General features: G+C 41.9%; 1 pseudogene; it reads right to left on the reverse strand.

The window, feature by feature from the left end:
- Window positions 1-24,649: 24,649 nt before the first annotated feature.
- Window positions 24,650-33,976, reverse strand: LOC109440854 (PITH domain-containing protein 1; annotated as a pseudogene).
- Between the last annotated feature and the right edge of the window lie 38,113 nt (window positions 33,977-72,089).

Below are 72,089 nucleotides of genomic sequence, written 5' to 3' on the forward strand. Positions count from 1 at the left end.
GATGTTATTTGTGTATTTAACCAAGTGATTTTTAATCAATAGTAAACATATGTTGGGATCTCTTAAACTTGTATGTATGTGTACTCCTTTGACGTGACATTGTTATCAGTGTATATAGTTTAGTCTTAACCACCTTTACTTTCTGTCATTAGCACATTCTATGAATTCCCTTTGGTTTTTGCTATTGCATATTGCTAAATAAATTGATTAAATATTGCTAAATAAATTCATTAGCCCCACTCTAGCGTGTGTCCCTCCTCCTTCTTTTCCCTACTCGTCATTACATCTACTCAGGTCCACTGCCCATTTTTTAATTGGATTGTTAGTTTTTTTGATGTTGAATTGCACGAGTTCTTTATAAATTTTGGATATTAACCCCTTATGAGATGTATCATTGAAGAATATCTTCTCCCATTCAGTAGGTTGTCTTTCTGTATTGTTGATGGTTTTCTTTATTGTGAAAAACTTTTTAGTTTGATGTAGTCCCATTTGTTTATTTTTTGTTTTGCTTCCCTTGCCCGAGGTGACATATCAGAAAAAAATATTATGAAGAGATATGTCAGAAAGTTCACTGCCTATGTTTTCTTCTAGGAGGTTTATAGTTTCAGGTTTTACATTTAAGTCTTTATTCCATTTTGAGCTTGGTCTTATATATGGTATAAGAAGGTGGTCTAGTTTCATTTTTTTGCATGTATCTGTCCAGTTTTCCTAACACCATTTATTGAATAGACTCTTTACCCCATTGTATATTCTTGCCTCCTTTGTCATAGATTAATTGGCCATACAGGTATGAGTTTATTCCTGGGCTCTCTATTCTGTTCCATTGATCTATGCATCTGTTTTTATGCCAGTACCATGCTGTTTTGATTACTATAGCCTTGTAGTATAGTTTGATATCAGATATTGTGATACAGCTTTTTTTTTTTTTTTTTTTGGAAGTAGGGCGCAGCTCACAGTGACCCATGTGGTGATCAAACCGGAAACCTTGGTGCTATTAGCACTATGCTCTAACAAACTGAGCTAACCAGCCACCCCAATACCTCTAACTTTGCTCCTCTTTTTCAAGATTGCTGTGGTTATTGGGGGGGTCTTTTATGGTTTCATTTTAAAATTATTTGTTTGGGTGCTGTGAAAAATTCTATTGGTATTTTGATAGTAATTGCATTGAATCTATAGATTGCTTTGGGTGTTATGGACATTTTAATAATGTTAATTCTTCCTATCCATGAGCACAGTATATGCTTTCATTTATATGTATCTTCTTCAATTTCTGTTTTCAGTGTCTTATAATTTTCTGAGTCTAGGTCTTTTACCTCCTTGGTCAGATTTATTCCTAGGTGTGTTTTTTTTTATGCAATTGTCAATGGGATTGTTTTCTAAATTTATCTTTCTGGTACTTTGTTATTGGTGTAGAAAAATGCAACTGCTTTCTGAATATTAATTTTGTATCCTGCTATTTTACTGAATTCATATGTCAGTTCTAATAGTTGTTTGTTTTGTTTTTTGGGTTTGTTTTTTTTTGTGTGTGTGTGTGTGTGGAATCTTTAGGGTTCTCTCTATATATTATCAAGTTATCTGCAAATAATGACAGGTTTACTTCTTTTTTCCATTCTAGATGCCTTTTATTTCTTTTTCTGACTTATTGCTGTAGCTAAGACTTCCAATACTATATTGAAGAAAAATGGTGAAAGTGGGCATCCTTGCTTTGTTCCTGATCTGAAGGAAAATGCTTTTAGCTTTTCACCATCAATATGATGTTAGCTGTGGGTTTGTCATAGATGGTTTTTATTATGTTTAGGTGTATTCCCTCTATCCCTACTTTGCCGAGCATTTTTATCATAAGTGGATGCTGGATTTTGTCAAATGCTTCTTTTGTCTCTATTGGTGTTATAATATGATTTTATCCTTTTTTGTTTATGTGATGCATTACATTAATAATTTGCAGATATTGAAACAGTTTTGCATGCCAGGAATAAATTCTACTTGATCATGGTGTATGATCTTTTTAATGTATTGTTGAATTCACTTGGCTAATATTTTGTTGAGGATTTTTGCATCTATATTCATCAGGGATATTGGCCTATAATTTTCTTCTTTTTTAATGCCTTTGTCTGGCTCTGGAATCAGGTTATGATGGCCTTGTAAAATGAGCTTGGGAGCCTTCCATCCTCTTGAACTTTTGGAATAGCTTGAGAATGATAGGTGTCAATTCTTCAATGAATGTTTGGTAAAATTCACCTGTGAAGCCATCAGGTCCAGGACTTTTGTTTGTGGAGAGTTTTTTGATTACTGATTCAATTTTGTTGGTAATAATCAGTCTATTTAGATTTTCTGTTTCATCTTGATTCTGTCTTAGAAGACTGTAGCCAAAATCCTGCTGAGGCAAAACATCTTTTTTACGTGAGGAGCTGTACACCATTTGAAATAACTCAAATGATACATAAATCCCAGATACTTAATGTTTTTAATAATATGGTGCCACTGCAGGGGATAGAGGCAGTGAGGAAGAGGAAAAGAATAACAGGGAGGAAAAAAGAATTGACCTAAACTAATCACTACGTGAATTGCTTCGTATCTCTTATTTATGGAAAATCCTCACTTGGGGTGCCTGCACTCTGAGAAACAATCCAGTAAATGTATTTTGTTTCATATTTTGTAGCAGTCAATTATCAACCAGTAAATAATATCTTTGATACTTGTAATTATTGCATACAGAGTATTTTTGGTAAAAGGTGATTAACTCTTGCATTTTTTTTACAGTGCTTAATGTAATAAACTTCCAGTCAGATTTCCTATAAAAGAAACCAGGTAATATGTGTATTTAAACCACAGAAATACTATTCCAAACTATTTAAAAATTAGTGTTTTTCTACTTAAAATATTGTTTAGCTTAAGACTTCTTGGGACATTTGTAGAAGCAAGTTAAATTCAATGTTTTTTTTATTATTTTTTGTAACCAGAGATGGTTTTTACAATTGAAATAAATTTCAGCTAAATAAAATATTGCTAGATATTATAGTTAATAAAAAGTTGCCTGTAAAATTTCTGTAAATTATACTTGTTCTGAAAAAAAGTGTAATAAATGCCCTAATGATAAAAAGATTTCTAAACAAAGAAAGAAACAAACAGAAAAATCCTACTGAGTCAGTCGAAAGAAAATTCCCCATCTTTGATATTGTAGAGGAGGAAAGACTTTCCCTCTGCCTTCCTAGGTTCCATGGCTGGGTCTATGAAATATACTGACAATAGGCAGATTAGCAGGAGAAAAGGCATAAAAATTTATTCATTTTTAATATTATATGCATGGAGGCATCACAGGAAAAAAAGTGAATACCGCAAAAAAGCAGTGAGAGTTTATATACCATCTTAATAAAGGGGAAAGATAGGGGACGTGGGCCTCTTAGGAGAGAGTCAATGATTTTTAGGAAAGATGACTGGGCCCTTAGAAGAACAGATAGGAGGTTTGGGACAAATTTTGTTTGGATGTTGTGGTCACTTCTAGTATCCTCTCCTGGTGGATGGAACTCCCAGGGAGGAGATTTAGGACAATAGAGTTACTTTTGGAGACTCTTTCTTTAGGTTAATCAGGGAAGTTCAGAAAAGTCCCCACATTTTTTGTTTTTCAAGTGTCTTCAGCTTAAAATAAGCAATATACCAAAGTGGCATATTTGGGGGTGGCATGTCCTAAATCTTTCACTACCTGCTCGCCCTGTGTACCCTTGATGTCTGACCACCCCAGCCTGCCTTTAGCCAGAATTCTGTTAAGTAGTTTTAGCATGAATCCCCCACTCTAGATATCGCTTGGGGATTCTCCATGGACTTGACCTCTACTCTGCTTGTCCGCTGTAAACCCCAAGGCGTCTTTCCTGCATTCACAGTTGGGCCTGATCTCTTACTCCTGTTATAATAGTCTCGACACCTATTGCCATAGTCCTGAATAAAGTTTTCCTTACTATCTTAACAAGTGTTAGAATAATTTTTTCTTTAACAGGGCTATGGTCTTAAGAAGTTCGAATGGAATTTTCTAAGCTTTGAAGCATTAGAAAAACCTAACTCATAGATTTTTTCAGTCTACACTCAAAGTAACGATTCCTTTTCATGGGGTTCAGGACATCTCCGCCTCTTGGCATATTGCATATTTTAAGGTGAGGGAATGTGAGAAATAACAGGCACAGGAAGGGTTCTCTGACCTCCCCTTTCCTCCGGAGCAGGTCATGGACTCTTGGGTAAAAGGTGCCCTCCCTGTACCTGGAGGAAAGGGGCCTCCTTAGCTCCAAGATGGAGGGCTGCTGAGAAGATTCTGAATGAACAGGACTTGCTGTCTCCCCCAGTTCACTACCTTGACTTCTTACTCTTGTCCGGTCATATTCCTCCACATATACCTACCCTTCACCAACCCTAACATAAAAACCCAGGTTTCTTTGGGTTTTCATTTCTTTATGAAGGTTCCCATGTCACGAAAAACTGATATTAAATAAATCTGTGTGCTTTCCTCCTGTTATTCTGCCTTTATCAGTTTAATTTTCAGACTAACCCAGGGACACTGTGAGGGTTGAGGACAACTTTTTTCCTCACCTGCACTTAGGATACCTATATTAGGTTTTTTCATTGTGAGCTATTTCTACTGGACAAATAATTCTCCAGGTAATCCACCAAAAGAACAGTTTATTTGGGAAAAGAAAAAAAAAAAAACAAAGCCACCAAGGAGTGTGTATGTGCACACTTGCCGGCCAGTGTCCCAACCGGCCACCCACGTGGAAAAAAGAGGGGCCGAGACCAACACAGCTTCCCCCTTTATTTGCATCCCTCCCCCAGAAATTACCACAAATTTCAACAGGAGGTAAAGACTAGAAAGTTAACAAGGGGCCCAGCTCCACCCATAGTCCTCCCAGCTCTATGGTTAAGCATCTTAAGATGCCAGTTCAGTTTTATTAGCTAACTTAAGTGAAATGAAATTAACAGCAACCTATTGTTCCCAAAGGCTTGGAAAGGACAAGGAGACAGAGAAGCCTGAGACACCTGGACCGGGAAAACATGGGGCATCTCCTCATGGGGAATTGAGCCCTTTTTGACTCCTTTAGCTCTGCTGAGGCTCCAGTTCCAGTGAGAATGGGTTTGTTTGTTCTCCCAGAGCTGCAAATGTTAGCTGTGCACACAAGCTGGAAATCTACTGGGAAATTTTTTTTTTTAATGTTTATTTCCCAGCCCTACCCCAGAGATTCTTATTGATGGTAATTGGCTGGGTTCCCTCTGGGCCTTGGTCTTTTCCAAAGCACCCCTGAGAAGGGAGCGCCTGCTGGGGTGGGGCCAAGAGTCTGCACCCACCTGCATGTGCTCTGCTGCAGGTGCACTGAGGGTTGTTCCCTGTCAATGTGAGGGAAATATAGTTGCAAATAAAATCTTCTCCCACTCCAGAAAACCATCCCACAAAGGTAGAAGAGAAAGAAAATGTTATTACCAAATAAGCATTAAACCGGAGTATGAGACACATCATAAACAATCCACTAAAGGGATTGCAAAAACTGAAAGAATTCTCATTCTTTTGTGCTCCGTAATCCCTCACGTTAGGTAGGCACTTAATCCCTCACCTGAGGTAGGGTTTGCCATCTGGAGTCAGGTGACAAGGCAGCCCCCCTCCTCCTGGGGATCTGGGGGATGGGGGCTTCTCTGCCTTGATGATGACATTTCAAAGAGCCCCAAGCCCAGGGCCTCAGGAAACATTCCTTTAAGACTGGTAAGAGGGGTACTTGGTCATTAAACACTTAACATGCATTTGAAAAGGACAAAGAAATTCTGGAAGAAAAGAGAAAGGAAGAAGTCTCTCCTCTTAATTTCACAGGGGAAACTGAAAGCTCTTTTCAATTCATTTGCCTCACCCCAACTGGGGAGCCCTCTCCATTTGCCGGCTAACACATACTTACAGCTGCCCTGTAATTCCTGAATTGGCTGTGATATAGGCTCACACACCACCTTCCACCAAGACAAGGGGCCGTACGTACCAGAATTCTCCAACTTTCCAACTGAATCACCTTGTTGGCGCGAGGCATCACTGGCCTAGAAGGATCAGCTCAGTAATGGTCCTGAAGTTTGGCACAGCAGGACCTGTGTGCGAGAGCTCTCACTGCAGACTAGAATTTGGGCTCACAAGGAACCTGCAGCCCATTGGCTGGTCTTAGACTCTGAGAGCTCCAGGAAAGGATGGTAGGACGCTGTCTGCCAGACTGCAAACTCTCAGCTGCGCCCAGAGCATCGTCAGCACAGCCACAGTTGGTGTTACAGATGGGGATGTTTTTGCCAGTTTCCAGTGTTCTGTAGGGACTTCCTGTCTCAAGGGCTGCTTTGCAGCATTCTAAGGAAAAAGCGCTTTCATCATTCTTGGGGAGAAGTCATGTGAGTGGAAGGCACTTGACCTTTTCACAAGAGCAAATATTTTCTCTTGTTTAATGGAAGGCGTTGATAAGGAAGAAACTCTAAGCGTCACCCGTAAAAGGAGGTACTATCCTTAATAAAAAATCTCTTGCCACAGCAAAGAGGCACCACATCTTTCATTTTGGACCCCTTTTTCCTTCTCTAATTAATCCATTCAATAAGCACCAGGTCTGCTTCTCAGAGCTGCTGGGAAATCTGGAACAACCCACACAGTAGTGGGAGACTTGAAGGTTTTCAGTGTGCTTGCAATTGTCTTCTCATTTCTCCAAGTCTGGATAATCAAAGACCAGAAGTCACGTGTACTTAAATTAAGGTAAATGCCCAAAGGGTCACTCTGCTTAGCCAAGCCCCAGGCCCCTGATCTGTGCCAGCCTGATGCCCAAATCAGGTGAGATGACAACTAAACAGAAACTGATCTAGTGGGTGATGGATGCCCAGAGGGGGCTCTGATGCATGGATGAGGGGCTCATGCAAAGTGTCAAGTAAAAGACAATCAATGCTCATGGCACTTCTCAATGTGATTAGCAACATCATTTTCTTTCCCTTTTCTTAATTTTTCCTCGGAAACATGATTTCTCCATATCGTTTTCCTATTTTATCAAAGGAATTGCATATAAAAATAGTGTTTTTAAGGGGGGTGGGGGTGGGAGATGAGGGTAAGGGGGATCAAATATATGGTGATGGAAGGAGAACTGACTCTGGGTGGTGAACACACAATGGGATTTATAGATGATGTAATACAGAATTGTACACCTGAAATCTATGTAATTTTACTAACAATTGTCACCCCAATAAATTTAAAAAAAAAGATAGTGTTTTTTGTAAATGCACATTTATTCTACTTTTGATACTGTGCTAAGGTCTGGCTGCCCGCCGCTTGAAAAAGTTAAAAATCAAGAGACGTGGTTGGTGGAAAGAAAAGCAGGTTTATTCAGAATGCCGGCATTCTGGGAGGATGGCGGACTCTTGCCCAAAGGCCATCTCCCCGTTCCTAGACGGGTCAGAAGGTCTTACAAGTGGACAAGAAGAACAAAGGAAAGGGGGAATCGGTCAGGCAGGTCCGAGAGCTGACATCCTTCCTGGGATCTGGTCTGTTTTAAGATAATATTATCTCTGGACTCCGGACTTGGACTGAACCACCGAGGCCTGAGGTTTTATGTGTATTCTGGTCTCCAGGCGCCTGAGGATTAAGAAATTGCCCTTTCCAGGTTAAGATTTTGTTAATTAAATGGAGTAACGAGATATGGGTAGCCTTGAGAAAGGGAACAAAACAGTTTTTCAGTTAATCAGTGAGGGGAAAAACAAAGAGAAAATAGCTGAATATCAGGGTGGATTAAACTGCAAACCAAGTCTAACTACAAGTGGCTAGAAAGCGAGCTATGCGGTGAGGTAAACTGCAAACTAGCTAAGTCTAATTACGTTATTGATTTACCGAATTTCACCCTTAATGCTTTCTTTATTTTGTTTAAATTTTTATTGGGGAATATTGGGGAACACTGGGTTTTTCCAGGATCCATCAGCTCCATGTCAAGTCGTTGTCCTCAATCTAGTTGTGGAGGGCGCAGCTCACTGGCCCATGTGGGAATCAAACCGGCAACCTTGGTGTTATGAGCACTGTGCTCTAACCACTGAGCAAACTGGCTGCCCCACCCTTACACTTTCACACTAAGTTTCAAATTTTTCTGACAAATTTGTGTCAGAAAATGAATTAGCATTTTATTGGCACTATTGCTAGCCCTAGCTATTTTTTATGCTATTTGACTGAGTATTTTATTGTAAACAAGTTTCGTTAGAACTTTGAGCAAATCTGTTAGCTGTAAAGTTATCCTTCTACATCTTTAGTACAGTTTTAGAAAGTAGACTTTATTTTTTAGAGTAGTTTTAGGTTCACAGCAAGATTGAGAATGTACAGTGATTCCCCATATGCCACCCACCCCCACACATATATCCCCCACTATCAACACCCCACAACCGTGGTGCATTTATTAGAATTGATGAATCCACACTGACATGTCGTCATAATCCAGAGTCCAGTTTACGTTAGGGTCACTCTTGGTGTACATTCTAAGTGTTTGGACAAATGTATAATGACATGTATCCACCATTGCAGTATCATACAGAACAGTTTCACTGCCCTAAAAATCCTCTGTGCTCTGCCTATTCATCCCTACCTCTCCTTAACCCCTGGCAACCACAAACTTTTTACTACCTCGTTAGTTTTGCCTTCTCCAGAATTTCATAGAGTTGGAATCATACAGTATGTAGTCTTTTCAGATTGGCTTCTTTCACTCAGTAATATGCAGTTAAGTTTCCTCCATGTGTTTTCATGGCTTCATAGTTCGTTTCATTTTAGTGCTGAGAAATGTTCCATTATCTGGAACAATAGCTATTTTTACAAAATTAGTTTAGAAACTACTCCTTTCATTACTCCTTACACCAAAATGTATGAGGAAGTAGAGAAGGTAAGTGTTATGGGGAGTGGGGCACTATGACTTTCTACTTTTTTGGTACTATTTCTCAAGGTGTTCAGAACCCCAGTGTAATAGGGATACAATTGATGAGGTGCCCCTTAGAAATGTTATTAAGTGATCACCTTATAAGAACAGTCATGGGGATGTAATGTACATCATAGGGAATGTAGTCAATAGTATTGCGATAACTATGTGTGGTGTAGATGGTACCAGACTTACTGGAGTGATCACTTATAAATTATATACGTTTAATCACTATGTTGTACACCTGAAACTAATTATAGGTCAAGTGTAATTGAAAACATTTTTAAATAAAAATAACTTAAAGAGCATTATACAGTACTAATTTTAAAAAATTAATTAATGGATTTTTAAAAAGATGTTATCAGGCAATGAAAGATTATATTTTAAAAAGCGATCTCCTGATATTATTAACCTAATCAGTGACTGACTTCCTATCTTTGTAGTTTTTTTGTTTTAAATTGAATAAATCCTACCATGATATTATCAAAGTTCTGTTTTTCTCTGCATCCTTCCTTGTTAATTATGTCAGTGCAAAATTTTCTTCAGCCAAGGTTTTCTGTCTGGGACTAAATAAAGGTTGTTGCTTCTTTCAGCAAGATTGAAATTTCCTTATCCACATATAATCTGTAAAGAAGTACACTCACCCCAAAGTGTTTCTATGACTACAAATTATCGCTAAACTCTTTTCATGTCTAAATAATAATAGGAGAGGGGGACGGCCAGATGGCTCAGTTGGTTAGAGCGCCAGCTCTAAACAACAGGGTGGCCAGTTCGATTCCTATGTGGGCCAGTGAGCTGCGCCCTCCACAACTAGATTGAAGACAACGAGCTGCTGCTCAGCTGCCGGATGGCTCAGTTGGTTAGAGTGCGAGCTCTTAACAACAAGGTTGCTCTTATTTAACAAGGTTGCTGGTTCAATTCCTGCATGGGATGGTCGCCCCTTGCGACTAAGATTGAAAATGGCAACTGGGCTTGGAGCTAAGCTGCACCGTCCACAACTAGACTGAAGGACAACGACTTGAAGCTGATGGGCTCTGGAGAAACACTGTTCCCCAATATTCCCCAATAAAAAAAAAATAATAATAAGCGACATTTATAAAGTACTTACTATGTGCTGGGTAATATGCTAAGTATTCCATATATGCTAATTCATTTTGTTTTTACAACAGCCTTAGGAGGCATTTAGAATTCTGTCTCCACTGAATAATGAGTAAACCAAGGCCCAGAGAGACTGAGGAACTTGTCCATAGCTCTCCAGCTCGAAGTGATAGTGCCAGAAATCTAAACTCTGCTAGACTACTGGGATATAAATTCTGGTTCACCATGATTGTGCTGAAACTGGGGCACTGTAGATTTGGCCACCATTCAAAATTTGGAATGATGAAGAGCTGTAAGGGATCAGAACATGTCACCCCAAAATATGTCACCTTAGCATCAGGGTTATTTTGAGAGGAAGACAATTGGGAAGGAGCAAATGCCAAACAAAAATCTCTGTCCAACCCCATCTGCCTAAAAGCATGACATAAATCCCCATTTTAAAGTGTACCAGGAAGAGTATGATCTGGACTCTTATTTAATCGACTCTTATTTAATTACATGAAATGACTCTGTACTCCTACCAGCCCAAAGATGGCAGGAGAGGAATCTACATAACAAACTTACTAAAACAACCCTTGTCTTCCTTGAATTCCCCCGCATATTTAGCTCCCCAAGTTTGCCACCACTAAAACCTGAACACCTTTTCCTGAGTCGAAAACCTGAACACCTTTTCCTGAGTCAACATATTTATTGTTTTTTTTGTGTATGTGTGTGTTTTTAAAACTGGGGAATATTGGGGAATAGTGTGTTTTTCCAGGGCACATCAGCTCCAAGTCAAGTCGTGTCTTCAAGCTAGTTGCGGAGGGCACAGCTCACTGGCCCATGTGGGAATCGAACCGGCAACCCTGTTGTTCAGAGCTCCTGCTCTAACCTACTGAGCCATCTGGCTGCCCTACAGATTTATTGTTGATCGTCAATGTGGGGAGGGGAAAATTTTCCCTTTCCTCCTCTGGTTCTTTCAGCTGGTTAAATAATTTAAAAGACATAGATTAATTAAGAGGAGAAAATCAAATTTAACTTCTTGTGCACGGGAACCCCGCAAACATGAGAGAATTGGAGACCCCACTGCATGAGATGTTCAGAGCCAGAAAGGTAAATGAGGTGTTTAAAACATCCTGAGCTAAGGATGAGGTAAGGGGGGCTGCAGCTTCAGAGGGGAGGAAGGTCACTGCAGGATGATAAAAAGAGCAGATGTTCAATAATCAGTAGTTTGCCCTGCCATATAGATAGGTCATAAAACATGTGTGGGGCCTAAAATAAAATTTCATATTTTTCCTCCTATCTTCTGAATTCTTCTAGCTGGGCAAATAATCCAATTAACAAAGATAGATTAAGAGGAGAAAATCAAATATTTAATACATGCACATGGGGGATCCACAGAAGCATGAACATTCCAAAGACAGTGAGGCAGCATTGGGCATATAAGATATTTAGGGCAAAGGAGAAAGAAAAGGGGGGAGGGGTATTAGATTTCAGAAGTGAGAATGGGCGATTTACAGGTACTTGAGGAAGAGACAGGAACATTAACAGGTGCCTGCCTGATGTCCTCTTATTTACCATACTTAATTCAAATTAGGCGAAGGCAGCTTTCTAAAATGTCCTTCCTGAAGCGGCTTCTGTCTGAATCTCTTGGGCAGGAAAGAAGGGGGAGGGTCAAAGTTCTTTCTGAGGTTTGTTTCTTAATAAACAGTTTAAAGTCAATGTCCCAAAAAGTAGCTTCAGGGTGGCAAAGTTTTGGATCCCTTCATGTTATTTCTAGTAATAACTCTTATTATGGGCAAGGCTCCAATGTAGATACTTCTAAGGTAGTTAACGGAAAAGCAGCAGTATCTCTTGAGTTGAGCTCGGAGGGTCCTTTAGCCCTCAGTGCTGTGCCTACCGCAGACGCGCATCTCGGAGCCACTCATTCTGACCCCTACATTAAGATGCCACACAAGCCCAAGTTCTAACCACCCCTTTGAGTCACTCATCACTGAGTTTCCCCTGTCTCTGTGCTCTGCACACATTAATAAACTGTCTCCTAATCTACGTCTTGTCACTCTAATTTGCAGCTGGAGAACAAAGGAAGGAAGAGGGAAAGGGTTTGTTTTCTTCCCTGCAGAGCTAATACCCTTCCCTCCTAGAGGGGTTGGACAACCTCATCAATGTCTTGGGGACTTGCTTGGTGCCTCAGAATACAAAAGAGCAGAAGCAGACAGGAGGTAGCATTGCCACACCAGCCAGGAGCTCATGGAGCCACAAAGTAGTGCCTTCCTTCCACATTCTGAGAGGAAGAATAGATTTGTTCATTCGCTGAATCTTTTTAAGCATCTACGTGCCAGCAGTCAGCTAGGCATTGGAAAAGTACTGGGATTAAACACAACAGCAAAACAAATTCTCCTATGATCAGGAGTGTTGGGAGGGAGGAAAGCTTCTCTCTATGCCGGCGAAGCCAATCCCCAGGTGGGGACTCGAGCCCTGGGCCAAGAAGGTCCTTGGCTTCCCATAGGAAGGAATTCAAATATGAGCTGATACAGAGTTTAAGGTGAAAGTAAGTTTACTTAGCAGAGAGTGAGTAAGGAAAGGGCATCCCACACACGGAGTGACGGTCTCTAATCGCTAGTGGAAGGAGACCCCTTCTGCCCTCCGGGGTAGGGTTTATATGTGCTTCTTGTTTCCATGGAAAATTTCTGGTATGGGGAAAAGGAGGAAAGAAGAACAATGGTAAGTGTAACTTCTGCAAGGTGCAGGAAGAATAGAAAAATGTTTATCTTTAACTTTTGTAAAGTACAAGCTGTGGCTAGTTTGTCACAGGTTTAATTATGAGAATGGCCATTACAATGGAATCTCTTTGCTCAATAGGCTGAGGATGGTCTGTTCTGTGTGATCGATTAACATCTGCCTGAGGTCGGTGTCTGGTGACACATAAGTAGCACGCTTGGAATCCAACCTCCTAGTTCCTTCTTTTGGAATAGTCCTCAAGCCCCTTCCCTGTTTTACTCTGACTTAAACTCCTCCCCTTTTCTTCTTTCCTTCCCCTGCGCTATGCCCCAGCTTCCTCAGGGCCCTGGGAGTGTTTGCTTTCCCACCTCCTCTCCCAGGCCACAGGCTGCCCAGCACAGGGGCTGGATCCTCAGCATTTTCTCAGGGCTCATTTGAGGTCCACAGAGGTCTCACCCTTAGGGCTTAGGAGGCAGATCATCCCAACATTGTGGGGATGACTCAAGGTGCGTCCTGCAGGAGGAAACAGATGAGTACAACAGTGTATGTGGACCACTCCCCCGTCTCACTTGTTTTAAATTTCCCTGGCTGGTTGTCCCTGGGGGCAGATTATAGTTATTCTTCCAAAAAAGCAAATGGAGCACAACTTTGATGGGTCACATCTCCGGAGAGACAGTGGGGACAGATCCCCATGCTGCCTGGAGGAGCGACCTGCCTCGTCTGAAAATAAGCTTGTTTCGGCTTCTTCCATTTCCACAATTAAACATGTGTATGTGCACACACGCACACACACACACACACACACACACACACACACACACACAAGCTGCCCAAATTTAAATCTACTGGTTCACAAAGACTCTCCTTGAGTAGATACTAGAAAGGCTCCTGGTCATTGGCCTGAAGAAGACAATATTTGCAAAGAACCCTGCTAAGTCGGTTTAGCCAGATTCCCCCACTCTTGACATCTGATCAAATTCCTCATCCCTCACCTTGAGGTCGAATCACCCTCACTGGGTTCAGCAAGAATCCTGTTAAGTCTGTTTAACTGGAATCCCCCCCATGGATGTCTCCTCTTACTGACCACCTTTGCTGCATTTGGAGTAGGGCACGATCTCTTGCCCCTATTGCAATAGTTTTGAAGAAAGTCTTCCTTACTGTTTGAACAAGTGTCAGAATAATTTTTTTTAGCTTGTTTGAGAAAGAAACAGAGACATAGCCTAGTTGATGCTTCTTGTTCTGTTCCTGCAAGTGACCGAACTATGGACAGTGTGACTTTGGGGTGAGATCCAAAGAAACAGCCATTGGGGAAGCACTGATTCAAGCAGAGGAGCAAAGAGTGTTCTGATTAGGAGGGGAAGGCATGGGTTATTTATGAGAGAGGGAATTACATCAACAGAAAAAAAGCTTTTCTATAGGTGCAGACAAGCTAACACAGTGATGCCAAATCTAAAGAATGTTTTTCATTTTCATGCAGCGTCACAACGTCTGCTTTCTTGTTATCTTTATCTTTGCAAACAGTTGTTTGGGATGCAATGTTGCTTTAGGCCCAGTCCAAAGGTTATTTTGCCCTGTGTTAACATTCCAAAACATTTGAGGAATAAGTGCAAGGGACTGTCTCTGGGATAACTTCTCTGACTCCATTTAAAAGTGGCTTCATTGATATTATTTTTTTTACAGCTTATATGGAGAGATTATATCTCTACAGCTTTAAAAAAAAAAAAAAGGAGTTCCAGGGAAAAAATATTCTAGACCTCAAATAAGATTTATAGAAAAAAAACGAATCCAAGTGTTAATCTAATCCAACACAATTTACCTTATGGTTATTAAAAGCTCTATATAAAACCCAGGGTAGAAAATGTATAAAATTTTAAAGTAACATTTTAGATCACCTTCCTAGAGTGTGATTTCTTCTTGACCTGGAGACTAGAGACCAGGGCCCAACTGTCAAGGAAAATTAAGAAAAAAGGAAGTAGTGGTGTGTATGTGTGGAGGAGGGGAGGGGGGTGGAGGCGGGGAGGGCAGGCAGTGGCCTTTAAAACCACCCATTTCACTAGGGAAACAGAGCTATAAATACCAGATCAGTTAAAAACTCAACCAAACAAAACACAATTGTCGCCACAAAACAGCTTCTTGGTATACGCCACAGGAAAGAATTCAAGGACACACTCAATAAGCCAAGCAAGCAGTGGATTTATTAAAAGAAAAGAAGATAATACACTCCCAAAATAGTGGAAGCGGGCAGTCTAGGTGAAGAGCAACGGCCTGGAGAACAAAGGAGCTTAGGAATTTATTACCCTCAAAATGAGGGCACGAAATACTTGAAATTTAGGGGTGGTGTTATAGGTATTCCCAGGTGAGTCCTCACTGACCACTCCTTCGTTAGGAGGAGGGATTCCTTTGTCCTTATTTGGCTCTTGTCAGAACTGTCATGGCGGCACAGGGGGTGGAGATTTTCCCTGCCCATCATGCTAACAAACAGTATTATAATCTGTTACAATTAGCTAAAATTCACCTTGAGAGGAAAGATGGCATCCTGGGTCTGTACTCGGCCACTGACATCTAGTTCTGGCCATTCTGGTAGCAGTACCTTTTCTGAATGATCTGATCTCCCTCCTTTGTTTCCCTGCACGTCTTCCTTCCCTTCCTCCCCTTCTCTGCCGGTGGCCTTATTCTTTCTGCCTATGGTAACATTCCTTCCGCAAGAAATCTGGGTCCTTATGCTCTTACAAGGAATTTTGGGACAAAGATCCATCTTCTGAAACTGCTTCCTGCTAACAGGGGCATCATCCCCCCTATGGGCACCAGAATTCTTGCTATTCTATTACAGCAGGGAGGGGGCTATGGAGGCTTTATAGGTTGGTGGAAGGGGTAGCCCTGAGAGAGTACAAAGACTGGACTGGCTGCTTGGTCAAACGGCTGCTAGCATGGTGTCATGCAGGGCGGCCTGCGGAGTCTCTGGTCCCGCTCCCCACATAAGAATACAGGATATGGTGAAGCCAAAAAGGAACACCCATGGAGCCATAGGTAGGGGAGTCACACAACTATAGTCTCACTGGAGGCCGGATTCACACGACCTGTGACCTCCTGTCTGCTTTTCTGTCAACTGACCGACTCCCCTCGCTAGCTGCAATCCGCCATGCTAACTGCAATCCACGCTTGCCAGCCACCAACTTCTTGCTAGTCCCCATTTTCTGCTAGCGTAGCCATAGCAGTTACATTAGTGGCCAATGGCTCACTGGTTACAGCTGATGGCCAACTAGCCACAGCTGATGACCATCCGATCACAACTGATGGCCATTTACTGCCTGAGCTAGCACCCTTTAGCATGAGGCTTAGAGCCTGGAAATTGCACTCCTGGCTCTGTCCCCACACTCCACCCCTACAGGGTCTCGCCTCACAATCTACACGACAAGCATCTTCCGTGAGGGGCCCTGTGCGAGGAGCCTGGAGGTGAATGCAATATCCTGGGCACAGCCAGGCTCTCTGGGCACAGCCAGGGTTTCTCAGGGCACCACCAGTCCTACTGGGCACAGCCAGACTTCCTGGGCTTCTTAGGGTACCACCTGTCTCCCCAGGCACAGCCAGGGCCTCTCAGGGCACCGCCACTCTCTCTGGGCACAGCCAGACTAACTGGACACAGCCAGGGCCTCTAAGGGAACTGACACTCTTTCTAGGCACAGCAAGACTTCCTGGACACAGCCAGGGCTCTCAGGGCACTGCCACTCTTTCTGGGCACAGCCAGTCTTCCTGGGCATAGCCAGTCTTTCTCACATATTCTCCACAGCGGCTGGTTGAGACACAAAAGCAAACATCCACCAGTTCCACTACATGGTGGTGTGTTCCCAAGCAGTCAAGCAGTCCATTAAATTAGGGATAGAAGGCCATTCCCCATAGTCCACAGTCGTTCACCAGGGCTATGCATCAGCCTCACAATGTGTGCCCTCTCCGCAGGGCGAGGGCTCCAAGTCCTCCCCAACCTGGGAGTGAGGGCCTCAGCAAGCAAGTCCCAGCCCACAGGGTTGCAACGACCTTCGCTTTCTCTGGCCTATGCTGGTTGGGAAACGGTCCATGTCTTTCCACCCCTCCACGGAGGTCTAGCTCTCAGGCAGCTGCTCCTCCTGGTCTTCCTAAGACTGAGTGTTCATACGCACAAACTGCTCCACCGCCCTTTGGAGAGCTTTGGCCGGCACTGTACCCTGCTCGCTGCGCAATGTGTCCTGCGGGGCGGCCTGCGGGGTCTCAGCTCCCACTCCACACACAAGAATATAGGATATGGTGAGGCCAAAAAGGAACACCCACGGAGCCAAAGGTAGGGAAGTCATACCACTATATTCTCGCTGGCAGCTGGATTGGAGACACAGGAAGCAGGAGCCACACTATCCGCAACCTGCCATCCACTTCTTCTGCCAACCAACCCCACTTTCTAGCTGCAATTCGCTGTGCTAACTACAATCCGCGCTTGCCAGCCACCATCTTCTTGCTAGCCCCCCATTTTCTGCTAGTGTAGCCACAGCAGTTATATTAGTGGCCAATGGCTCACTGGTTACAGCTCACGGCCAACTAGCCACAGCTGATGGCCATCCAATCACAGTTGATGGCCATTTACTGCTTGAGCTAGCACCCTTTAGTGTGAGGCCGAGAGCTTGGAAATTGCACTTCTGGCTCTGTCCCCACGCATGGTTTCTCCAATCACAGGAGGGACAGGTTGGAATCCTTGGTGGACAACTGTCTGGAGATGAAATTGGTGTATTCTAGAGGACACTACTTAACAAGGAGATTGAAAAGATTGGGTTCAAACATTAACAGTAGTATTACAGCCACTAGAGGCCCTGTAGGTATCAGGGAGCCAGGTTAAGAATTTGGCATGTCTTAAGGTGATTTCTGGAAAGTCTAGTAGGAGCTCCTGATGTTTGGTAAGGTGTCCTCCCTGAGCCAATGATGGCCTTTAGTCTCTAGGACTCCTGGTACCTGGTGGGGAGTCCTAACCTCTACTGACATCCCCAGGATTAACTGGGTGACTCCTTCCACAAGAAGGGCTGTGGCAGCGGCCACTGCCCTCAAGCCTCCCAGCCATCCCTTGGCTACAAAATCCAGCTGTTTGAAAAAGTAAGCAACTGGCTGGAAATCTTGTCCCAGTGGTTACATCAGTATTCCCAATGCTGTTCCCTGCTTCTCTGCAGTGAAGAGGATGAAAGGTGTGTTGAGGTCAGATATATTTAGGGCTGGGGCAGACATTAAGGACCGCTTAATACCTTCAAGGGTGTTTTGTTGTTTTAAGTCCAGTCTAATGGTTCAGTATCTGACCCAGCTAGGCCCTCATATAGAGGCTTGGCCATGACACTGAAACCAGGATCCATATCCCACAGAATCCTGCCATACCTAGGAATGTTCTAAGTTGTTTTTTTTTTCTGAGAAGGGCCAAGCTGGGAAATGGCCTCCTTTCTCTTAGTAATTAGAGCTCAGGAGTGTGCAGGAGTTAAAATCTATCCAAGGTATTCTACCTGCTGTGAAGAAATTTGGGCCTTTTTCTTGGAGACTTTATACTCTCTAGGGAAGTTAAAACGTGGATGGTATTGGTATCTGAAAGTTTCTTAGTGGGACTGTAAATAAGTACTAGGTATGATTAAAAAATACAGTGAATGTTTAAATTTTAAAAAGATTATTACAGTAAAAGACACATTGCCATTAATCCTCCTCAAAATACCCCCCTTGCTTTGAACGTATTTATCCCATCATTCTTGCCATTTTCTGAAGCAGTTCTGGAAGACCTCTTTCATGAGTGTCTTTAGTTGTGCTGTCGTGGCTGCCTCGATGTCCTGAATCAATTGAAAACGTTTACCTTTCATGGTCATTTTGACTTTGGGGAAGAGCCAGAAGTTGCATGTTGCCAGATCCGGTGAATAAGGTGGATGAGGATACACTGTAATTGATTTGTTTGGCAGAAATTGCTATACCAGAAGTGATGTGTGACACAGAGGCTTTCCATTGTGATCACAAAATACGGTGAATGCTGCTGCCAAATGCCATCCAACGGAAAGGCAGGGACCTTCAATATGGGAAGCGGTGCATCAAACCTTAGTAACAGTGTGTGACAAGTTTCAACTTGTTCAGTGCAATCAGGTGGGTGTGAACTGGTTGAGAGAAGGTGTGTTTTAAAGTATGCTATAGGGGCAGCCGGGTGGCTCAGTTGGTTATAGCGTGAGCTGTGAACAACAGGGTTGCCCGTTTGATTCCCACGTGGCTCTCTAGTTGTGCCCTCCACAACTAGATTGAAGAACAACTTGGATCTGATGGGCCCTGGAGAAACACACTGTCACCCAATAATATTTAAAAAACTAAAAACTGAAAAAAAAAAGTGAATAAAATAAAGCATGCTATAAATCATGGATCACAAACAATGCCTTAACATGAAATGGGCAAACGGTTTCATCCTCCATCATGGCAAAGTTCCGTGTCTTTCAGGTTTCTGGCCCTGTGGTGGAAAGGTTGGTATCCTATCTTAATATAAACCCAGCAGAGACAGGGTGAAAGTCAGGTCCAGAAAAGAGAGACAGACTCCGGAGCCCCACTGGTAAGAAAAAGAGTAGCAAAGTAAGTGTGATTTTCAGCTGCAGAGGAAAGGCAAGCTTTCAGTCGGTCATTCATGACTTCCTGAGATTTACTAGTCTGCTAAGAGTGAGATAGATGCAGGAAAGTGAAAACGATTTGGACAACAAGCTCTTACGGAAGTGAGAGTGGAGATAAAGCTAAGAGAACTGGCTCCCAGGAGGCTGTTGCCGCAGAGAGGATGGTATGATTGTGGAACAGTGTACCTTGTTGCATGAATATTGTCTTCAGGTTGGTGGAGAGGCCTAGTGACAATCTGCCACAATCCATGACCAACTCATCCTCTCACTGGAGACTTCAAGCTGCAGGAGCCCTTCTGGCATTTAAGTGTCTGACCCTGCCCACAATGCAGCTAAAGCCTTCCTGGAGCAATTGTACAAACAGAGGAAGTTGGAGGGAGTGGGTGAGAGGAGTGGTCTCAGAAACAGAAAGAGAGCTGACAGCAAAAGCAGCCTCCGCCTCAGAAAGAACGCAGAGAGCAAAAGTGGCTTGTGGCTTTGTTCTTACTGTGGAAAGTTCAGTCTAGATGCAGGCGAAGAATAATCCCTTCATTCCAGATGTCGACGAAGAATCGTCACCTTCATGGTTGTTACGGATGTCGCCAAAAAATGGGTTCTTGGTGCACACCACAGAAAAGAATTCAAGGACGCACCGAATAAGCTGAGCAAGCAGTGGGTTTATTAAATGAAAAGAAAATAGAACACTCCCAAATAGCAGCAGTGGTCAGGCCAGAAGAGCAACTGCCCCAAAGAACAAAGGGGCATAGGAATTTATTACCTTCAAAATGAGGGCATGAAATATTCAAAATTTAGGGGTGGTGTTACAGGTGTTCCCAGGTGAGTCCTCACTGACCACTCTTGTTTGGAGGAGGAATTTTCTTGTCCTCATTTTGCTCTAGTTGGAACTGCCATGGAGGCTCAGGGGGTGGGGATTTTCCCTGCCCATAATGCTAATAACATTATAATCAATTACAATTAGCTAAAGTTCACCTTGAGGGGCAAGATGGCATCCTGGGCCTGTTCTTGGCCACTAAAATCTAGTTCTGGCTGGTCTGGTAGCTGCACTTCTTCTTGAGAATGATCTCATCTCCCTCCTTTGTTTTCCTGCACTTCTTCCTTCCCTGCCTCCCCCTGTTTCCCCGGGGGCCCTATTCTTGCTGCCTGCAGTAACACGCTCAAGCATCTAGATTTTTTTTTTCCTGAGTGAGTGAATTTGTAGTTATTTGGGAAAAATATCAAGATTATCGATTTTTCTTGTAGGTGTATATTAGCGCTTACTAAAGGATGCCAGAACATGCCACCTCAAAGATGCCTCTTTGGCTCTAGCATGATTTTGAGAAAGAGCAGACGAAGTCTCTTTTTTGTAAGGGACATTTACATTCATAAAGGAAATTCCACCTGTAGGTGTCTCCCTCTCTGAACCAGGAAGAGGAGGAAGACTAAATCAGGAGAGAATCTGCTTGACAACCTTACTCTTGTTTATCCTGCTATTCCTGCTCGTCCCCCAAAAGTGGCTTCCTCCTCCTCCAACATCTCTCTTTTGCTTTTTGCTGAAGATGGTATTTAAGGTGGTGGCTTGGGCCATATGGGGAGTTACTTAGTTTTCCTGGGTCTTTCCCATGTATATATGAAGTGTACGTGTTGATAAACTTCTGTTTGTTTTTCTCTTGTCAATCTCTTACTGTGTGTGTGTATGGGGGGCGGGGAGGGGGATGGTCTCAGCCAAGAAATCAGAGGGTAAAGAAAAAATTACTTTTACTCCTGTACACTGCCAAGCATGGATTTAAGTTCCCAAATTAGCTAACTTAGTGATAAATATTAGCTTTTCCAGGCCCAAGTATCTGACCTCAAAGATGAAAGATGAGGGCTAGCAGCTCAAACATTTATTCTGTGCCTCCATGACCTGTGCGAGTTATGGTTTAACAGTCTTTTTAATGAGGATGGTTAAGAATTCTCTTGTCCCCTCTGCCCATGGAATAAGTGATCCCTGTTAACTTCGAAGAATAACGACAAACATTTCTCCTCCAGTCTTCATGAAGGACCCCACCATGGGAACAGATGGTGAGGGGTTAACACCTCTCTCCCCAACAGCTGAAGCATTCTGGCTTCATCTGTAATGAGCAGGGGTGATTTGTCACCTGCTCCCTGGCACTAATGCCCACAAATTGATTGGCTTCAGGCAGCTGACTTCCCAAGGGGTGGAAGCACATAAATCTACAGCGGGGGCTTTGTCTTACTGACTCATCTGCGGTGTGTGTGTGTGTGTGTGTGTGTGTGTGTGTGTGTGTGTGTGTGTGATCCACACACCTTCCTCTTAGTCTGAGCTGGTAGAAGGTGCCTGCGGGCAGAGGGCAGGGTTATTAGTCCTCACTTCCTCCTGGGGGAGGTTCATAGTTTCCTTTGTTAGATCTTCAGAGTAGATACAGATGCCTTTGGTGTGCTGTGCTCAGTTTGATATAATCCACTATAGGAGTCCATTTGTATCACCAAAGTATTTGTGAAGAGATTGCTCTACAGAACTCTGACAGGTGCTGCCAGGGACACAAAATTTAAAGTGAATGTATCAGGGGTTGCATTTGGCTGCATATAACCTCAAATAAGAGTGGCTCACATCACACGAGCTTATGAGAAAGCAGAGTTGGGAACTGGTGGTGACTGGTGGAGAACCACAGCTACACGTCCTGGCTGAGGGCTCTGCCTCCTGTTTGCCTTCCTTCTGGTCCCAACTCAGCTGTTGGTCTGCAGCAGACACATCCCAGGTATGCACCCCCTTCCCAGAGCTTTCCCAGATGTCAAACCCAGTAACTTCCTGTCACATCTCCTTTGCTACCACCAGCTGCAGGAACACAACACTAAGTAGCTTCTAGTCAGAAACCGTTCTTTGTCTTTGGTTATTCATCTCTCATAATATCCTGGTTTTATTTTTTAAATTGCAGTAGAATACACATAACATAAAACTTACTATTTTAACCATCTTTAAGTGTGCAGTTCAGTGGCAGTCAGTACATTCACACTGCTGTGCAATCATCACCATCCTTAATCTTCAGAACGCTGCTCCTCTTGCAAAATTGAAACTTTCCCCATGAAACACTAACTCCCCGTTTAGCTGCATTTTGTTTTATGGTGATATCTTAAATCTCTCCAAGTATGTTAGAGACTTTCTAACTTACAGATTGTTTCCCAGATTACTTTTTTCTACTCCTGCCCAGCCATTTGTTTATGTAAGTATTTCTCTGGCAAATGGTTGGTTCTTTGTTTCTGCACAGTGATCTATGGATATTTGTTGCAGAGGGGCTCAGTGGCTGATGGAATTTTGTGCTGTAGTTTTGAACAGAGGTCACATCCTTCCAGGGGTCTTCCCAGTGAGCTTTGACTAGGAAAGAGCTCAGGGGACCCCCATAGGACCAGCAGGCTCCACTTTAAGATGTGTCAGCAGGGAGCCCGGGAAGAAGATGCCATTGCTCCAGGCAAGAGGTCTCAGAGAGGGAGAAGGTGGCATCTGCCATTCGTCTTCTGTACTGAACTGAAATTTCTTACATTTTAAAAAAATTGCTACATAGTTTTCTACAGTATTAGGATGCCACATTTTATTTAAATTCCCCTTCTGATGGACATTTAGGGATTTCCATTTTTTAATATGTCAACAATACTTCTATATACATCCATTATACACACATGAGTATTTCTCTAGGATGGCTTTTTAGAAATGTAATTCTATAATAAAATATATGTATACTTTAAATTTTGATAGGTGCTTCCAAATAGTTCCTCTAAAGTACTATACCACTTTCTTAACAAAAATGAATGAGAATAGGTCTTCCTCCCCATTCCAGATATGTACACAAGCATTTCCCTACACTGGATATTATTAATCTTTAATATTTGTGCCCACCTAATTAGTTGAAATGGTATCTCACTATTTTATTACATTTCTCTGATAATTGTTAAGGGAAAACATTTTCATTAACCATTTGTATGTCTCACTATCTACATGGCTTACTCATGTCATTTGAACACTTTCTCCACTACTAGGTCATTGCACTTTTCTTTTTATGTTGTAAAAAGTTTTTGTTCATTATTTGCTTAACTTTTTTATGGTGTTTTACTGCATAGAAGTTTAAATTTAAATACAACCAAATCCATTAATTTATTTTCTTTACGTCTTCAGTATTTCATGTTTTAATTAGTAAGCATGAGGTGTGATAAAAAAATACGGTGGATGTTGAAATTTTAAAAACAAATGTTGCCATTTGTTTTTTTAAAAAACATTGCCATTAATCCCCCTCAAAACACTCCTCCTTGCTTTGAACACATTTATCCCATTGTTCTTGGCACTTTCTGAAGCAGTTCTGGAAGACCTCTTTCATGAGTGTCTTTTGTTGCCCTGTCATGGCTGCCTCAATGTCCTGAATCAATTGAAAACGTTTACCTTTCATGGTCATTTTGACTTTGGGGAAGACCCAGAAGTCGCATGTTGCCAGATCCGGTGAATAAGGTGGATGAGGGCATACCGTAATGTTTTTACTTGACAGAAATTTCTCTATCAGAAGTGATGTGTGACACAGAGCGTTGTCATGATGGAGGATGAAACCATTTGCCCATTTCATGTTAATGCATTGTTCATGACCCACGATTTATAGCACATTTTATTTTTATTTTTTAATTTTTAAAAAAATTTCTTTTACGTCTCGCAAAGATTTATTAGGAAGCTTATTAGTGAACAAAACGCCATGAACAGAAGAGATGAGAGCTCCAAATGCTGGCACTTGGCTTACAACACTAGTTAGAAGCTAATAAACATTAAGAATGTCCCAAGGGGAATCTTACCTAAGTCCCAATCTTACCTCCACCAGGATATCCACATAGTAATGGTACCCATGCTCTCCCCAGACTGCTGCCCTAGGTAGGAGGAAAAAAGACCTTCTCCTCAAGCTATTAATTAAGCATCACCAAGAGAGTCCTGCTCTTCTAGCTATAACCATGGGACACTAATGCATGACAGACAACTCCAAGCTGGGCAACTTGACGAGAATGCTGAACGGTGACAAGGAGAAGGAGCAAGCAGGGATGTGAACTTCTAGTTGGAGACCCTCCTGATGGCTAATGCAAACACAAGGCTGAGGCTTCAGAAAGTTTACTGCAGCCAGGAATGGTTTCCTTTTTTTTTTTTGAAAAAACAAGTCATACAAAAATCCTGCCACAACACAAAACACTTGGCATCCCATGGCCATAATGGAAAGGTAGGCATTCTCCATGACTGCCAGATGCCGATCAGCCCAAGACCCAATTTCTCCAGGGCCCTAGAGAACCACGGTTGTCCGCTGGCATCCACACAACCCTTTCTGGTGGTGTGGTATCTTCCATAGGCCAGGTTTCTGCAGCAAGCCCTAAAGACAAAGCTTGGCAAAGGCTGTGCAGCCAAATCCTCTGGAGCCCCATCTCTTTGTCTTTCCCAACAGGTTGTCATATATCTTCAGTGACACAGGGCCTCTGTGGGAGCCTTGGCCAGCCCTTAGGAAATGAAGTGTGTCTGTGGGGTAACCTGATGGATCCTGTGGTCTGCTAGGTTGGCTGATGCTTCATAATTGCAGATGGTCACTTCATGTCGGCGAAGTTCAGTCCTTTCTCCTCTCCGGCCAATATAGGAGACTTTTGTGGTATCTGCTCCAAAGTTTTTTGAAATATGAATTGAGAGATGATAGACATTGGGAAAATGAGAAATTTTTGTAGCGTATTCTAATTCTCCTGTAAGATCCTGGTTCAGACTAAAAGTCTGATCTGGCTCCCTGTCTGTATCATCAAAGGACATCTGTGGAATGTTCTTGTACAATCTCATCTCAGAGAGGTATGAGTCATCATCCTCTCCCATTATAATGATGCCTTTGAGCTCGACATTGCCCGTAAATCTTGGAGCGGTCGGTCTGCTCCTCCCACGCTTGAAGACGCCATGGCCACTGCCGTCACGGCTCGCACTGAGGCACTGCAGATGCTCCAGGTGGATGCGCAGGTACAGGCTGTAGGCCAGACTGTGCTGCTCAGGTGGCTCCTCCCGATCAGCAGTGCACTGGCAGCCGCCCCTGCCATGGCTGTTTCCGTGAGACGTATCGACACCGCCGCCCACGGTGGCACACTTTAAAACACACCTTCTCTCACACCGCTCACACCCAGATGACTGCACCGAACAAGGTGAAACTTGTCACACACTATGACTAAGGTTCCGCACGCCACTTCCCATATTGAAGATCCCTGCCTTTCTGTTGGATGGCACTCGGCAGCAGCATTCACCATAGTTTTTGATCATACTTCATACTTTATCTTAGTCTGTTTGAGCCACTACAACAAAACACCACAGATCAGGTGGCTTATAAACAACAACAATTTATTTCTCACAGTTTTGGGATCTGGAAGACCAAGATCAAGGCATCAGCAGACTTGGTGCCTGAAGACGCCCACTTCCGGCTTCATAGACAGCCGTCTCCTCATTGCGTTCTCATGTGGCAGAGGGGAAGGAGAGCTCTCCAGAATCTCTTTCATAAGGGCATGAATCCCATTCATGGGAGCTCTACCCTCATGCCCTAATCACCTCTCAAGAGCCCCACTTCCAAAAACCATCACCCTAGAAGTTAGGATTTAAACATACGAATTTTAGGGAGACACAGACATTCAGTCTGTAACAGTACTTTCCCATCTAACAATCATAAAAACAAATTCTCCCTTGGTTTCAACGGTACAGTTGATTGTTGAGCGACATGGGTGTTACGGGCTGAGGGGCACCGACCTCTTGAACTGATCTTGAACAATGTGGGTTTGAACCGCACAGGTCAATGTAACTACGGTTAATTGAAAAAAAATCCATGTATTAGTGGACCTGTGCAGTTCAAACCCGGATTGTTTGAGGGTCAACTGTACTTTTATAATTTACCTTTTTACATTTATGTTCTTAGTCAATACAAATTTCTAAGAATATGAGATTCTTAAACTGGGAAGACATACCAAATTTTCTGTATGGACAGACAGTTGTCTCAACACCATTTACAACATTAATCCATTTTTTCTCTACGCTTTTGAACTATGACTTTTTTCATGTGCTAAATTCCCACTGGTCAAGTTGCCTTCAGAAGTGCCAAAGCCACACATTGTTTTCATTTCAAAGCCACTGGTATTTTACATGCGATAAGATAATATGTCTCATTATTCCACTCCTTCAACATTTTTCTAGGCAGATTTTATTTATTTTATCTTGTAGCAGAATTTTAGAATTCACTTTTCAACTTTCATTGGGCTTGACATTGGCTGAATTTACTAATTAAGTTTGGTAAATTTTTCCTAGTTTTTTGGGGATTATTTTGCATTATAATTTCTAATGTTCCTGTGTATAGAAAAGCTAGCGATTATTGTTTGTTGAAACCTAATGAAGCTCTTCTCCTACTTCCACTAGTTTTTCTATTGATCATTTTGAATTTCGTGTGTAAGATAATCGTTTCATTATTCACACTTGCTAGTGTTTTTCTCCTTATCTTATCACAATGGCCAGGACCTCAACTACTATGTGTTCTTATTGTATTTGAAAATTCAATATTATAAAGTAGACAATTTTATTTTTTACAAAATCCTCAAAATAAAGTTCGTAATTTTGAATTCTGAAATAGTCATTGCAAACATCAAAAAAAAAAAAAAAGGAAAAAAAGAATACATCACTAATGAAATTACATATTCAAGTATAGAACATCATGAAATTTCTTTTTAGTAGTTAAAGGTTTCCAACTCCCTCTGCTCCCACCCCCACCCCATGTTCAACATTCTAAATTCTGAAAAATATAATCCATACCATACCAGGGCAAAAATATTTTCATAAGATAGAAAAATAATTTATTGGGATATAGGACATTTATCTTGTATGAAGCAACACAGCTATACAAAGCAGTTGAATGCTGTGTTTTTGCAATTGCAAAAAAAGCACCAATTTTAGATGAAACCTAGTAGACTAGGGTACTACTTCAAAACAATAACTGTGGAAGCTACCAGATTGCTTATTGTGAAGATGAAACTCAGTGTCTTGTTCCCAGGACCCTATAAACAAATCTCCTTTGTGCATGGAAACGGCATTGGTAATTCTTGAGGGACAATGTCACTATTTGTAATCACAGGTTTTTCATTTTAGTCCATAACTTCTCAACTGGCTCCATACCTAAGCTCCTGGCCTCCCACTGTCACGTCCCACACCAGACACAGAGCTACTGCTGCTGCGGCAGACTAGAATCGCTGCAGATGGCACTGCTACTGGCAGGGAGTGCTGATCCTGTAGTGCCACCCTGCTCAGCCTCCTGAGGACAGAGACCAATCTCCACACGTCTGCATCCAATTTGGGTCACATCCAGGGCTCCAGTTTGGAGGCTCTGCCCTAGAGTACAGACTAAGAGAGGAGTTACTGGGTATGTGGACAGCCAGCTGCAGGAATTACTGTCAAGTCGCTCCTCAAAGTGGTATATCGATGTATATTCCCAATGTTTCTTTCAATCTGAAGATTGGGTCTTTCCTCTCAGCTTTAGGAAAGGTTTCTATTATTTATTTGATAATTTTCTACCCTTGATTTTTATGTTCTCTTTCCTTCTCTCCTCTCTTTCTTTGAGTGTGTGTCTCTCTCCCCCTTCTCTCCTCTTTTTCTCTTTTTCTCTCTCTTCCTCTCTCCTTCTCTTTCCTCTCTCCCTCTCTCTCTGTCTCTGCCTGTCTCTCTTCTTCTCTTTCTCTCTGTCTCTAACACTCCTACTAGTTAAGCATTGTACCTGGATTAATCCTGGTTTAATCATCTTTATCTCTACTGTTTTTGTCATATTTTGACACCTCTTTTTCTCTGTGTTCTCTAAGATTTCCTAAAAGATATTTTCCATCTAAATTTATTATTTTATAGTTTTTACAAAACAATTTTAATTTCCAGAAGGTTTTTTTCTTTGTTTTTTTTTTTAATGGGTATTCTCACAGGGCTCATTTTTCATAGTGCTATGCTTTTGTTCTGTGGATGCTATCTTTCCTAAAGTCTCTCTGATGATACTGATCAAAGAGGTTTTATTCTTTTATGTTCTCTGTTTTATGTTCTTATGTTCTCTGAATTCCTTGTTTCTGTCTCTGTCTTCCACTCTTTCTTCAGAATCCTGGTTGCTTTCTTTCATGCCACAAGTTTTCCCTAATCTCTGGCGAACCCACAAAGGGACCTGAACAGGGACTGCTGACTTGGACTGCCCTCAGCAGGAGTGGGCAGAGAAGTGGCTGAGGCTAAGTTGGGGCTTTGTTCCCAAACAGCCGCAGTCCAGCACAGAGCGGCCTTCACTGTGCATCTGCACAGAAGCTGCCCAATCCCTTCCCTGACTGGGCACATTCCTCTGTGCCTCGGGTCAGTGCCTAGCCAACTGTCCTGGCAGCTCAGTGCATGAGGTGGGGTGGAGGTGGGGGGTATTCACCATTCTGTACTCAGATCTTCAGACAGTGCTTTGTTTTCAGTTCCATTCTTCTCTCCTCTCCCAACTATTGATCCTTGGGCCCTCCTTACATTCTACAGGCAGAGCAATCTATTCCTATGCTGCCCTCCACCAAACTGTAGCTCCTAGTCTAGCTGATTTTCTCTGTTATTTCCTCCGTCAGTGCTCTGCTGTCTGCATTGTGTCCCAGAAATGGGCTGTGATCTTTCCTCTGCATGTGCTTATCCATCAGCATTGCTCATTCTATGAGTGTTTGCTCTCAGGTGCTTATTTACACCTGTCCTTTTCCCTTCACTTCTGCTTTCACTGGTGCTTAGAGGTGACAGCTAGTGCACACCACAGCAGACACAAAGACGCAAGGACACCAGTGAGTTGAGGGTGAAGCAGGGAGGTTTTGATGCAAATACTGGCTGCATATGCATACATTTACCAAGTTGAATTGTTTTGGACATTTGAATGTTGATGGAATGGGGATAAGCTTGAGATAAGGAGAGAAAAGTTTTGGTCTGACTACCAGGTGAATGGTATGGCCACTTACTGAGATAGAGGAGAGGGAGAGAGGCAAGAATAGAGGCAAAATCAGAGTACTCTCTCGATGTTATATTTGAGAAGCTTATAATCATTGTAGGGGTTCAGAGCATGTCACCCCAAGATATGCCACTTTGTATAGATGATGTATTATAGAATTGTACAGTTGAAACCTATGTAATTTTACTAACCATTGTCACCCCCAATAAGTTTAATTAAAAATAAAATAAAATGTTAAAAAAAATCTATGTCACTTTGGAATATTGATTATTGTGAATTAAAGTGCTTGAGAAACAGCTGGTGCGAGGACACTCTGAACTTTCTTTGTCCCCTGAAAGCAGGAAATAAATCTCCCAAGTGAAAGATACCTGCCCATGGAACAGGAGGGCAGAACACATCCTTACCACCAGAGACAGGAAATTTAGGGCTGGGAAGGCTGTAAAAACAAAACTTTTTACTTCCTCACCAATTTACTACCCCAAGCCCAAACTTCTCAATTTTGTCAATTCTTCACATATTTATTGTTTCTTTATCTAAAAGGTATAAAAACTGCCTGTTTTGGTTACTTCTCTGAGTCTCATATTTTTATGGGGCTCCCATACGTACAAAATTAAATTTGTTTTCTTCAATTTAATCTGTCTTGTGTCAATTTCATTATTAGATCAGCAAAAGAACCTAAAAGGGAAGAAGAGAAAAGATTTCCTTTTCTATAATTCATTTTTAATTAATTAATTAATTAATTTTTTTAAGGAGGGCGCAGCTCACAGTGGCTCATGAGGGGATTGAATCATCAATCTTGGTGTTATCAGCACCATGCTCTAACCAACTGAGCTAACCAGCCACCCCACGCCTCACAATTCAATTAATTGCTTGGCATCTCCTTGAGACTCCTTCTTGGCGTACCATGGTTCAGAGCCCCTTTTACCTTTCTGAGACCAGACCTCCATGAACAACGACAACTTTTGCACTTATTGCAAGCATTGTTTATTCACTGGCAAAATTCTAAACAGTTTTAGAAATCATTCAAAAAAATAGAACAACTATTTGTAAACCTCAAATTCACGCAATGAAAAGAAAATTTGTCCAGAGAGAAATGAATCAAAAGTCATGATTTTCCTCAGAGTAGGGTAAGACACTACTATATGATTAAAGTGCTCCTTTGGGCAGGTTTGTTTTTTATCCCCATTTAGCGGCCCATCTGAGATTTCTTTGTCAAATCTAATAATTCTCTGACCCTGCATGGGAAATGAGAAATTCCTTAGGGCAGGCATCCAGTGTCTTGTGTTTGGACAATGTTTGGGACTAACTCAACATGGTATAAATAATGAGTAATGACAAGCTAACATAAGCTTCAGAATAAGTACTTTGTTTGGCAAAAGAAATTTAGTAGATGTAAGACTGGAACCCAAACCAGAATGAGTAATGAATCAAGAGTTGAGTAAATACTGTTGACGAGAAAACATCCAGCCTAAGAGAAAACTTACAAGTGTTTATTTGAGCCAAACTGATGAGAACGGCTGGAAAGCAAAATCTCAACAGATTGAGAAAATGCTCCAGAAAATGGCAAGTTTTGCTACTTATTTTATACATTAGAATCAAAGGAGGAGGGTTACATGAAATCCATTGTTGGTAGATTAAAGGGGTGGGAGAAAGCAAAGTGGGGAAATCTCTGGGATTGGATAAAAAGTAAATTGAACAGACAGATACTTCTTTTACATTGGTGGGTACAGGATAATTAAGAATTCACTTTTTTTTAATTAAAATTTTTTTGGGTGACAATTGTTAGTAAAGTTACATAGATTTCAAGTGTACAATTCTGTATTATATCATCTATAAATCACATTGTGTGTTCACCACCCAGAGTCAGTTCTCTTTCCATCATCATATATTTGATCCCCTTTACCCTCATCTCCCACCCACCTCCCCCTCACACTCTGGTAAACACTAAACTATTGTCTGTGTCTATGAGTTTTTGTTTCTTCATTTGTTTGTCGTGTTCCTTGTTGTTTTCAGTTTTATGTACCACATATCAGTGAAATCACATGGTTCTTGACATTTTCTGTATAACTTATTTCGCTCAGCATCAAAATCTCAAGACCCATCCATGTTGTCACAAATGTTCCTATGTCATCTTTTCTTACCGCTGAATAGTATTCCATTGTGTATATATACCACAACTTCTTTATCCATTCATCTATCGAAGGACATTTTTGTTGTTTCTATGTCTTGGCCACCATAAACAAAGCTGCAATGAACATTGGAGCACACGTGTCTTTATCTATAAATGTTTTCAGATTTTTTTGGTAGATACCCAGGAGAGGGATTGCTGGGTCATATGGTAATTCTATTCGTAATTCTTTGAGAAACCTCCACACTGCCTTCCATAACGGCTGCACCAGTCTGCATTCCCACCAACAGTGTATGAGGGTTCCTTTTTCTCCACAGCCTCTCCACACTTGTTACTATTTGTCTTGATGATAGCCATTCTGACTGGGGTGAGGTGATATCTCATTGTGGTTTTTATTTGCATTTCTCTGATGATTAGTGATGTTGAACATTTTTTCATATGTCTATTGGCCATTTGTATGTCTTCTTTGGAGAAATGTCTAGTCAGGTCCTCTACCCATTTTTAATTGGATTATTTGCTTTTTGTTGTTGTTGAGTTGTATGAGTTCCTTATATATTTTGGATTAGCCCCTTATCGGAGGTGTTGTTTACAAAAATCTTCTCCCATTTGGTTGGTTGCCTCTTTATTTTGTCAATGGTTTCTTTTCCTGTGAAGTTTTTAATTTGATATAGTCCCATTCATTTATTTTAGCTTTTACTTCCCTTGCCTTTGAGGTCAAATTCATAAAATGCTCTTTGAACCCAAGGTCCATAAGTTTAGTACCTATGTTTTCTTCTATGCAGTTTGTTGTTTCAGGTTTTATGTTTAGATCTTTGATCCATTTCGAGTTAATTTTGGCACATGGTGACAGATAGCAGTATAGTTTCATTCTTTTGTATGTGGCTTTCCAATTCTCCCAGAATTATTTGTTGAAGAGGCTGTCTTTTCTCCCTTGTCAAAAATTGTCCATATTTACGTGGGTTTATTTCTGGGTTCTCAATTCTATTCCATTGGTCTGTGTGTCTGTTTTTCTGCTAATACCACACTGTTTTGATTATTGTTGCCCTGTAGTACAAGCTGAAGTTAGGGAGTGTGATACCCCCAACATTGTTCTTTTTTCTTAGGAGGTCTTTGGCTGTTTGGGGTATTTTGTAGTTCCATACAAATCTGATTTTTTTGGTTCTATTTCTTTAAAAAATGCCATTGGGATTTTGATGGGGATTGCATTAAATCTGTATATTGCTTTGGGTAATGTGGCCATTTTAACTAGGTTGATTCTTCCAGTCCATGAACACGGAATGTCTTTCCATTTCTTTGTGTCTTCTTCAATTTCTTTTAAAAATGTCGTATAGTTTTCTGTATATAAGTCTTTTACATTCTTGATTAAGTTTATTGCTAGATAATTTATTCTTTTTGTTGCAATTAAAAAAGAATTGGTTTTTTTTATGCCTTTTTCTGAGATCTCATTGTTAGTATATAAGAATGCAATGGACTTTTGTACGTTGATTTTGTAGCTGGCAACTTTACTGTATTTGTTTATAGTTTCTAATAGCTTTTTGGTGGATTATTTAGGGTTTTCTATATACAGCATTATGGCATCTGCAAAAAGTGACAATTTAATTTCTTCATTTCTAATTTGGATGCCTTTTATTTCTTTCTCTTACCTGATTGCTCTGGCTAGGGCTTCCAACACTACGTTGAAAAGCAGAGGTGATAGGGGACATCCCTGTCATGTTCCTGAACATAGAGCAAAGGGCTTCAGTTTTTCACCATTAATTATGATATTAGCTGAGGGTTTGCTGTATATGGCCTTTATTATGTTAATGTATTTTCCTTCAATACCCATTTTATTAAGTGTTTTAATCATAAATGGATGTTGTATCTTGTCAAATGCTTTTTCTACATCTATGGATATAATCGTATGATTTTTGTCCTTTATTTTGTTTCTGTGGCATATCACATTGATCGATTTACATATGTTGAATCATCCTTGTGTCCCTGGGATGAACCACACTTGTTTGAGATATATAATCTTTTAAATGCATTGTTACATTCGATTTGCTAGAATTTTGTTTAGGATTTTTGCGTAACATAGGATTTTTACAGCACAGACAGATGGTAATCAACGGACAAGAACAACAAAGAGGGACTCTGTAGTTTCCTGCTCTGGTGAGGTGGGTTGTGCCCTCTTGGGGGGGTGGTTCTAGAAGAACTGGTTACTCTGACATTCCAAGGGCATGTTACCCTAGGTGCAAAAAGACAATGGACAGGCTCACTTAAGATAAAGATTGACCTTTGTCAAGGAAGCTACAGGCTAAGTATCTGACTACTGGCCATGACCAGCATTTAGTTAGGAATTTTTATGTTCAGACCATTATATGTGTTAGGCCTGGAGGAGACCCAGAGCAGAAACCCCCTTAGGCCTAAAGAAATTGCCCAGAATGTGCTGAATAGAAGCCATCTTACCTTGGAAGCCATCTTGTCTTGCTCCCTGGTTGCTTGTACCTGCTGGCTTGTATTTTTCGCACAGGAGCCCATGATCAACAGACCTGAACATTCCTGGACAATGGCATGGGAACAAGGATATGGAGCAGAACGACATGGTCATACCCTGAAACCCTCAGTTGTGATAAACAATGCAACGAAAAGCCCCTGAAGCACTGAAGAGGAACAGCCTCATTTACCTACCCCTGTAAAACTCCATACCCCCTACTTGGGGAGGTTATGGTCCTTTCTAATCTGACATCTTGCAGCTTAAACATGCCAAATAAATTCTAATAGACCAATTTTGGTCTCCCACGACTCATTCCTCTGGTCGTGCCTAACACTGTGTGGTTAATTTCAGTCTTTGAGTTTGTAAGGCCTGCCATGCATGCCTCCCCCGAGCTTGTCAGGTTTAGTATATGGTCCTTGTATTATCCACAATACCAATAAGATCAAGGATGCAAACTGTTGTCATTTTGAGGTGTTTTGTTTAGAAATTATGTTTTAGAATTTTTTTTTTAATAATACTTAAAAGTTAGGGAATTTCTGGGGACAGCCAGTTAGCTCAGTTGGTTAGAGCACAGTGCTCTTAACAGCAAGGTTGCCAGTTTGATCCCCACATGGGCCACTGTGAGCTGCACCCTCCACAACTAGATTGAAATAATTACTTAACTTGGAGCTGATGGGTCCTGGAAAAACACACTTAAAATAAATAAAAGTTAAAAAAAATAAAAGTTAGGCAATTTCTCATAAACATCCAAATTTAAAGACCAGGCAATTTTGGGTATGTGTGGGCATAAGAGTGGCTATCCATTTAACAAGATGCTCTGTAGGTTGTCATGGGGCCTGTCACCTCTGTACACATGGACTTGGCCTCACTTGAATTGGATACTCCCTTACCCATATATCCTGGCATAGGAGGATTGCAAAAGAAAGAGAATTGACTATTAAAGTCTTCTAAGGAAAGTTGAAACCAGCAGGATTTAGGCTTGGATTGAACTTGCAAGAGAAATTCACCCCACAAATGAGAGTGAAGAACATTAAGGAAATGCACTAAAGGCAGGCAGTGTAGATGATTTCAAACCCTGAATATTAGATGGAATGCAAAATCTGTCATACACTTTCCTAGGCAACAATGTGAATAGTACTGTTCATAAATCTTATATAAACTCAATTCAATAAATAATTTTTCAGCATCCACTGTATGCCTAGCACAAGGCTGAGCCCTGGGGATGCCAATATCTAGAAGACAGTCTCTGCTCCAAGGAAGTCACAAAATAAAGGGAGAAACTATATAAAAGCTTAGAAATAAATGAATTATTTCTATAATAAAAAGACAAATAACCCAATTAAAAAATAGGCAAAGGACTCACCTACACTACAGAAAGAAAAACAATTCAAAGTGGATTGAAGACCTAAAATAAGACCTTAAAATTATAAAACTCTTAGAAGATTGCTTCTCGGCCTTTTGGCTAAGATCAAGTGTAGTATAAAACTCTTAGAAGAAAACATAGGAGAAAATCCATGATTTTGGATTAGAAAATGGTTTCTCTGATACAACACCAAAAACACAGCCAATAAAAACAAAAAATAGATAAATTGACTCCATCAAAATGAAAAACTTTTGTGCCTCCAAGAACAGCATTAACAGAATATCAAAGGCAACCCACAGAATGGGAGAAAATATTTGTAAATCACATATCTGATAAGGGATTAATATCCATAACATATAAATTCCTACAAATCAACTACAAAAATACAAACAACTCAAGAAATGGAGAAAGGATTTGAATAGACATTTCCCCAAAGCAGTGATATAAATGGCCGATAACACATGAAAAGATGTTCAACATCATTAGCTGCCAGGGAAATGCAAATTAAAACCATAATGAGATATCTGTGGGGACTAAAAAAAATGAACACTTTTCCTCCTACCTTCTGAGTTCTTCTAGCTGGGCTAATAATAAAATTAACAAAGACAGATTAACAGGAGAAAATTAAAATTTTAATACACACATGGGGAATTCACATAAGCATGGAAATTCCAAAGACAGTGAGGCAATGTTGGGTATATAGGACGTTTTTGGAGAAAGGAGAAAGGAGGTGAGAAGGGGTATTAGATTTCAGAAGTCAGGATGGGCGATTTAGGAGGAAGAAGGAACGTACATGGCAGGAACATTCTAGCTAGGCAATTCAGAAACAATCTGACACAGGGGATTGTGGGGAGCCATGGTTACAGGAAACTCTGAGCTTTGCAGAATGGCTTGGTTTATGCTACCTGTTTCCTCCCCCTGAGGCAATTGTCTCTGCCTGCACCTGGGGGGATCTTGAGCTTGTAAGCTGCTGAGGAATTTGGTGGGAGCGGCCCATTCCCGGACACAGAAGGCTGATTCCTATCAGGGCAATTGATAAGATAATTACTTGTGAGAGTTTCGGTGAATGTTGTATCCTCTATGTGAAAGTTAAAGAATTTACATTTGTTATGTTAATACATACTTGCACGTGCTCAAACTGCTTATATGGGTGCAGTAAAATAAACTTAGGGTCTTCAGGATCACTGAAGTCCGCGATCGCCATCATATGTGACAGTGTCTTTTATTCATTCCCACTCCCCCATTCGGGAACCCATCGACTCGTGGCGGCTGGCCCGTCACACTTGGCGCCCAACGTGGGGCCTGAATACGGGGGTAACAGTGAGGAACACCGCGTGGAAGGGCCCCGGCTCGTATAAGAGCTTATCAATGGATGCACGGTGAGTGAGACACGATCCCCTCGGTTGAATGAATGTGTGAGTGATTGATAGTTCCACGACTTTTTGTCATGGAGCTTGATTGGGCCCCAATCCAGAAGGGCACCTGATTGTTTCTTTGTTTGAAAGAAGGACTGAGTTAGGGAAAAGAATGGGTCACGCCAGCAGCAAGGACCTGTACGTTAGAGGACTTAAGAAATTGCTTGCCGCCCGCGGCTGTCGGGTGAGCAGAGAACAGTTAGATAAGTTTTTAGAATTTGTAAAAGAAGTTTGTCCGTGGTTTCCAGAAGAAGGCACTGTCAGTCTGGGAACCTGGCAGAAAGTGGGAAAACAATTAAAGGATTTTTACACTGTCCACGGGCCTCAGCAGGTTCCGATTGAAACATTTGGACTGTGGACTTTGATCCGAGACTGTTTGAACCTTAAACATGAGGAATGCAAATTAGAGAAAGTGAAACAAGCCGGCGATGAGGAGGGAGGGGGCGCAAAGTTGTTAGAGGGAGTTCTTAAGGTTAATAAAGAGCCTGTTTATCAGGAAACTCCGGTCGAGCACCGGGAAGATTTAAAACCTCAGGATCAGAAAAAATTAGAAGATGAGGCAGCCAAATATGATAGGGACAAAAACCCTCCTTTAGTGGCTGTGGCTCGGGAGGACGAGCAACTTATAGATACTACACTTTCTCTTGCAGATATAAAAAAGAACCTTCTAGCCTCAGGTCTTATTATTGCACCTGAGAAAGTACAGAGAAGTGAGCCTTATTCTTACTTGGGATTTCAGTTGTTTGCTCAGTATTTCACTCCACAAAAAATAGAGCTTAGGAAAGATCATCTTAAATCTCTTAATGATTTTCAGAAACTGTTGGGAGATATTAATTGGCTGCGCCCTTCTTTGGGACTAACTACTGGAGATCTTAAACCACTGTTTGAAATTTTAAAAGGAGATTCTGATCCGACCTCGCCCAGGTCTCTTACTGAGCCTGCACGGAAGGCTCTTTCTAAGGTTGAGGAAGCCATTCAGCAACAGCATGTTTCTTTTTTAGATTATTCTAAACCTCTATATGTGTATGTTTTAGACACCAAGCATACACCCACAGAAGTGTTGTGGCAAGAAGGGCCACTTAGATGGATACACCTCCATGTGGCTGCACAAAAAAATCTTACACCTTATTATGAATTTGTGGCCAGTTTAATTCAGGAGAGCCGCTTGGAAGCTCGAAAATATTATGGAAAGGAGCCAGATTCCTTTTATAAAAGCACAGATTCAAGGCCTGATGCAGTTTACTAACAGTTGTCTTGCTGCATTTGCCATGATTGGAACTCCTAAAAAACTTAAAACAGATAATGGCTCAGGTTATACCAGCAAAAAATTTGCTCTATTTTGCCAGCAATTTTCGATCAATCATGTTACTGGCATTCCTTACAATCCCCAAGGACAAGGGATTGTTGAGCGTACTCATGGTACATTAAAAGTTAATTTGCAAAAAATAAAAAAGGGGGAGTTATATCCCCTGACGCCTCATAATTATTTGTCTCATTCTCTCTTTATTCAAAATTTTTTGACCTTGGATGCCCATGGCAAGAGTGCTGCAGAGCGCTTTTGGCATCCTTCCACTGCCCCTCAGGCTTTGGTCAAATGGAAAGATCCACTTACGGGCTCTTGGCAAGGCCCAGATCCAGTCCTCATATGGGGACGAGGACATGTATGTGTTTTTCCACAGGATGCAGAAGGCCCTCGGTGGCTGCCAGAAAGATTGGTGCGACATGTGGACCCTCAGCCCATTGATGATGCTACTGATGCTTTGCCAAGTGGAACCTGACCAGACGTATTGGGCCTATGTACCTGATCCACCAATCCTCCACCCCGCTGTGTGGGACGGTCCTGAGATTCCAGTCTATGTTAATGATACTCAGGCCTTAGGATTGCCCTCTGATGGACACATAAAACAACAACTAGAGAAGAATTTCACTTATAATGGTATAGGAACAGGTTTGCCTATTTGTATTGCAAATAATAGGTCAACATCTGGGTGCTTGCGTAGTTCTCCTGTCACTATGCACATTAATGACTCTTTAGTTGGATGGACTGTTCGTCTTAATATGCTAGGTGATTGGTCAGGAGGACGCAGAATAAATCTGCCCGTCCCTCCATCACATCCATCTTGCAATAAAAGATTGAAATTAAATATTGAGACTGTCCCATGGAGAGACTGTCCTGGCAATGATCCTGTTCGTTATGACATTCCTGGAACAGGCAGATACATCATTAACTGGTCAAGAAGTAACCAGTCAGGATGGGCCCGAGAACTGATTTCTGGATTTTGGACTTCTGATACACAGTATCAGCAAAATTCATTGTGGAGACTTATGGGAGTAATGGGTGAAGTTGTTCAAATAGTTGAGTTCTGTAAATCAGGCACTCCCTGCAGTCATGTGAGTGTCTTGAAAGATGGGACTAGAGGTTGGACTACTGTTGCTAAGACTGTTAATGTATCTGCTTGTGTTCCTTCTCCTTATGCGCTGTTGATTGGAAATGTTAATGTACACTTTATAGGAAATCAATTTAGTGTATCCTGTAGTAATTGTTCTTTAGCAAATTGTATTTCTTGGGTACCATTAGGAACTCATGTTATGATACTTAAACAACCATCTTTTGTTATGCTTCCTGTTAATATTTCTGGACCTTGGTATGCTGAAAGAAGTTTGCAGGTTTTTAAAGAAATTGAGTATGCTTTGAGTAGGCCAAAGCGGTTTATTGGGCTTCTGTGTCTGTTCGGTTCTGTGCCTACTCCCCATCCTCATTAGATGTTTCATCAGCAGGATGTTAGACTTACGAGCTGACATCCATCAGCTTGAGCTTAAGGCAAGTCTTAAGACTCTCACCCCTGTGCATTTATGAGGGACGGGTTAGTCAACGACGGGCAAATACTTGGGAGCCGCTTCAACACCTAAGACAGGGCTTGTATGATAAAATATGAGTACCAATGACGGGTAAGTTGAGGCAGGCGTCCTGGGATGCCTAAGACAGGCGCCGTCACCTCGCCATCCTGACTGGATGGATTTTGTTCATATAAAATAAAAAAGGGGGAGATGTGGGGAGCCATGGTTACAGGAAACTCTGAGCTTTGCAGAATGGCTCGGTTTATGCTACCTGTTTCCTCCCCCTGAGGCAATTGTCTCTGCCTGCACCTGAGGGGAGCTTGAGCTTGTAAGCTGCTGAGGAATTTGGTGGGAGCGGCCCATTCCCGGACACAGAAGGCTGATGCCTATCAGGGCAATTGATAAGATAATTACTTGTGAGAGTTTCGGTGAATGTTGTATCCTCTATGTGAAAGTTAAAGAATTTACATTTGTTATGTTAATACATACTTGCACGTGCTCAAACTGCTTATATGGGTGCAGTAAAATAAACTTAGGGTCTTCAGGATCACTGAAGTCCGCGATCGCCATCATATGTGAGAATGTCTTTTATTCATTCCCACTCCCCCATTCGGGAACCCATCGACTCGTGGCGGCTGACCCGTCACAGGGGATATCTAGCTAATAGGCTTGGACTCTTCATGATTAATGCTAGAATGAAAATTCTTAAGGTGATTAAGCCAGGGTTCCCTCCTTAAAGCACGTTTCTCTGTCTGAATCTCTTGGGCAGGAAAAGGGGAAAGGTTCTTTCTGAGGTTTGTTTCTTAACATATAGTTAAAGTCAATATTCCAAAAGATTTTTTCAGGATGGCAAAATTTTGGTTTCCTTTACCACTTTACACCCATTAGGATAACTATAGTAAAAAGATGGATAATAACAAGTGTTGACAAAATTGTGGAGAAATTTGAACCCTCATAAACTGCTGGTAGGATTTAAAATGAAGCAGGTGCTGTGGAAAACAGTCTGGCAGTTCCTCAAACAGCTAAACATAGAGTTACCATATGATCTAGGATTCCATTCCTATACCCAAGAGAAATGAAACCATATGTCTTCACCAAACTTATATATAAATGTTCCTAATGTAAGGGTGACACTGTATCTTCTATTCTGAGATTTAAACCTCTAGTGTAATTTGAGTTAACAGTGTAGTTTAGCTTGGGACTTTTTGAAAGTTTTTTTTTCTTTTCTTTGCTCCTCTTCTCTCCTGCCAAACCTTAATGACTCTGTTTACTATACATTCACTGTGCATGCCTGTTTCCATGATTCTGTTTACTCCAGACCATTTTCAATGACTTTTTTACTCCAGACCAAGACCACCTATTCCCCTCCCCCGCCGCCCTGCCCCTTTTCCTTTGTTCTGCCTCTTCTCTCAAGTGCCTATAGAATCTTTTGGCTGTGCTGGGACGTGGGGATGGCCTTTGGACAAGAGTCTGCCATCTTCACAGAATGCCAGCATTTTCAATAAACCTGCTTTTCTTTCCACCAACCTCGAGTTTTGGCTTTTGTGCAGCAATAAGTTGGACCTCTAGCATAGTAACACTATACCAGCAGCAACAAGTGGAAGCAACCCAATGTCCATCAACTGATGAATGGAGAAACAAAAGGTAGCATATCCTTACAATAGAATATTACTCAGCCCTAAAAAGGAATAGTCTTAACACATGCTACAATAGTGATGAACCTTGCAAACATAATTCTTGGAGAAAGGATTTAGTTATAAAACAACACATTATATGATTTTGTTTAAATGAAATGTCCAGAAAAGGCAAATCTATAGAGACAGAAGGTAGAGATTAGAGGTTGACCAGGGCTGGGGAGAATAGGAGACTTGAGTGGTGATGGCTAAGGGATGTGGGGTTTCTCTTAGAGGTAATTAAAGTGTTTTAAATGGATTGTGGTGATTGCTACATAATTCTGTGAATACAATACAAACCACTGAATTGTATAATTTAAATGGATGAATTGTGTGTTATGTGAATTATATCTCAGTAAAGCTGTTGTAAAATAAATGAATCAGGGAATTTGGTTATGGCAGGTGCCATAATAAAGGCAGGTTCCAAGTCTAATGGGACAAGGGAAGGGGTGTGACTGTCTAACCTAAGAAGGCAGGGAGGTTTCATAGAGGAGGTGATGCTTAATTGAGAGGAGCCAGATATACACAAGCAAGAGGAAAGCTTTTTGGCAGAACAGCAAACACAAAGGCCTGGGAACATGGCAAATCCGGACCACAAGCAGTTAGTATGGCTGAAGAGTAGGGGCCAAGAAGGACACAGTAGGAGATGAAAAGCCAGGTCTCGGGGGGCCTGGCTAGATGAGGTTAGGAAGTTTGGCCTTTATCCTATCTAGAAAGATCTCTCTGACACCGGTATGAAAGATATATTGGAAAGAACTGGGTATTCGCTCTTTCCTGTGTTGTCCTACTACACTTGGCATCAATTACAATAATATGCATTATCTTTATTAGCATTTATATGCCGGGCCCCTCCATCAATTTGTGACGTCCTGGGGGAAAAAGACTGTCTTATGGATCTTGGCATTCCCTGAACCCATCCTGGTACCAGGCATAAAGGAAATGCTGGGAAAATACTTACTGAATAGCATAGCATTTACATGAGATTTCTGGAAAGCACTATTTAGGTTGTTACCTTAAAAATTATTTGGGAGCTTTTGCACGCCTCCCATATTTTATTCACATACTGATATTAAGTATATAAAAACACCTTTACATGCCAGTTAAGAGATTTCTCAATAGGTAAGAGCATGGAGGTCTGAATTAGACCAATGGCCATAGGGATGAAGAAAATGGACTTCCTTGAGAGACATTCAGGAAGTAGAGTCGATAACACTGAGGGAACCACTAGACATGGGCATGAGAGAGAGGTAGTCCTCTCAGCTCACCCCTAGATTCTTGTTGGGAATGAGTAAGATGATAGAAACAGGATGTGTCAGGAAAAGAAAAACCAGGAAGCAACAGGTTGGAAGTGTGGGTTTAGAGGGAGTGGGGGAATAGGACATCAGAGGTCATGTGGAGTTCTAGGTGTCAGAGGACCAAACAGATTTGAAGCCAATGAGAAAGCTGGGGAAGAAGATGAGGACACCAAGTGCGAGCTGAAAAGCTTGCTTGGAATACAGTCCTGTAGTGTACTAAATTGAAGGACAAGCAGACGGTGGGAGCCAGTAAAAAAGTCTGGAAAGATGGTTAGGAAGGGGGATGGAAAACTAAATGCAGGGCCAAGGAAGACGGAGTTGCAGGAAGGAATCAGCATTAAATGCCATGGACAGGACATGTACTCTTAATATAAGGTGGAAATGTGACTGCTGGATTTGCAACATTTCTAAAGATGTAAATGACCTTTGCCAGGACAGTTTCAGAAGATTATAAAGAGAGTTAAAGAGGGAATGAAAGGGAAGAAAAACTTAAGAAATAAAAACATTTCTCTCACTTGTGGGTATTTATCCAAAAGATTTGGAAACAGGATCTCAAACAAATATCTGTGCACCCATGTTCATTGTAGCATTATTCACAACAGCAAGACGTGGAAGCTACGTAAGTGTCCATTGACAGGTGAATGGACAAAGAAAATGTGTTATACGCATATAGTGAAACACTATAAAGCCTTAAAAAAGGAAATCCTGTCATATGCTACAACATAAATGAATCTTGAGGCCATTACTATGTGAAGTGAAAAAAGCCAATTACAAAAGAACAAATGTTGCATGACTCCATTTACACGAGGAATCTAAAATAGTCAAACACATAGCATCACAATGCAGAATGTGGTTACTATGGACTGGGAGCACAGGAAATAGGGAGTTGCTGTTTAATGGGTATAGAGTTTTGGTTTTGCAAAATGAAAAAGTTCTAGAAATCTGTAGCACGACAAGGTGCATACAGTTAATACTATTGTAATGTACATTTAAAAATGGCTAAGATGGTAAATTTTGTGTTATATATTTTTACCACAATGTGACAAAAAAATTGACAGCATCTTTTAGTTTGAATGTGAAAACAATGTATGCTCACTCTTGCAAAATTCAAACCGTTCACAACTATTTAAACCAGTGCTCTCCAATAAGTACAATGTAAGCCACACATGTAATTTTAAATTTTCTAGGAGTCACATTAAAAAGAGTAAGAAGAAATGTGAAATTTATTTTAATAATACTTTTCACTTAAAATTATATATCAAAATGTTATTTCAATGTGTAATCAATAGAAAAGATTATTAAAAAGTTATTTTACATTCCTTTTCTACACTAAGTTTTTGAAATTCAGTGTGTATCTTATACCACATCTCAATTCAGACTAGTTACATTTCAGGTGCTCAGTAGCCATATGTAGACAGTGGCAGTTGTAATGTTAGTGCAGATTTGGACTATAAAAGATCCTTGTGAGGTGGCCGGATGGCTCAGTTGGTTAGAGCGTGAGCTCTTAACAGGGTTACGGGTTCTACTCCCACATGGGCCAGTGAGCTCTGCCCTCCTAAACTAGATTGCAGGACAATGACTTCGAGCTGATGGGCCCTGGAGAAACACACTGTTCCCCAATAAAAAAAAAGAAAGAAAAAGATCCTTGTAATTACATTCTTGAGATAACCAATGTTAATTACAACCTTTTTCTTCTCATATTTCAAGTTATTAAACGCATAGTCTTCTATATTGTCTTACTTCATAACTAAAAATAAACCAATATAGGTTTTTAAAAATATTTTTTCAAAGGGAATAAGTAGAGACTGGGTAAAAACTATTCTTTCAAGGGAACTTGGCTGTAAAGTGTCAGAGAAAGAGTGGTTAAATAAGGTGAAACAGGAAGGAAGGGGGGGTTGTTTGTTTTCTGATTTTTAGTGAGACACTTGAGTGTATTTAAAGGCCAAGGAAAGGAGACAAAAATATAGGATGAGGCAGAAAATACAGGAAGGGGGATGTTAAAAATTTGAGAGTCCATCCTTACCCATTGGTTTGGCTCGCACCTTGTCATAAACAGAATTCCCGTGTACATTTGTATTTGCTCCCAGACTTCCTATTCTGATCCACTGCTCTGTCTATTCACGTGCTGGAACCATGCTGTTGTAATTACTGAGGCTTTATAATATGTTTTAATATCTGGTAGCCCCACTGTTTCCACCTCATTGTCTCACCCCCACTTTTTTTGCACCTGCCCTTTGCCTCCCCCAACTCTGATTTGAGCTGTTGTTGTTCTTAGTCTAGTTGTGGAGGACGCAGCTCACTGGCCCATGTTGGTGTTATGAGCCTTGTACTCTACCCATCTGAGCCAGTTCGTCGCCAGCCACCGGCCAGCTGCTACCAGCAGCCCAGCTCCAGGTCGAGCTGTTGTTCACAACCTAGCTGTAGAGGGTGCACCACACTGACCCATGTGGGAATCGATCCGGTGACTTCAGTGTTAGGAGCACGGCGCTCCAACCACTTGCGCTGTCCAGCTGCCCGTCTACCCCCTTTTTAAGATTTTCTTGCATTACTTATACTTGTTTGTTCATTTTTCATATGAATTTTAGAATCAGTCTAATCCAAAAAAAATCTCAATGATATTTTTAATTGAGAAAATTAACTTTTAATTGGTCAATTCAATTCACATAGGCTATTTCCTTCTGTTCTAAAACTAAACTATACCTCAAACTTTACTTTTAAAGTACTCTTAACAGTGAGAAAGTAATGATGAAGAAAGATTCCTGAGATGAGAGGCAGAAAAACAGAGTCACAAAGTCAGAGAAGAAAGACCCAGGACAATGGCGGTGATCAATAATTCCAAATGCTCAGAGAGAGTGAATAACACAAAGACAGACAAGTTTCAATGGCCTTGACCACAAGGAAGTCATTGGTAACCTTGACAAGAGCAGTTTCCATGGAGGTGCAGGGCAAAGGCCCAATCTCAGAGGACTGAATGGGAGAAAAGGAAATGGAGACCGAGTGATTCACGCATGCATGTTTTGAGTGTGTGTGTGTGTGAGTGTGTTCATTGCAATGTGATGGCGAGGGCTTGGGCATTGGCTGTGGGTGCAAAACTAGGTGGGAGGGTGAGTTTTAAGATGAAAAAGATGGGAGTATGTTCGTAGGCTGAAAGGAAATAACTAGTAGAGAGCAAGAGGATGAAAATACAGGAGAAGGAAGATGGAGTGAGGAGAAAGAGGTGGGGCTGAGAGCACAGGTAGGAGGATGAACCATGGACCTGAGGTCATTTAGAAAGGAAGAGATTGTCAATGTGTTTGCAGGTGTGACATGGAGAGTTGATGGGATCTATTTTATCTGTCAGGTAGGAGCAAGGTCAAATACAAGATGCCGAGGGGCACTAATAGACCAGTAAATATGGTGACAGCATTCGTAGTGCCACCATTTGCTTGCTTATATTCCTCAGTGCATGCATCAAAATGTGGGATCAACTGGAGATTGACTCAGGGTTAGGAGAATGTAGAAGGATAAAGAGGTAAGGGAGTAGAGGATGCAGGTGGAAGAGAAGTTGGTGTCATTACTCATAGCATCTAGGCTGCTGGGGTGTCAATAAGGTCAGAAGAGGAGCAAAAGACAGGGACAAGAGGACACAGACAATACATAGGGACAAAGAGAAAGAATCAAGGGACATGATGAACTCCAAATCAGGGCTGGGAATATGGCAGCATGCTATGAAGCAAGTGTTTGTGTCCACCCCCGTCCCTCCACCAAATTCATATGTTGAAATCCTAACTCCAATGGGATGGTGGTAAGAGGTGGGCTTTGGGGAGAGGATTCGGTCATGAGAGTGGAGCCCTCATGAATGGGATCAGTGCCTTTTAAAAGAGACCACAGAGAACTAACTCCTTTGCCCCTTCCACAATGTAAGGATGCAGTGTGAAGATGGCCATCAATGAACCAGGAAGTGGACCCTTATCAGACACCAAATCTGCTGGCACCTTGATCTTGAACTTCTTTTTTTTTTTTTTTTCTTTTATTGGGGAACAATGGTCAAATTGTTGTCCTTTCAATCCTAGCCGTGGAGGGCTCCGCTCAGCCTCAAGTTGTTGTTCTTGCAGTCTTAGTTGTGGAGGGCACAGCCCAGCTCCAGGTCCAGTTGCCATTGCTAGTTGCAGGGGGCACAGCCCACCATCCTTTGCGGGAGTCGAACCGGCAACCTTGTGGTTGAGAGGACAGGCTCCAACCAACTGAGCCATCCGGGAGCTCAGCGGCAGCTCAGCTCAAGGTGCCGTGTTCAATTTTAGTTGCAGGGGGCGCTGCCCACCATCCCTTGCGGGAGTCGAGGAATTGAACTGGCAACCTTGTGGTTGAGAGCCCGTGCTCCAACCAACAACTGAGCCATCCGGGAGGCAGCTCAGCTCAAGGTGCCGTGTTCAATCCTAGTTGCAGGGGGCAGAGCCCACCATCCCTTGCGGGATCCGAGGAATTGAACCAGCAACCTCGTGGTTGAGAGCCCACTGGCCCACGCGGGGATCGAACAGGCAGCCTTCGGAGTCAGGAGCACGGAGCTCCAACCGCCCGAGCCACCGGGCCGGCCCCGATCTTGAACTTCTAGGCTCCAGAACTCTGAGTAGCAAATTTCTGCTGTTTGTAATCTGCCCAGTCTATGTTATTCCATTATAGCAGTCCAAATGGACTAATACACAGTGTAAGAAATATGGAAGGCTAGGGGGTTGTTTGAAGATTAAACATGAGAATTCACATTTTTATAATTGAGCTCTTCCTAAGAACTGATAATCCCTAGGATTTAGCTATGAACCAGCTAGATGAATTAAAATGGAGATGAATGTATCTGGTGTTAAGGAACCATAAGAACTAGCTACTGGATGGACCTGTGGATACTGATATCACTCCAGATGTTTCAGAAGTCAGAGTGGAGAGAGATACTGAGAGTCACATGTCACAGTTTTGATGAAAGTCGGGAAGAGGCCACATAGCATAGCAATGTTTTCAGAAATTAAAAAAAAATATGTTTTACAACAAAATACAGTGCGTTCTCACATATACACGACTGAAATAAAACAAGAGTTTTGCAAATATAATTCTTCCATTTACTAATTTCTGTTCTGTTCTATTCTTTTTTTTTAAATTTATTGGGGTGACAATTGTTAGTAAAATTACATAGATTTCAGGTGTACAATTCTGTCTTACATCATCTATAAATCCCATTGTGTGTTCATCACCCAGAGTCAGTTCTCCTTCCATCACCATATATTTGATCCCCCTTACCCTCATCTCCCATCCCCCACCCCCCTTACCCTCTGGTAACCACTAAACTATTGTCTGTGTCTATGAGTTTTTGTTTCTCATTTGTTTGTCTTGTTCTCTTGTTGTTTTTGGTTTATATACCACATATCAGTGAAATCACATGGTTCTCTGCTTTTTCTGTCTGACTTGTTTTGCTCAGCATTACTCTCTCAAGATCCATCCATGTTGTCACAAATGTTCCTATATCATCTTTTCTTACAGCCGAATAGTATTCCATTGTGTATATATACCACAACTTCTTTATCCATTCATCTATCGAAGGACATTTTGGTTGTTTCCATGTCTTGGCCACCGTAAACAAAGCTGCAATGAACATTGGAGCACACGTGTCTTTATCTATAAATGTTTTCAGATTTTTTGGGTAGATACCCAGGAGAGGGATTGCTGGGTCATATGGTAATTCTATTCGTAATTTTTTCAGGAAGCTCCACACTGCCTTCCATAACGGCTGCACCAGTCTGCATTCCCACCAACAGTGTATGAGGGTTCCTTTTTCTCCACAGCCTCTCCAACACTTGTTACTATTTGTCTTGTTGATGATAGCCATTCTGACTGGGCGAGGTAATATCTCATTGTGGTTTTTATTTGCATTTCTCTGATGATTAATGATGTTGAGCATTTTTTCATATGTCTATTTGCCATTTGTATGTCCTCTTTGGAGAAATGTCTCTTCAGGTCCTCTGCCCATTTTTCAATTGGGTTGTTTGTTTTTTGTTGCTGAGTTTCTTGAGTTCCTTGTATATTTTGGATATTAGCCCCTTATCGGAGGCACTGTTTGCAAAAATCTTCTCCCATTCAGTTGGTTGCCTCTTTATTTTGTCGATGGTTTCTTTTGCTGTGCAGAAGCTTTTAAGTTTCATATAGTCCCATTCCTTTATTTTAGCTTTTACTTCTATTGCCTTTGGAGTCAAATTCATAAAGTCCTCTTTGAACTCAAGGTCCATAAGTTTAGTACCTATGTTTTCTTCTATTCAGTTTATTGTGTCAGGTCTTATGCTTAAGTCTTTGATCCATTTTGAATTAATTTTGGTACATGGTGACAGATAGCAGTCCAGTTCCATTCTTTTGCACGTGGCTATCCAATTCTCCCAGCACCATTTACTGAAGAGGCTGTCTTTCCTCCATTGTATGTTTTTAGTTTCTTTGTCAACAATTATCTGTGCAGGAGTGACGTCATAGGAATGGCGGCAGTGGGGCACACTTTCTGAGTTCTCCTCCGGATCTTATCAGAAACGGGACATTTATGACCCATCAAAGGACTCTCTGCTCATCACCAGAACAGCTAAGAGACTCGTGCAAGGATTACTTGCAGGTGGGAAAATTGGGTGAGCAGGGGAAGAGGGAAGGGAGGAGAGTGGTGACGCAGCCCACATCTGCGGCTGTAGAAACGCGGCCCGCACCTGTGGCTGTGGGGACACTGCCGGCATCCACAGCTGCAGAGACACAGGGGATCCCAGGATGGAACAGAGGACACAAAAGCCAGGAGGTGGGCTCTTTCCCTGCGTCCCACAGCTGATCTCTCCCGCCGAGGGGGCAGGATATCCAGCATTTGAGGCAATAACCTCAGCTGATGCCTCCAGTTAAGCCCTAGGCAGGACAAAGGACACAAACTGAATACCTGGGCCCCTCCTCCCCCTTCCAATCCTACTCTCGCCCTTCCAGGGACTTGGACTGCCCCTGAACTGAGGAGCAGTGTCAGATTACAGAGGAGCCTTAGTGCTCAGGCTCTGGGAAGACTGGCGGGCGGCTCTGGCCCAGGGAAGAGGCTGGGAAGAGTGTGATTTTGCTGGGTTAGGAGAGAAGAGACTCCTCTGACCCCAGCCACCACCTTTTCTGGCATGCGGGAAGAGTGTGACACAGCTGGGCTGGGAGAGAGAAGACCCTTCCATCCCCAGCCCCTACCCTTTCTGGCCTGCCTAGGGCGGGGCAATTATAACTGCAGAGGCACTCCCAGGAATCAGCAGTAAGTGGCAGACGCAGCTCTGGGCTTCAGCAGCTCGGAAATCTCCCGCCCGCCACACACACACACACACACACACACACACACACACACACACAGAAAAAGTGCCCTAAGACTCAGGAGAACTGGACCCAGGGCTGGTGGTGCTACTCTCAGTGTGCATATGTGCAGGCAAGGGCAGAAACTGCACTGACTTTGTGAAAACTACCGTCCAGCCCCCTCAGTCCCACGCATCTAAATCTGCAGTCCCAACGTCACTCTGGGCACCAGGTGACTGGCTCTGCCTGCACAATACGCAGAAGACTTTTTGGTACAGCAGAGGGCAACCTGGAGATTACTTGGTGGGCTTAAGCCAAGGCTGGCGTTGCTTTTTATTTTGTTTTGTTTTGTCTTTATGTCTTTGATATATTTGCCTGTGTTGAGTGGGGGTTGTCGGTGGTTTTTACATGTGAAGGTATTTGATTTTTTCTTTGTTGTTGTTGTTGTGCTTGGTGATTTGCTTTGTTCTGAAATTGCCCTACCAAGGCCCAGCTTAAGAGGCACAAGATTCAACATACCCAGAGGCCAACTCCAGACCAAACCAGAGTATTACCGGGTTTGACATACAAGTGACACACCCAGAGGGAATTCTCTACAGGCACAAGAGCCCATAGAGGCCCAACCACATTTAAGCGGTCAACCCTCATGCAGCAGAACACGCTGCAGTGGGCATTGCCAACTCTCACAACTAGTCAGCCTAGGAGTTAACCCCACCTACTCACAAGCGAAAAGCAAGTAAAGGTCTTCTTTAACAGGACAATATACACAACACAAGAGTCAGCTTTGGAGCTCACGCAGAGGAGAAGAATGAAGTAGTGCAAATCAAATATAAAGGACACGTACTACATAAGATAACCCAGCAAGAATTAAGAACTAAACGGGTTCTACCTAATACATCAAAGCAAATACAGAGAGTCAGCCAGAATGGGGAAACAAAGAAACATGTCCCAAATAAAAGAACAGAAAAACCTCCAGAAATGGAACCAAATGAAGCAGAGGTAACCAAGCTATCAGAGACAGAGTTCAGAACACTGATGATAAGAATGTTTAAGGAGCTTAGAGACGACATCAAGAAGGATGTAGAAATCATAACAAACAACCATTTAGCACTAAAGAACACAATTACCGAAATAAAGAACTCACTTGAATTAATTAACAGCAGGTTAGATGAAGCAGAGGATTGAATCAGCGACTTAGAAGACAAGTTAGCAGAGATCACTCAAACAGAACAACAGAAAGAAAAAAGAATATAAAAACAATGAAGATGGTTTAAGAGACCTCTGGGACAATATCAAATGCAGCAACATGCGCATCATAGGAATACCAGAAGGTGAAGAGAGGAAGCAATGGATTGAGAATACATTTGAAGTAATAATGTCTGAAAACTTCCCTAACCTGATGAAGGAAACCAGCATACAAGCCCAGGAAGTGCAGAGAGTTCCAACCAGGATAAACCCAAACAGGTCCACACCAAGATACATTATAGTTAAAATGGCAAATGTTAAAGACAAAGAGAGAATCTTAAAAGCAGCAAGAGAAAGACAGAGGGTTACATACAAGGGAACTCCCATAAGACTATCAAATGACTTTTCTGCAGAAACATTGAAGGCCAGGAGGAGTGGCAGGAGATACTCAAAGTGATGGAAAACAAAGGCCTACAACCTAGATTGCTTTATCCAGCAAGGCTATCATTTAAAGTTGATGGAGAGATAAAGAGCTTCCCAGAAAAGAATAAGCTAAAGGAATTTATTACCACCAAGCCAGCATTGCAAGAAATACTAAAAGGACTTCTGTAAATAGAAGAAAGATGAAAACAATCTAACTACAAATTTAAAAATGGCAATAACTATGTACCTATCAATAATCACTTTAAATGTAAATGGATTAAATGCTCCAATCAAGAGACATAGGGTGGCTGAGTGGATAAGAAAGCAAGACCCTTGTATATGCTGTATACAAGAGACTCACCTCAGATCAAAAGACACACACAGTTTGAGAGTGAAGGGTTGGAATAAGATATTTCATGCAAATGGAAATGAGAAAAAAACTGGAGTTGCAATACTTATTTCTGACAAAATAGATTTTAAAATGAAGAAAATATTAAAAGACAAAGATGGGCACTATGTAATAATAAAGGGATCGATCCGACAAGAGGACATAACCCTAGTAAACATCTATGCACCCAACATAGGAGCACCGAAATATATAAAACAGATATTGACTGACATAAAGACAGAGATCAACAGTAGCACGATCATAGTAGGGGACTTCGACACACCTCTGACAACAAGGGACAGGTCTTCCAGACAGAAAATCAGTATGATTTAAATGATACATTGATACAATATGAATTAAATGATACATTGGACCACTTGTATTTAATTGATATTTTCAGGGCATTTCACCCCAATGCTGTAGAATACACGTTCTTCTCAAGTGCACATGGAACATTTTCCAACATAGACCGTATGTTCGGCCACAAAACAAGTCTTGATAAATTTAAGAAAATTGAAATCATACCAATTGTCTTCTCTGACCACAGTGCTATGAAATTAGAAATGAACTACAGGAAAAAAAACTGGAAGACACACAAATTCATGGAGGCTGAATAACATGTTACTAAATAATGAATGGGTCAACCAGGAGATCAAGGAAGAAATCAAAAGATATCTCGAGACAAATGAAAATGAAAACACGACGACCCAAAATGTATGGGATGCCGCGAAAGCAGTCCTAAGAGTGAAATTCATAGCACTGCAGGCCTACCTAAAGAAACAAGAAACATCACTAATCGACAGTTTATCTTCACACTTAAGGGATCTGGAAAAAAAACAGCAAAATAAGCCCAAAGGGAGTACAAGGAAGGAGATAGTAAAGATCAGAGCGGAAATAAATGAAATAGAAACCAGAAAAACAATACAAAAGATCAATGAATCCAAGAGTTGGTTCTTAGAGAAGATAAACAAAATTGACAAACCTTTAGCCAGACTCATTAAAAAAGATAGAGAGAGGGCCCAAATTAATCAAATCAGAAATGAAAGAGGAGAAGTGACAACAGACACCGCAGAAATACAAAAAATTTTAAGAAATTACTATGAGCAACTATATGCCAACAAATTTGACAATCTGGAAGAAATGGACAATTTTCTAGAGGCATACAACCTTCCAAGGCTAACTCAAGAAGAAACAGAAAACCTGAATAGACTGATTACCACTAGGATAGTTGAATCAGTAATCAACAATCTCCCAACAAACAAAAGCCCTGGACTAGATGGCTTTATAGGTGAATTTTACAAAACGTTCAAAAAAGAATTATCACCTATTTTCCTCAAGCTCTTCCAAAAAATCTAGAAGGAGGAAAGACTCCCAAACACTTTTTATGAAGCCACTATCACCCTGATCCCAAAATCAGACAAAGACACCACAAAAAGAGAAAATTACAGGCTGACATCTCTAATGAACATAGATGCAAAAATCCTCAACAAAGTATTAGCGAACAGAATTCAGCAATACATTAAAAATATCATATACCATGATCAAGTGGGATTCATCCCTGGTATGCAAGGGTGGTTCAATATCCGCAAATCAGTTAATGTGATATACCACATGAACAAAATGAAAAATAAAAATCGCATGATCATATCAATAGATGCAGAAAAAGCATTTGATAAAATCCAGCAGCCATTTATGGTAAAAACCCTTAAGAAAGTGGGAATAGAAGGATCATATCTCAACATAATAAAGGCCATATTTGATAAACCCACAGCTAACATCATACTCAATGGGGAAAAGCTAAAACCATTCCCCTTAAGATCAGGAACAAGGCAAGGTTGCCCACTTTCTCCACTTCTATTCAACATAGTGCTGGAAGTTCTAGCCACAGCAATCAGACAAGAAAAAGAAATAAAAGGCATCCAAATCGGTAAGGAGGAAGTAAAATTGTCATTATATGCAGATGACATGATACTATATATAGAGAACCCTAAAGACTCCACCAAGAAACTATTAGAGCTGATAGATGAATTTAGTAAAGTAGCAGGATACAAAATTAATATTCAGAAATCAGTTGCATTTGTATATACCAATAATAAAACATCAGAAGGAGAAATTAAAAAGCAATCCCATTTACAATTGCTCCAAAGACTATAAATACCTGGGAATAAATTTAACCAAAGAAGTAAAAGATGTGTACTCAGAAAATTATAAGACACTGAAGAAAGAAATGAAAGAAGATACAAATAGATGGAAACACATACCATGTTCATGGATAGGAAGAATTAATATAGTTAAAATGTCCATACTGCCTAAGGCAATATACGTATTTAATGCAATTCGTATCAAACTACCAACAACATTTTTCACAGAAATAGAACATATAATCCTAAAATTTATATGGGACCATAAAAGACCCTGGATATCCTCAACAATCTTGAGAAATAAGAACAAAGTGGGAGGTATAACAATACCTGACTTCCAATTATAGTACAAGCTACAGTAATCCAAATAGCATGGTACTGGCATAAAAACAGACACATAGACCAATGAAACAGAATAGAGAGTCCAGAAATAAATCCATGCCTATATGGCCATTTAATCTACAACAATGGAAGCAAGAATGTATGGTGGGGTAAAGACAGTCTATTCAATAAATGGTGCTGGGAAACCTGGACAGACACATGCAAAAAAATAAAGCTGGACCACCTCCTTACACCATATACAAAAATAAATTCAAAATGGCTTAAAGGATTAAATGTAATATGTGAAACCATAAAATTCCTAGAAGAAAATATAGGAAGAAACTTCACAGACATTACCTGGAGTAAGACTTTTACTGATATATCCCCTCACGCGAGGGAAGTACGAGAAAAAATAAACATGTGGGATTACATCAAACTAAAAAGTTTTTTCACAGCAAAGGAAACCATCAATAAAACAAAAGGATCCAACCAATGGGAAAAGATATTTGCCAATGATATATCTGATAATGGGTTAATATCACAAATTTATAAAAAACTCACTCAACTCAACTCCAAAAAAACAAACAACCCAATTAAAAAATGGTCAGAGGAAATGAAGAGATATTTTACTAAAAAGGACATACAGATGGTAAACAGACATATGAAGAAATGCTCAACCTCACTAACCATCAGAGAAATGCAAATAAAAACCACAATGAGATACCACCTCACCCCAGTAAAAATGGCTATCATCAATAAATCAACAAACAACAAGTGCTGGCGTGGATGTGGAGAAAAGGGAACGCTTGTGCACTGTTGGTGGGATTGCAGATTGGTGCAGCCACTATGGAAAACAGTATGGAGGTATCTCAAAAATCTGAAAATGAAACTACCTTATGATCCAGCAATTCCACTCCTAGGTATCTATCTGGAGAAATCCAAAACTCTAATTCAAAAATCTTAATGCACTCCTATATTTATTGCAGCACTATACACAATATCCAAGACACAGAAACAACCAAAATGCCCATTGGTAGATGACTGGATTAAGAAACTGTGGTACATTTATACAATGGAGTATTTCGCAGCCATAAAGAAGAAAGAAATCTTACCATTTGCAACAACATGGGTGGACCTAGAGAACATTATGTTAAGTGAAATAAGTCAGAAAGAGAAAGACAAATACCATATAATCTCACTTATATGCGGAATCTAAAGAAAAGAATAAGTGAATGAACTAATCAGAAAGAGTTTTGGAGACATAGAGGGAAAAATGAGGGTTGCTAGATGGGCAGGGGGTGGGGATAAGGGGGAAGGTGAGGGGTTTAGAAAATACTTGGTATCCACAAGATGGCCACGGGGTTTTGAAAATTAATTTGGGGAATGTAATCAATAATGTAAAGATTTTGTAGGGTATCCGATGAACACGTGTCCCATTTGGGAGACCACCTCAGGGATGATGTAGATGCCTGATCTCTGCACTGTACACCTGAAGCTGAACAATAATGAATGCCAACTATAATTATATATATATATATATATATATATATATATATATATATATATGTATATGTGTATGTATATATGTATGTATATGGTTACAGGAAGTGGAGTACAGCATTAGGAATAGAGACAGTGGAAAAGTAATGGCTCCGTGCAATGTCAGAGGGATAGTGGATGGGGGGAGGGGGGTTCACACAGTATGAGGGATATAAATGATCAACGTCTAAGTATTGCTTTGTCTTGTGCACCTGAAACTAATAAAATAAAATAAAAAATTATCTGTCCATATTTATGTGGTTTTATATCTGGGTTCTCAATTCTATTCCATTGGTCTGTGTGTCTGTTTTTCTGCCAATACCATTCTGTTTTGATTATTGTAGCCCTGTAGTACAAGCTAAAGTCAGGGAGTGTGATACCTCCACTATTGTTCTTTTTGTTCTGTTCTATTCTATTCTTTCCTTTCTATTTCATTCTGTTCTGTTTTATTGTATTTGAAAATAAATGATGGGCCTGTTGGTGGGATTGCAAAATGGTGCAGTCACTATAGAAAACAGTATGGAAGTTCCTATAAAAAACATAAAAATAGAACTACCTCATGGCCCAGCAATTCCCCACTCCCACCACCATGTAGATGAATTGCAACAGGTGACAGGAAAACATCTAGAGAATGTGAGAAAACCACATCCCAAATCACATTTCGAAAGAGTATTCCTCATATATAGAACTCCCCAAACTCTTTAATGACACCCTCGTTTTCACGTTTTACCTTCAATTAACCCATTGCAAGGTGGACTAATATGAGACATTTCCATTTCATTTCACATTCTAACAAAATGTTTTTCTCACAGGAAGATGCATATAGAAGATAGGTATGTATAGAATGTCTGTGACTTGGGTGGTTACATCCCAGACAGCCCTTCCCAGACCCAAATGCCTCTCCTGCTTATGGGGCCTCTGTGAGCTGGTAACACCACCCTGACAGAGATCGGGAATCTCGCTGAGTAAACAGAGGGTTGCTATGCTTTCTTTTTCTGTCTTTAATCTGATAGTTTGAGTGTATTATGAAACAGTACACTTGTGACGTTACCCTGCAGAATATGTACAACAAAATGAACTAACTAAATAATGCAATACCACACTGCAATAATTTACAATCACACTTTTTAACATTGAAATAAAATACTAGGGAACAGGAGGATGAAATTCATGGCAACAGGTAGAGAAGGGAAGGATGAAATGAGTGTCTGATTTCATAAATGGTTTTCCTTTCACCAGAACCGGAAAGAAAACCTAGAGCTGGGGATAGTGGTCTCGTCCAACAAGGAAAAGTTTAGGTGCATGTACTCACATATTAAACATTAGATTTATTGATAAATTATGCCCGTGCATTTTATGTTCATTAATAAAATTTACCCAAAACATATGTGTAAAATAATGAGATGAGAAATGCCTATAAATAGAGATTCTCACACTGTCTTTCTTAGAGGATCCTGTGCAACCGCAGGGGGGGTTCTCTCTCCTGGGAGGACAGGCAGTGAATGGCTCAGAGGGAGAAGCAGGCAAGAGCTGGCCTTTCCCCACAGGTTCTTTTTCTTTGGTTCCTGGAAGCAGGCAGTTCCTGATATTGCTGCACATGGAGGAACAAAAACGAGGGCCGTCTCCTGGTCATAGGGAATTGAATCCACTCCAAGCTGAGCCAGTACTAACACTGGCCAACACTCCTTTTATGAAGATCACAATTACCAGATTTCTACAGGACACAAAGGCACGTAATGAGTGACTAGAGACTGTTTTTTATTTTACAAAATAACACCACTGACCTAGTCAAGCTTCAGTAAGCACTTACGCAAACAACGCGTGCAGATATAGACAGCATGATGTTTTTGTTTTTATTGGTTTCAGGTGTAAAAAGCAACATAAAGAGTAGACATTTCACCTCTTACAAAGTGATAACCACCACTGCCCGAGCCCACTACCCCTCTGATACCGTATAGAGCGGTTACAATACCATTGACTGTACTCCCTGTGCATAGAGACCATGATGTTCGTATGAAGGGACAGCCAGTCTACACCACAGGCCAGCCCTCTGACACTGCAGCTACATTAGCAGAGGAGGTAAAACAGGTTTCTTTGAACTTTTTCTTCTTTAAGTGAGAAATGGGAGGGAAGTTGGCCATCTTACATTTCTAAGACCTCTGATTTAAAAAAATCTAAAAGTTTGATAGCACAGTGTGCTTATAAGCTTCTGGGCAGAGGATGCTTTTATATACCGCTTTTTATAACTCAATTTCTTTTAATTAAAGGGAAAAGTTTTTGATAGTTGAAGAAGCATCAGAGCGTAGTCACTGGGGAGTCTCAGTGAGCTAGTTCCTTTGTCCCTCTAGCATCCTTCTGGCATCCTTGAGAGCATCATAGCTTCCTGGCAACAGCAGGGGTGCCAGTCCTGCTGTGGGTTCTCTCTGCCTTGTGGACTCAACTATTGTTTAAGAGGCCCTGGAATGTTTTAGCGGAGAACAGAATTATAAACCAAAAGATGGGTACACATAAGAAATGATGGTGGGCAGTTGAGGTAATTTTTGTAACAGGGGAAATGCATTTGCTTTGTTTTTGTGAGTTGAGACTGACTTTTCCAATTTGAATTTAGGTATATTATTTTCCTACCACACATTGACTGAATCTTAGACCCTCAGATAAGCTATAATTGTACCTACATGTCTTACCTGTCATTATTGATGGTCAATTTATCAAAACACATAATAAAGTACTTCAAAAAAAGCATATTATTAAAAGAATTGATCTAAATCCTTCATTTCTTTTACTATATTAAAACCATTTTTTAAATCTTGCATTTTACCTACCTGCTATCCTGGTAACTGACATTTGTCACCATTTCAGTACCATGTTGGCCCTTCTAACCGGTAGGTGGGGTAACATCTGAATTGATTCCAGTTCCCAGTTTCTTTCATCTCTTCCCTTACAGCTGGGCTTTGTTGTTACTTTGTCTTTGTAACAACTTTATTGAGATAATATTCACATACTTTTGAGGGCAGGAAAACTGTTTTCCCTATATCCATCTTAGGTTTGTTGGCTGGGATTTTGTAAGTTAGCCTAACAACAGACATACATGCAGGAGTACTCCTAGACAAGTAACTCAAGTAATCTGGGCGTATGTAGCAATTCTACAAAACAACAATAAATTTTCAGAGAAGTGAGAAGATGAAGAAAAGGACTTTGTGGGACGGTAAATTTGGTAAATACATGGAGAAATTGATGGAAGCTAAGGGCTACCTGCAATGTCAATTCTTCTGCTGGGTGTCAGGGCTGATCAGGGTCTTAAGTTGTCTCCAGTGATACCTTCCGTGCTTCCTAGTGGAGAAGGGGTGGGTGGAAGAGGAGACGCCTTTGCAAATGTATGTTCTGCTTTGAAGTAAATAGAGGAGGGCAGAGAGTTTTTCTTGCATCTGCTGCTTCTCAATTGCCTTCAGCTTAAAATCATCCTTATGTCAAAGTGGTCTATTTTGGGGTGGCATGTTCTGCTACCCTTCACCATAAAATTCATCCATTTACAGTATATAATTCAATGTTTTTTAGTGTATTCATAGAGTTGTGCAACTATTTCCACAATCTAATTTTAGAACATTTTTGTCCATCCTCTATAAAAGAAACTCCATACCTATCAGCATTCAATCCTCGTTCTCCCACCCAACCCCCCAACCCAGCCTTAGGTACTATTTTACATTCCTACCAATACTTTAGGAGGGCTCCAATTTCTCCACAGTCTTGCCAACCTTTGTTATATCTGTCTTCTTGATTATATCCATTCTAGTGAGTGTGAGTGAAGTGGTGTCTCACTGCAGTTTTGATTTGCAGTTCCCTAATGACTAATGATGTTGAACATCTTTTCATGAGCTTGTTGACTTTTTGTGTATATCTTCTTTGGAGAAATGTCCATTTAAGTCCTGTGCTCATTTTTAAATTGGGCTATTTGTCTTTTACTTATTGAGTTGTAGGAGCTCATTTTCTGTTGGATATAACTCTGTCATCCGATACATGATTTGCTAAAATTTTCTCTCATTTTCTGAGTTGTCTTTTCACTTGCTTGATGATATCATTTGCAGCATAAAAGTTCTTAATTTTGATGTGGTCTAATTGATCTGTTTTTTTTCTCCTGCTGCTTGTGCATTTTGGTATATTCATGAGATATATGAACTTACAGAGTTTACAGTCATACCTAAGAAACCATTGCCTAAAACAAAATCATGAAGACTTCCTCCTGTTTTTTCCTAAGAGTTTTATAGTTTCAGCTCTTACATGTAGGTCTACGAATCATTTTTAGTTAATTTTTGTGTATGGTGTGAGGTAAGGGTCCAACTTCATTTTATTGCATGTGGATGTCTATTTACCCACCCCTCCACCCCTGCTCCCGCACCATTTGTTAAAAGGGTTATTCTTTCCCCATTCAATGCTCTTGGAGCCTTTGTCAGAATCATTTGACCATAACAATGAGGGTTTATTTCCAGCCCCTCACTGATCTATAGGAGCTGGACCTTTCTATCCCATCTGTGCATAGATCCATGACTCAGTTGCTAAGACCCAGTCTGAGGCCATGTAGGGTCTTCAAATCCCTTTCCTCCAATTCTGTGGGGTTGAATTCATGTCTGCTGGTGTCTCTGACCTTAGGCCTCAGTTCTGTTCATTGTGTCTCCACCTATTTTAGAAACCAGTCTCTGTGCCTGAGGCTCTAGGGTGTGAACTCCTGTCTGACTTTTTTGCATTGACTGCTTCGAGGCTCCTCTGGGACATGGGCTTGTGATAGTGAATACTGCACTTGTGTGGCATGTGATCCAGATGGACACGCTTCACCTCCCACTGAGCCTGGATCCCCTGACACCATTCACTGCCAGGCTGCTGGGACCCCAGTTACATCAAGTCACTAGACTGCTTCACTGGATGACAAACCACACCGGATGACTTGGTGGCTTAAAGTAACAAGCATCATTTCATTTCTGCAAAATTCTGTAGGTCAGGAGCTGGGGCAGGGTTTGGCTGGATAGTCCTGCTCCACGTTGTGTTTGTGGGCAAATAAGCTCGGGGCTGGGACCCCTGGGGCTGGCCTTACAACCCTGGCACCGCTAGGGTGCCTGAAGCTTAAGGGCTAGCTGGAACTCTCTCTCCCCAAGTGGGTCTTTATATGGTGCTCAGGGCTATGGAGGAAGAAAGAGGAGCCCAGCTCTCCCACGGCCCCATCTTGGCAGTCACATTTCTCCTGCATTCTTGCGGTCAGAGCCTGTCCAGCACCAATCCAGATGCAAAAGGAGGGACTCGACTCCACCTCACATTTGTAGAAAAGCAAATGGGGTGGGGGATATTTCTGTAGTCTTTTTTGGAGACACAATCCAGCACCCTGGACTCCCACACTGATATTCCCTGGGGCTGCCCCCTCTTGTGGTGGGCTCAGTGACCAGGGGCAAGCCCAGCTTTCGAGCCTTTGGCCTAGATCACTCCCGGGTTGTCTCGCCCATAAAGACGACAGCTGTGTCTTACCTGCCCTGAGACAGAGACAGAGTAGAAATACCTTGGGAATCATTGAATAAATATTTGGACAATGTTGTCCTAATCTAACTTTTCTTTTTCTCATAAAGAAACATGATTACCGCACAGGTTTTGCCTAGGTAAACATTTTTGCTTAAGATTGTGCTCCAAAATTTACTGTCAATTTTACTACTGTTTGCTGCTCCCTAATAGGACCTCAGTGAAATCCCCACGGAACATGTTCAAATGTTATGTGAAATAAAAAATATGCAATTAGGCATCTATTCTCCCAGACTGGGGGTTTCAGGGGACTTTACAACAGAGATGGGCCCACAAGAAATAAAGTTGCTTGTTACAACCAGAAATGTAAACCAGAAAAAGCTCAAAGATGTACAAATATAAATCTTTTATTTTCTATATAAAGTGATGAGAGGCACATATGGTAGCTGAGCAAGCCAGCTGGGAGGAGGGAAGATTCCCCCTTGGGGAGGAGGGGAGGCCTTGGGCAGGGTCTGTCCCTTTGCATGGGGTGTTACATAGGTGAACACACCTACACCCCTGCTCTACTGCTTTAGCTATGGAGAAAATACAGATTTCTTCACCCAAGAGGTAACATAACAGATAGCAAATCCTTCAGTAAATGACTGGGATGGATTTTCTACAAAGAAAGATAATTCTCTTGCTCTGTCAATCTGAGTAAGTGATCTAAAGAATGTTGGCAACTGGGAACATTTTAGCTTAACAGAAAAGGCGTGAAGTCTACAGATAACTCACAGCCTGATATATTTCTTCTTGTACCAATGAATTAAGTACATAATGACAAACTGAAAATGCTGTGGACCTTGAATTCTCTGTGGCAAGACCTCGGGACGGCAGAAGAGCTTTACACCTTAGGTTTACATAATGCAGCTGGATGAACACTGACTGGTAGACTGGGGTCCGGCCAAGCAGGCCATCCAGAGAATTGACTAGAAGCCCACACCCACCATAACTCAAGGAGAGTTGGTGCCAGCCTCGCCACGTCAGGTCTATTGGATGGGTTAAACATACCCATAGGCTGCTAGCTACTTTTCCTGGACTAGGAGAGGGTGTTGATTAAGTGTGTTTGATTAAGAGGGTTTAAGTGGGATTCTGTAGGCCAGTGTCTTCTTCTTTAGCAAACACATGTGACTCTGCATAATAAATATCCCAACACATTCTCCTCCAAGAGCAGCCATCATTAAAAAGAAAAAAAACAAAACCTTAAACAGAGCTGAGGTTCAATCGAACAAAAGGTTAAAAATTAGGTTGAATTTTCATATCTGTAAGAGTTCTACTTTATGTGAAGGAATAACTATTTTCTGCATAAAAATTTTCAGTTTGAGTGTCAATGAGGTCATTTTCAGTCTCTCCCTCTCTAGATCCTTCTCTATTGTCTCCGTTCTGCAAAAATGGGCTACAAAGCCGTGTTGCTTGGAAAGGAGAGGCCGGGGGAAACAGATAAGAAGCATCTCTCTGAGGTCACTCCACATCCGTCAGCTCCGCACTGTGGGCCAGACCCTCAAGGGCCTACAGACATCAGGGAAGCAGACAAGCAAACAGACGGAGTCCCAACTGAAGACCACCAGGGTCCACTGCACATGTGGGGGACTGGGGGCTTAGACTTGCTCACTACCCTGGTCACATGTCACACAGGTATTGCTGGAACTAAGTTTTGGGTCCAGGGACCTGGTTCTTCTCCCCTTGCACCATTGTCTTTCCCTCCTCCATGTTGCAGAATACATTTATTCATCTGAAGGTATAGAATTCCCTCCTGGAGACAGGCAGACAACAAACATAATTCCTACCCCTGTAACAGCACTTGGGGAAACTAAGAATCTTAGATAAACCCCTGAAAAACCTCACTAATACTCCCTCCTGCCTCCCACCCCACTCACACTGCAGAAGGTCCTCTGCAGTAGAAATCCCTCCTTCTCTCCAAAAGGAGGAAAAACGCTGGGCTCACAGGCTTGATTTTCCCTGGCTGGACCCAGAATGGTGACTCAGAGTTAACTCTCTTCAGTAACAAGAGGAAAGTCACCAGAATAGGAAAAAACAAAATGACAGGTCAGGGAAAAAGAATCGAGAAGCAAAGATGAGAACTTTTTAAGGGGCAGGACACAGTTCCTAGTGTGACTACCGAAATGTGGCAAGACCCCAGAACAATACCTGAGGAATACAAGGAGAAGCCACTGACACAGCGGGCAGTGCATGAACCCAGCTCACCCAGGACCGTCAGCCAGGACCCAGGCGCTGATCTGCTGCAGCACAGCCCTACCCCAGGCCTGGAGGAAAGCACTGCAAACCCTCTCTTCAAATGTCCAGGAGGGTTTTTAAAAACTGACTTGAAAAACAAAAACAAACCTCAAACCTGTAAAACTAGCTTTTAATTTTCAGCTTCTCCCTCTCCTTTTCAAAAAATAAAATTTCTTATAGGTCCTTTTAGTTTCTTAGGCCTGTCTTAACGAAGCACCACAAAACAGGTGACTTCAAACAAGAGAAATTTATTCTCTCTCAGTTCTGGAGGCTGCAGGGCCACACTCCCTCCAGAGACTCTAGGGGAGGGTCCTTCCTGCCTCTTCCAGCTTCTGGGAATTCAGTCATCCCTTGGCTTGGGGCCACATCCCTCCAATCTCTGCCTCTGTTTCTCACGGCCTTCTCCTCTCTGTTCCTCTTTCTCTTCTGTCTCTTATAAGGACACCAGTCATTGGACTTAGGAACACCCTAACCCTGGATGATCTCATCTTGAGATCCTTGACTTAATACATCTGAAAAGATCCTTTTTCCAAATAAGTCACATTCACACATGCAGAAAGGTTGGGTCTGGGCATGTCTTTTGGAGGACCACTATTCAACCCATTACAAAGATCTATGAAACACACCCTAAACAATGGTCAGATTGAATACAGTGTGAATTTGGCAAACTCTTAAAATACAGAAAAATATGCTTTAAGAGTAGTTTCCAAATGCTACTATTTGGCTGAGGTTTAGAACCTAAACCTGCATATGCTGGTCTGTTCACTTTAAACAAAGGTTTAAGACTAGAGTCACATTTTCCACTCAGATCAAGGAGTCCAAGGGTCTGGGCTGGGGGGTGTCCAAATCAGAAGTGATGCTCCTCTCAGATCCTCTGAAAAGTCTGCAAAACCTACTACCGGCTGCCTTATGTTGCAAATCAATGTCTTTCTTTCTCACCAAGTTGACAGATACGCCAAGTCACAGCTGACTTCTGACAGGCCCACCATCAATCCCCATTTTGTGATAGATCACCCATATCTAACTCCAGAACTCAACTACCAACCCCACCCATGCCGTCGTCTGACACTGGTACGTTGGGACAAGCTCCTCTGAGGTGCAACCTAATAGGACCAAAATTTGTGATGACCCCTTTGGAAATCAAAGCCAATGTTCCCTTGGAGATGCTACTGCTTTTCCCAAATAGCTACAGCATCAATGTTCTTTTTATTGTTTTTCCAGATAGTGATTCTCAGAGCATTCTTGTTTGTGGCTTGTTAAGGTAGTATTTCTTGATTAAGGCTACTCAGTAACTCATGTTTTACCTCCATTGTGAGCAGTGACCTACATCTCTCCAATCAAGGCTTGGGACGTGGGGTGCCAGGCATGAGCTGGAGGCTCTTAACACAAAAATAATCTTCACGGGTGTGATGCCTCGTGTGTGGAGGGGACATTTTAGTTTAATTTTTCTTTTTAAAGGCTGAGATTTTCAGCAGAAATAAATCTCACTGAGTCTGCATGCCTGCTGCTGGAAGGAAAAACACTTTTGGTTTCTCTCTGCCTTTTAAAATCTAATACTGTGAACCGCTGTCTATTCACCACTCTTTACTGAAAGCCTGCTTTGTGCGAGGCATTGTGTGAGGTGCATAATGCTGCCTCAAGGAATCTCCCATTTAATTAGGGAGAGAAGGGAAACAATGGAAGATGTGGCAATGACCTATGGAAGACAAATCACACATCAGGGTGAGGAAGGGCAGCAGAAGGTGAAATCCCAAGAGTGATAAACAGAAACGCATTTCACTTGTGCAAAGATGGCATCATTAAGGAGAGTGAATATCCAAGGGCTGGCCCACCTGTGGCTGCAATATTAAAACTGCCTCCAGGCACTAGGTCAGAGGCCAAGTTCATCGCTTCAGCTGGATGGTGATGAAATTGGACCCAAACCAGTGAAAACTTAGAAACAACTGCAGGAGTAAAGGATGATGATTTCATGCACACATTAATCAGTTTTGTTTACAGGCCCACCCCGGAGATATTGCAGGTTTGGCTCCAGACCACCACAATAAAATGGATTATAATCTTTCTGCTGGTGGAGGGTCTTGCCTTCAATTTGTAAAAAAATGTTACGTCTGTTAAGTGCAATAAAGCAAAATGCAATAAAATGAGGTATGCCTGTATTTTACTTTTACTAAGTGCAGTGACCTCATAGAATCAATCAATTAGCTGACATTTTATTGATGATTGGAATGCGGGACAAGTGGATGCCTGCTTTAATGAAGTAAAAGTATGGCTGAGCTGCACCCCTGGGAGCTGGAGGACTTCTCAGGAAGGATTTAATTAAGTCCAAATATGCCCAGGCATTTGCAGGAGCTGGGTCATGGAAGGAGGTGCTGCAACTGAGTTAAAAAAACTGAACTGGGAGAGTTCTTTGAGGTCCTGAGGACTCAGACATGACTGGGGTCCCTCCTTCTGAGCCAATGTTTCCTGACACTTGTACCTTAAATCTCTGAAATGTTAGCTGTGAGAAAGAGATGTCCAAAAAAAAAAAGAAAAGAAAAAGAAGAAGAAAGAAAGAAAAAGGAGCTGGGGTCTAATAAGTAAGCCTGCAGAATCACAAGGAATTCCAAATTCTAGATCCAGAGTTGTTAATAAGATAAATGCTGACTTTTTTCATAAAATCCAAAGGCACAATAAAAACAAGTTAACAAGTCAAGCTGAAATGATTTTTAGGTTGTAATTTGGATGTCTGCTCTGTAGCGATGTGAAACTGTACAATTGTTAAATGCAGGAAGGACAAGATGTTCAAAGGTGTTTGCTGGTTGTTGCTCAGGCCTGGAGTCCATGGGAGGTGGAAGGAATGTATGAAGCTGTGACACAGGGAACCCAGGCACCCCACAGACAGCCTCCTCAAACCAGTGGCACAGACGTAGGAGCCTGGTTTCTCCTTCCGATGGCCTGACCACCAACCAGGGTTGCTGCAGAGACCCCATCTAGAAACAATTCTGACTAATAATGTATTACAAGACTGCTGGGCCCTGTGTGAGGTGGAGTGCTTTATGGACAAAGGTCCAGATTTATGGTCAGGGAAGCAGCGTTTATCATCTGTCAGTGCAGGGGAATGTCCCATGGTATCCAGGCACCGTCTCTCACTGTTTGGATCCAGGAACCATTTCTCCATGCTCTGATTGTCTTCCCAGCTGATCTCATGTCTCCCATTACAAGATAAAGGTGGCAAACACAGCTCCATTGTCTCCAAGAATATTACTGTTTGAGAGCAAAATGACTGTTCAAAAGGGTGACCCAGAGGCATAGCAAAAAGGTTAGGTTGTAGTTAATATTCACTTATTTCATGAATATCTCTGCCAAATGTTGCGGTAGGAGTTTGCATCTTATGTTCTCCACTTGGAACACACAGATTTTCAACAAGAGTTGTCATGAGAGTTTCCATATGGGTGTGCTTTAGTTATCTGAGCAGTATATTTTCAAGAGAGTTTGAGTAACCCCCACACTGATGGCTGCTTTCACATTACTATGACCTGCTTTGGACATGATGTCTTACGGCATAAAGAGCCTTTGACTACAGATTGGGCAATCTATACCCGAGTCTATCGGAATTAGGCCTCCTCTTGTTTGGGAAAAAATACCATACACTAAGAGTAACTAAATTAGACTCTGACTGCTAGGAATTTAGGTGTGAATATCCGGTTGTTATTTTAGCTCACCACTAAAATCATTCAGATGTAATAACGAAATGGGGTATAAAAGTTGGGAAGTATATGGAAACCATGGAGATGAAAGATATAATGAGAAGCACAGGTGTATTGCTTAGACACCGCCCAATACATCTAGTTGCCAACCTGAGGGGCTAAATTTGGAAAGCAGGAATAAAGCTGACATGTTAAAGGAAGCTTGTTCCTTCTCTTGATCTATGGGATAAAAAAAGCCACCTGGGCATGAAATAAGCAGAACTGCAAGTAGAGGTTGATTAGCAGGGTGTTCCAGTCCCCAACTACTATGTTATGTTCGCATCTCCCCTCTCTGGGCATCAGTTTACTCATCTGTAAATTGAGGGATATTCCAGCTTTCTTTAAGCCTTTGAACACTCAGGACCTGGAGAATCTCTTGGTGGGAAAATATTTCTTGGAAGACAAATCACTAAAATGGCTGAAAGCCACAGCCATTCTGGCTGTGGGATGAGGGGCCAGGCACTTTCCCTTCCACTTCCCATGCAGATTCCCTGAGTGTCAAAAGGACCAGTTCCTAAGAAGTAAAATCCTGAAAATCCCCAAGAAGGTGAGAAGAACAGCTTCCCCAGACTCCCAAATGGCACATCGCTTCAAGTTCTAGTGCTCGTGGCAAACTGTCCCAAAGTGACTGCCTCACGCAGGCCTGTTAAGACACTCACAGGTCCTGTAGAGCAGGATTCAGACTGAGAGGGTGGTGACCCAGAGAGGGTGTGGAAGCTCCCAGTATTGCCCTCTGCATCTCTTCCATCTGGCCGTTACTGAGTTGTTTCCTTTGTAATAAACCAGTCACAGTAAGAAAAGCACTTTCCTGAGTTCTGTGAGTCATACTAGCAAATCATCAAACCTGAGGAAGGGTGTGTGTGAACCCCATGAATTTACAGCTGGTTTGTCAGTACAGGTGACGACCTGGGACTTGAGTCTGGTGTCTGAAGGGGACAGTCTTGTGGGGCAGAGTCCTTAACGTGTGGGGTCTGTACTCACTGCAGGACACCCAGCTGTGTCAGAGAGTCAGAAAAAGACACCACGCATTTGGTGTCAGAAGCATGAGAAAAACCCCTGCTCAGGTCCCCACAGCTTTTCTCAGCCTGTAGGAGAGTAAATGGACAGGTGAGTGCTCCTCAAAGAACTAGAGTATAAGAATGGCCTGCATGACCTCTGGATGTCAGGCCTTCCCCTCCTTTGTGGGTGCCCCCTCCCAACTTCTCTGTTGTGCAGCCCAAAGCCCCTCAACCTGTAATATGTACACCGATCACATAGGAATCTTCTGAAAGTGGAGGTTTTGACCCAGTCAGTGGGCCAGGGCCTGAAACTGCATTTCTAGCAGGCTCCCAGGAGATGTCTCTCCAAGTAATGAGGACTGGTTCCTCAGCCTCACAGGCTGCTTCCTATGTGAGTGTGAGCTGCAGATCTTCTTGCCTCGCTCCCTCCCAGCCCCGAATTTATGCAGGACACTTTAGCTAATGCCCTTCTCTGCTACCATCTCACAGGGACAAAACAGTGCTGTGTGTGAAAACCACGCACCAGAACTCATTTTCATTAGTGAGAACAACTTCAGTCTATGTACTAATAAAGTTGGGTGGACTGTGCATGTTTTGAGCCCAATGCCGAACAGTGGACAAGATTTCCACAGCATCGTGGAGCAGAGACAGAGGCACCGTAAATGCAGTGGTTTGGGAGCAGGGCAGGAGGGCGTCGGATGATGACAGACTGTCCCCCAAACTGTGGTTAACCACAGTCGCCCTGGGCTGGGCCAGCCATAAAAACCTTCGTGGAAGAAACAGGCACAGTGCTGGTGTGGTGGCTGGTGGAGCAGAGCCAGGAACCCAGGTTTTGGCGTGTACTCTGTCACATGGGCTGAGAGGCTGGAGGACTGGCCCAGGCACCTCTCAAGTCTCAATTTCTCAATGGTTAAGGGCAGATACTGACACCTGCTTAGCAGGCTTGGAAGGAAGGGTAACTGAGTGGAGAAAAAGATTTTTGGCATGGAAGATTTTAGAAGGATTATCATTGAGAATGATGAAAGCACCAATGTTGGAGGTGAAGGCCCTGGAGGTGACCTGGCAAGGAGGTGTGGACAGTGATCACTTCCCAGAGGAGATAAGAGTGTCTGAGCAGAGAAGACAGCGGACAGAAGAATGTAATTGCCCTTCCTGGTCCGCAAATGATTAAAGGATGGAGGAGGTGGCTGTCTCTTAGAGATGGCTTCAAGGTTTGGGACACTGTCAAGGAAAAACGAGCTATCTCATGGAAGTTTAGGGGACAGGAACGAGCCACCCCAAATGTGCCATTTGCCATAGGATTGTTTTGAGCTAGACGCAACTGAGAATCAACAGAGATGCAGAAGACACCTTCCCATAACTCATCTGACTAAAAGCAGAAACTTCTGAGAAATGAGGTTGCCATTAGGTCCACCTTCCCTGGAAAGTTTTATGACCATGAAGAAGATGGCAGTCAGCACCGTGATGGGTCTGCACAAATCTTGCTCCCTCAGTTCTTGTCACTTCTCTGCCAATCTACCATTCTTCTGTGAAGATGCTATATAAGCCCTCAGTTGTAACCACCCCTTCGAGTAACTCATCACTGAGTGTCTCTTGCATGTGTGCTGCACCTGTTACTAAACTGTTTGCTTCTCTTGTTGATCTGTCTTTTGTCAGTTAATTTGCATGCCCCAGCCCATGAACCTAAGGTGGGTAGAGGAAAAACTTTTTCCTCCTCTATAGGAGGACTTGGGAAGAGTTTTTCTTTTCCCATCCAGACAATGGAGATTTATTTACTCATTAATAGATCAGAGGGGAGATAGCAGTGGAGGGCACAGGAAGCAGGGGGACCACCTGGGGGGGTCACCTAGTGAGTGTGGTTGGATTGTGCAGGGGAGAGATTTCCTACCACCATGTGCCCATCAAGAATCAGGGAACCTGGAATCATAGAGAAGGGCTTAAAGGTAGAGTACCAACTTGAAGGGGTGTGTCGGTGTGACTAAAGGGGTCTGTAGAATAAACAGCCTTTAGTCCAGAGAAAGTTGGATCTGGCCTGGGCTTTGGGTGTCAGCTCCAGGTAGGGCGCGGCCGGCACACGCTATACCTTGACCACCGCTGTGTCTGCAGGACCTGTGTACATTCCAGGGTTGCTCTTGGCTGAGTGAAGAGTAGGTTACTCTATAAACGCTTGTTTGGTGAAGACTCACTAAAACAGCGGGAGAAACATTTGCCCTTACAGTGACATTTGGATGGAATGCTCATGCGTATTCATGGACACATTTGAATTCTGGAAACTATGAAGCTGAATGCAGAGCCAGCTTGCAATATGTGGATGCTAGGAATCCCTGCTTTATTTCTTTAGTTTATTTAATTTTTTTTATCACTGCTGCAAGCTTTTGAAAATGAAAGAATCACTTTCTGCCACATTTCAAAGCATGATCAAAGGAAACTTATTTGCTGCCAACAAAGAAAAACAATGAAGCTCTGAGTAGCGTTCCTTGAGAAGCAATTTAACAGTGGTGGTGGTCACTGAGTTACGTGACAGCTGGGCTGTAGTGCGGGGTGAGGCAGGAACACCTCAAGTCAATCCGGAGTGGGGAGACTGATGTTCACGATTCTTTGTTGATCTTTTTGTCTCAGTGACAGACTGTTGCCTCACACTGGTCATAACTACATTCTGGTCCCATGGGCTCTTCTGAGCTTTGTCACTGCCCACCAAGAGGTTGCATGTCTGTGCTTTCCCCTTGGACCCAGAGAACTTTGCAACTGCTGCAGAGGTTACCTCCATGGTTGATGAGGTTGGGTCAGAAATGGTGACACAGCTTCTGCCTGGGCCTCTCTTGGGACCCCTTCCTTGGCAGCCCCATGCTACTGCGTTGTGGGGAGAATCTGGATCTGGCTTTGCAAGAGCAGCTGCCCCGGACGCGCACATGTTACTGAGATGCACTGTCCCCATGGAGCATAATTGAGCTATTTGAATTTTTCTCCCCTCCCCACTACTAGGAGGGTTGTGGGTATTGTTGTCATGGTTTTGCTTCTATTTAAAGTTGTAACACACAAAGGATGCTATAAGAAACAGTTGTATGGAACCCCAGTTATTTTTGTATTGTCTCTGGGGACATTATTTGTTATAGGGTTTCTCGAGCTTGGGAGAGCTACAGCACTTTGGAGGGTTTGTTTAAACCCTCCAAAGTGATCGATGGGCCTCACTCCAAGGATTTCATATTCTGTAGGTGTGGGGTGAACTTGCCTTTCTAAGGAGTTCCAGGTGACGCTGACAACGTTAATCAGGGGATCTCACAAAAGATGTATCAGAACTTAACATCAGAAGGAGCTTTGCTGCCCTCTGAGGTCTGGCTTGTTTCCTCCTTGTTAATAATGAGAATTATGCAACTGTATTTCCCTTTTCCCTTTTGCTGCCAGGAGATACACTTGTGGTTCAGCTTTCTTACCTGTGAAGACCTCTGTAGCGACCTTCCAAAATTCCTGTCCACTTAGAATCTCAGAATGTAATCTTACTTGGAAATACAGTCTTTGCAGATCTAATTAGTTAAAGATCTTAAGATGAAATCATTCTGGATTTGGGTTAGGCCCGAAATCCAAAGACAGGTGCCCTTATAAGAAGAGGAGAGGACCCAGAGACAATCACACACAGGAGAGGCCATGCCAAGATGGAGGCAGATGTTAGAGTGATGCAGCTACAAGCCAAGGAGTGCCCGGAGCCACAGGAGCTGGAAGAGCCAGGAAGGCTTCTTCCCTGGACTTTTGGAGGGAGCATGGCCTTCTGATACCACGCTTCAGA

Source organism: Rhinolophus sinicus, linkage group LG04 (genome assembly GCF_036562045.2).
Source record: "Rhinolophus sinicus isolate RSC01 linkage group LG04, ASM3656204v1, whole genome shotgun sequence".
Taxonomy (NCBI): Eukaryota; Metazoa; Chordata; class Mammalia; order Chiroptera; family Rhinolophidae; genus Rhinolophus; species Rhinolophus sinicus.